Source organism: Pecten maximus, chromosome 12 (assembly GCF_902652985.1).
Source record: "Pecten maximus chromosome 12, xPecMax1.1, whole genome shotgun sequence".
NCBI lineage: Eukaryota > Metazoa > Mollusca > Bivalvia > Pectinida > Pectinidae > Pecten > Pecten maximus.
This window is the reverse complement of record NC_047026.1, coordinates 10,282,763-10,354,851: the sequence shown is the minus strand read 5'-3', so window position 1 is coordinate 10,354,851 and position 72,089 is coordinate 10,282,763. Positions and strand designations below refer to the sequence as shown.

The window sequence follows — 72,089 nt, the reverse complement described above, 5'->3', positions numbered from 1 at the left end:
AGCATGTGGTAGATAGATAAGAAAATAAACCACCAGTATTGGTTGTGAATAGAGAGAATGAACAGTGTACTCTTTGGAACATATATCGAAAGTGATACAAATTATTAACAACTGATAGTTGCGTATCTGTTAATCTACTAGTAATTCATTAATGTAATGTTATATCGTTGGCCTGCTATATAGGACAAGTACTGAATCAAGACAGTGATAACACTGGCTTATATAGAAGTCGAGTCTTTAAAATATGATGCAACACCAATCGTAGTGCAAATCCTATCATACAAACTAATACAGTAAGGCTACTGTACATTACTGGTGATAACACCAAGTAATAACCATCTCTTGAATAAGGACGTACATCGGACTTGTCATTGACAGTGTACAGGGGGGAAACCCGATGCCGATCGAATGGTTACTGACTGTTCAGCGCAAGGAACGCGATATTTATACTCAAATTCTGTCAGTGACAGTCCAGCAACAGCCCAGTGACAGCCAAGTGACAGTTGGAACTGTCAATTGGCCATGGCATTAATTAAGCATTTAGGAACAGCTATATAGCATTGTTTGTTGTTATCGAGTTGACAAATGGAATTGTATGATTTCATTGCGTCATTTAGAGGATTGAGTTTGCATACGATAGAAGAAAATCAGTCAGTATTTGTGAGACTATATTTGATGTTATCAGCATGCACGCTGATTCAAGCTCTGCTATAAATAGAAACGTAACGTTTGAGTAATATCAAAGATGACCAGTAATATGACATGCTGATTTGTTTATTAACACAAGCATATGATTAAAACGTCATTTTTTACCCAGAAATTTCTAAACACTTATAAAAATGACCTCCTGCAATTAATAAGATTGCAGAACATTCACACTTTACATGTATATATGAATGAAAGAAACATGCCAAAAAGCTATCACCTGAAAATTGGATAACAAAAATTAAGGAATCAAGAAATTTTATCTTTGAAATGAAACTAGCTAATTGGCATTTTTGTACATTTCCTAAATAAATAAATAAAACTTAAACTGTTATATTTAGTGATGTGATAGAGGATCTAGAATTATTTTCCTGTTTGGGAGATTTGATGAATTATAATGGGAGCTTCTTCAAAGCAAAAATGAAAATGTTGAAAAAAAAAAAAAAAAAAAAAATCTTTGCTGCATACAAGAAAATATCCCTCTACCGGTAGACCTACATTTAAAAGTGTTTGACTCTTACGTATTACCAATACTTTTGTGTTCAGTAGAAGTATGGCGCTTTGGAAATTTAGGCGCCATCGAAAATCTATATTTACAGTTCTGCAAACGTATACTAAATATCAAATTGTACTCTAAATTACTTGAGACATGGTGAGATCGGGATATTTCCATTATATACAGAAGTTATGCGTTGGCATAATTGATATCTAGCAGTAATCTGTTTAGTGTTATACATAACTTAATATTTAATTTACAGGCAAATGGAGTCATGGAGTTCAAATGGTTAATGAATGTTTTAAAGTGAACATGCAGCTGTTAAGCAGATAAGACAAGTATTTATTGCAGATAACTACTGTACTAATCCTAGCCTTGTCAAAATGCATGGACTATTCATCATATGTAACGTGAAGGTTTTATTAAATTTCAGCATTTTTTTTACAAAAAACTTTACAATCTGTTGGATGTTTTTCATTAGATTATCATTAGCATTTGTTCTGTATTTTGTATACATGACCCCAGGAGTGAGGAACATTTTGACAAGCTTCTCAGAACGCCAATCTATAGACAACATGTACTTTTTTGTGTCGAAAATCCTTTAAGTCTTCAGATTCAGTGCATTTGTATTAATCATGCAATACAATACTGCCGCAACACGACATACACAAAATTAAAACATGACATCATGATCATCGTACCAACAGTACATATATATATATATATATATATATATCACGCCATTCTTATTATACCAACGAGTATATACATACATTCATATTTGACGTCATCATTATACATGACGTGAAAACAACAAATATTTGACCATGAAAACATTATGAATACAGTATGAAAACATCGTTTCACGTGCTGATTTCCCACACTTTACAACATATATCAATACACCTGAAAAATAGTCCTCGTTTCATTCAGTAAATTCTGTTTAATTTGCCATCTATTCATATAAAATAATTCTAATTTAACAGAAATTAATGTATTTGATGTCTTTTTGTTTTAGATAAGAAGCAAAACTAAAATACAAAACAAAAATCGATTAGAATTTGAGGAGCAGAAACGATGATACATTGGCGGAATCACCGGCTGTTCCATTAATTCAGCGTCTTTTCGTATATAGTTATCAAAAGATCAAAATTTTAAAATGACCGTGTTTTTTTTTTAAATCGTCTTTATGTTAATATATGAATCGAATGGATATTTCTTTCATTTTCATGGCGGATAGATAGCAGTAGCTATCTACATATCCCGTGTTGCGCGTTAATCTTTATTTAAAACATTTATACAGAATGATACACAGCATTTCTGATTATCTAAAAATGCAATATTGTCACTTGGCAATCCATACCGCTAGGGAAACCTTTCGTTCGCAACCATATACTAATTATAACTGAGTTATAACGAACCCTACACATATATCATCATCATACCTAATACTGTATACGACGTTACTTCTACACGGAATTCGTACTAATGAACCTTACTCACAAATGCATCAATAATTTACTTAATATTTTATAAGATGTTACCTCTATAGGATTTCGGATGAACGGACTTTGCCCGCACTTGTTATACACCCAATGCGACATCCCTACCCGAAACCCCCTAACCCCCAGCCCCCGCTTCATTGATGCTATACATATAAGTATTCATATGCTGTTGTCAGTGAATTTGTACACTTCGAGTACGGTAGATTCCTGGTTAGAAGTAACCACGAACTCCTGTTTGGTTGGATGGACCACTATACAGTAAGGTCTGGTGATACCAGACAGCTGGGACATTAGTACCCTCCCACGTGACCCGTCAGGTGAAACGAGGTAAACGTTTCCGGACCCGTAACCACAAACATACATATTGTCATACTGGTCTAGTCCGATACCTACAGGCTCTCTCAGACCAGGATCCCTGTACCTGTAGACTACTGCGCCACTGTCTAGTCGTCTACACACTACGTCATTGTTATCTCTGTGGTATACAGTAGACTTATATGTAGATACTGCGAGGTATGTGCTATATTCTCCCCTTTTTATTGACTTTGTGACCTTCCCTTCGATAGACATAACCTCCACACTATCTGGAGTACCGACCAGGATGTTGTCTCCGAGTACTGCTATACCACAGGTATTAAGAGGACTACTGATCGTGTTGATTACGGACAGCTGACCATTCTGTAGTGTATATCTCCGTATCTTTTTCTTGTCTACAGCCACAAATATCTCATCAGCAGTACGTCCACGTGCTATATCTGTAGGGCGACCGTTAACTTTATATTCTCTCGTGTAGGAATATTTATCATCAAACAGTACAAGTCTACGGTTACAGTAGTCTGTGATAAGTAATTCATTGTTGTCGGTAAAGATTCCTCCCCTCAGCCAAGGCGTTCCCTCGAGCTCTCCTCTAAGTGTGCCGGTGTTAACCGTATGTACACAAGATACCGACCCGGTCCATACATCCACCGCGGCCGTTACTGGAGTAGTCTGGACTGTCAGATGCTGCAGAGAACCCATTAAGTCAGAAGTCGAAGTCGAGTCCGAAAATGTTGTAGCTGAAGGCGTCAAAAGCAAAGATCCTATCAAGGAACATATACGGCCATTTGCATTCTGTGACACAGGTGAAAGTGTCGAGGTGACGTCAACATTTCCCGCGGTTTTCATTTTCATGATTTCATCAACCGTTTCCTCTATATTCAGTGTAATGTCAAACCTATTTGGTTCGTTCTTTGTGTTTTGATCCATACGCCGGTAATGTCCCGATATCTGATGTTTTGTTTGTTCTCTCACGAAAAATCGGTGACGCTCTGATAACTGTTGATCTGAACGTGACGTCAGTAGATGTGCATTTTCCGCGTTGATGTTGAAGGTGTTGATATACTTCCGTCGAGACAATAGTTGTTGTCTGTATATTCCGCATTTATCTTCGAGGTCTGATTGAAATCTTGCGTTAAGGTTATCGAGCTTGTCTTTAGCTTTCTGTATCCTGTCGGTCATTTCCGCTGAAGCTTCCTTTTCTTTTGCGTTTAGCGTTGTTATCCCTAAATCGTCCTCATCTAACATCTTCTTTGTTTCCTCTGTCAGCTCCTTCCATTCTGTCTCACCGGGACTCTGTTTAGCCATTGTCTTCTTGATCACATCCTCCATTGGTTTAACATTGTTACATTGTCTATGTGACACCGACACACAGACACTACAGCACATAGCGCTGTGGTCTACACAGTACACGTCCAGAGGTTTTCCACTATGTTTATGACAGATTTCGTAGACTGTTACATTACGAAGTTGTCCAACATTGCCAGAGATGGAGACAAGTCGATGAGAAGCTGATGCCTTGTTCCGTTCATGGCAAATTCTGCATTGTTTACAGAGCTTCTCATCACACTCGGTACACGTGACCTCGGCAGGGTTCGATTCTTTTCCGCGTAGACATGGCTCACAGAAAAGAACATCGGACGACTGTGCTGTAAGGGAAACAAGGGAATTATTTTTCGGAAAACATGTCGCCCATGTACTTACGGTCGGATTGCCGTCATAAGGATTAATTGGGGCCTCACAGACAGGACAAGGGAAGAAGTGTCGGTCCTCGTCTGCTGTGACGTGTTCCGCTTCGATGTATGACGTCAGACATCGGCAGCAGAAAGTATGACCACAGGGTAACAGTCTCGGTTCTTTGTATGGTGACGTACAAATCAAACATCTGTATTCCGGTCTCGGGTCGGCTTCTGCCATCCCTGTAAATAAATGGTTATCTATATGTTTCCCTTGAAATATTGACTGAAGATAGGCATCAACCAAATATGTCTAAAGTGCTTAAATGTAAAGAAAATTGATTCAATAATATCACATGTTCCTGTTCGTATATGAATTATGCTGGATGGTACTAATATATATACAGTAGTCCCCCGGTATACCGCCCCCTGTTATACCGCCAACACCGAATACCGCTGTCATTTTGTTTGGAACGAATTTCTCTACAAAATAAAACCCCGCTAAAGCGCCATACCCTTTAGTGTTCTATTTATTGCCAAAATTTGGAGGTATTACGGGGTACAACTGTATATGGGTTATATCAGATTATATTTGTCTACGTCAATCCACGTTCGGAAATATTTATCCCAACGGCAATAACACAAAAATATACGGCGACATAATTATTTTTAATCAACCCATGACACCTGAAATACGAGCAAGCTAAAAGATTGTAACCTCAGCGCTGATTGATTGATTGGAATTATCGAGCTAGACAGCTTTGAGATTACAAAATGTGTTAAATGCAGATTAAAAAATCGCGCAGTTTGACACCGAATTTTCAATAAGCGGTTATGATGTTCTGGGACAAGTAACATGATAAGCTATAGATATTAACTAGTAAACAGGGGATTATATTTTCTACCTAAATTTCACCTTTACGAAGCTGAAGTGTTGACGTGGCGTATTTTTCTAGTGTCCGACGTACTGAAATCTGACCATTTCTGGATATTTCAAGAAGTCTAGCGACAATTCTACGACATGATATAATGTGTATTGAATCATACCCCAAATTAAAGAAAAATAATCTTTCCGACGATTGAGACTATTTCTAACGACAAATATTCAGCGGTTTGTCGACGATCATGATTTTCCCGAAATTGGGTCTGGCTTGGCCGATTGGGTTACTAGCCTTGATTATAGTGTAATTTACAGACGAGACGAGTACCTGTGCTATTTTTGGCGCTCATTCAAATATTTCTGAAAGCGTATGATTAGGTAATATATACTACAATCTGTACATGATCTATTACAGGAAGTAGCTATATAGTAGTAATGTTAGTTAAATACTGAAGGGAGGTGCGGTTTTGACTCGAAAAGTTCAGGGGAGGTAGCTCTTAAAATATCAAAGAATGATTGTAACGTTATTGATTTAAATTATTTTACTGTAGTATCTGTATAGTGTATTTTAAAAACCAACATATCTCTTGTAAAAATGGTCTCTTATGGTATATAAGTTAAAGTATGCTTTCATGATATGATACAGTAGTTGTTCGTTATATTATTGTGAGTCATTGTATTGAAAGCACACCCAGAAAACCTAGCTGCGATAACGCAGCTCTGGACGACGGACGGACAATTTCTGCCGGAGAGCAGTGTAGGCAGGGTATGGATATTCGTTCTAAGAAAACCAAGTATTTGCTTTTTCAACACACGCTACCTCAGCCGTGAATGTATGTCCAATTATAACAAAACATTCGTATTGTTTGATTTAACATAACTGTTATAAAGTAACTTTCGGTTTGTGTAGGATTACCATTACATCATATTAATCACCTTTATTTGATACCAAAACCTGACATGTTTAAAGAACAACAACGATCAACCATTCATATAATTACAGTAAACCTTACCTTCTGACAGTCGTCACGATGTTGGTGATATTTTCAATATTTTGGTGTTTACGAGTGAGGTGTGTTGTCGGGTACTTCCTGGTAGCCCTAGACAAGAGGAACGATAACTCGTCTACAAATGACTTCCTGGTCCTGTTCGGTATGCTAATACTTAAAACTTGATCTCATAGCTAAACAAGGTTCATTTTCTCATCCATTTCCATTGTTTGGTATAATGTGGTTTTGAATTCGCCTGTTTTTATTAGATAATTTGTATACACATATGTTAGCAATTCTTCGCTTCTGTAACACATCTGTCTAGATATCCTGACTGTGTTCCGAGTGTGGATTAGTTTCAGAACAATAACTAAATGATGTACGCCCATATAAGGCCATGTAAAAGTAACACCGATGTGTTGATGTATAGCGTGTGAAGATTTAATATAAAAGCGCTTTATTAATAAGAGTGTTTGCAGTTCCCTTTTTTGTCTATTATATGTCTCGGACACCGCGAAGTTGACCATTTTACTATAAAAAAATATATACATTATATAATATATATATATATACATACATACATTATGTAATGTATATATACATGCATGAATAATATAATTGTTCTGTGTGAACCTTTTTAATACACAAAGAAAAAGTAAAAAATGGGCATTATATATATAATTATGTGAGAGGAAGCATCAACCTTCAATAATAGAGACCAACCAACCAATTGTTTTCCCATAGACTTTAGTATTAACGTTTTGGAGTATTTCATTCAAATTCTTGAATTCAATATGACAATTATGGTTTATAATAAAAGTTTAGGGTCTGATATAACACCTAATCCAAAAAAAAAAGTTGGGTCCTTCCGCTCAAGTTTTCTCCGGGGTAGCCATTTTGAAAATAAGTGAATTTCGCAGTAAAAATTCTCAAAAATCTTAAATGTTTACCTGTTTATTATTATTACCTGAACTTTTGGGAGAAAAATCAATCGGACTTACGAAATGTTTATCAACATTTCTTATTGATAGTTACCTATCAGGCTACATATCTATTTTCTCACTTCATAACATACTGGCCAATCAGTGACTGCCAGTGATTTTATCCTTGGCTCAACTTTCTATACACAGGGGCTGTTTCAAAAATATATTTTTTCAATTGGTTGGTTATTCCTAATAAAACAATTTGAATTGTTCTATATTTGCATTGCAGAAAGAACATACTGATGAGCCAACAATGTTAATCGTATCAAAATACAGATATATGCTAATAATTATTACTATGAATAATTCGAAGTTGAACAACTGAGTCTGGGGCTATTTACAAAATAAGCGAGTTGATCCTTTTCCCGCCAGAGCTTATTCTTGTTGTAGATAAAAATTAAACGACCATATAACTTAGTATCTATAATTCATCAATAAATTTCAAATAAACAAAATGTTCGGACACCGTGTGAGTGTGAAACTATAATTTCCTCTGAAGGCTTCAGTGAGATAAAATGGCGGTCCTGATACCGTAATATCACACAACTGTTCATTTATTACGAATAATTCGCCACGAGCAGTACATAGTTGGCTGCAAATGCATGCTAATCGTTGACATTGAACTTCATGCATGGTCACAGGGAACAAATGATAAAAACGTTCGGTTTATTACGAGGAGAGCCGAATAGGTTACATGGTCCGTCACGTGACGAAGTCATTAACTTCCATCGCAAAGAAAAAATGGATCACAAGGCAAGTGTAAACAAAAACACATCTTAGGCATGACACTTACGTTAAGTCTTTCTGTTAATTTTTGTTCGCAGTAAATGTTTCTGTAGTGTTATAATATATAAGTTTTAGCAACCAAACTTAGTAATTCGTTTATTATGTTAACTATGTCCAGTTAACATTACTACGACTTATTTTATCCCGTTGTGACATACACTTTCATCAGTTGACCATCTGATTATAAATACAGGGGTTTCAATATTGTATTGCTTTATCATTTTATGGTTCAATATATAGTGTTAACCTATATACACATTATTTTTTGTTATTTCTGTTGCTCATGTTTCACCATAAAATTACACCTGTAACATATAGTTGAAATTAAAAATAGAATCATCTATATTGATATGAATTTTTTTTATAGCATGTCATTGTCATACCTAATGTAGAGGAGGACTACAGAAGAGAAGTAAACCTAATCTACCTGGTTTTAATCTTAGAATACATTTTTCACTAATTCTAAACTATGTTAACATGACCTTGGATTAACTAAAAGGTATACGGGTTAAAAAAACCTCCCAGAATGCAAATACTGTCACATATGTAATTCACATGACGATGAATTCCATTTATTTTGCAATTGTCCCATTTACCAATCCATTAGATCAAAGTTCTGTATCCAGATTTCGGATATCTTCAATCCTCTTAACTCTAAGTGATTCCAAAAAAAAAAAAAAAAAATCACTGTCATCAAAAACGAAGATCATTAACTTCAGACTCTTTAATTTATCAAACACTCATTAGAACTACGAAAGTCAGACCTGCATCTAGTTTGATTAAGAATTATGTAACGTTTGCACTTATCTTATTTTGGAAACTGGTTACAAGTCGTGATGTAGTGGTGTACACATGCTAAGCATGTTGATCGAAAATCTTGACAGTGAACAAAATTGGCGTTTGCTAAGACCAGGTTCACCAGAAAAGGACAACCAAGTTTCCATACATCTATGGATCATCATGACATTTTCCAGGTCATGTAGGCTGTTGTGTTTTGTCCCTTCAACGACAGGATTACGATTTTATACTTAAATAGTTAAATTATTTAATATTTTGATGGATGTGCATAATCATGAAAATCCAACGATGAATGGTGTTTCATTTGTATGAAATGAGGGTTTTAGTTTTGATGGGATACACTCATGCCCCAAATTCATTTTGCGCTAGAAAACAACCATGTACACCGGTACGGAAATCTACGCATTGTCGTAAGCTTTGCCCTGCTGAGATGTGTTCATGTGGACAATGTGATCTTCTTGGAGTCAATTTCTTGACAAAATGGACCAACTTTTTTTTACCCCTATCCGCCTTATTCAGGTAGCCGCTTGTTTCAGTATCATAAATATATCAAGTGGACCGCAGACTGAACGTCAGTATGACGTGCTGAAAATGTCCAACTCTAGATCTTGTCCTAATTAAATTTGGCTGTGTGAAGTTAGCTCAACATACGACATACGACATACGACATTCAAAACTTCATATCTTGTGTTTTTATCAGCCAACGAGGTAACACAAGATATGAAGTTTTGAATGTCGTATGTCGTATGTTCAGCGGCTGAACATTCAAAATCTGAATGTCGTATGTCGTATGTTCAGCGGCTGAACATTCAAAATTTGAATGTCGTATGTCGTATGTCGAGCCGCTGGACATTCAAAATCAAAATCTGAATGTCGTATGTCGTATGTTCAGCGGCTGAACATTCAAAATCTGAAAGTCGTATGTCGTATGTTCAGCCGCTGAACATTCAAAAGTTACCTCGTCGGCTGGTAAAAACACAAGATATGAAGTTTTGAATGTCGTATGTCATATGTTGAGCGGCTGAACATTCAAAATCAAAATCTGAATGTTGTATGTCGTATGTTGAGCCGCTGAACATTCAAACGTTACCTCGTTGACTGGTAAAAACACAAGATATGAAGTTTTGAATGTCGTATGTTCAGCGGCTGAACATTCAAAATCTGAATGTCGTATGTCGTATGTTCAGCGGCTGAACATTCAAAAGTTACCTCGTTGGCTGGTAAAAACACAAGATATGAAGTTTTGAATGTCGTATGTTCAGCGGCTGAACATTCAAAATCTGAATGTCGTATGTCTTATGTTCAGCGGCTGAACATTCAAAATCTGAATGTCGTTTGTCGTATGTTCAGCGGCTGAACATTCAAAGTTACTTCGTTGGCTGGTAAAAACACAAGATATGAAGTTTTGAATGTCGAATGTCGCATGTTCAGCGGCTGAACATTCAATATTTGAATGTCGTATGTCGTATGTCGTATGTTGAGCTAACTTCACACAGCCATTAAATTTACCCTCAGGTCAAAGGTACATGTTAAGTTTCGGGTTCAGCTGTCTAGTGCCTTGTCGCTCTATTAAATATTCTATAACTATTCCGACGGAATATGTTGCAAGATGTTCATAACCAAAACGTGCTAAAGTGATGTCACTTGAATTTTGGTTACAAACAGTCATGCTTCAAATGCTTCAAATGCTTTATGCATTTAGTTTTGTCCATCCCAGGTCAGTTGACAACAGTATAACCTACAATTTCTTTATTTATTAATTTATTTGTTTTAGTTGCGTAGGAAGTTGAAAAAGTGAGTGGGCAACACATTTTCATTTTGTTTTAAATTTAAATCTATCATGTGTGATACAATTGCTTAATTTCTCTATCTATTGTATGTATGTGTGATGGACAAAATCCTGTCTTCTATTATTCTGAAGTGATGTTTTTTTTTCATTTTTAAATATTAGAATCCGTGATTATAACAAAAGAAATAAAAACTACATTTTGCAAAGCAATTTTGATACGTGTGAAGGTACGTCGCAGGACCTTTTTTTTTTTTTTTAATAATTTGTTTTTGTTTTGTTTTTAAACCACGCATATTGAACGCAAGATAATAGGACAATTAGAATTATCACATGTTATATATCTATCTACCATGCTAAATTTAAACGATTTTTTTTCAACGTTATTCAAAGAAAAAAGAAACAGAAGTGAAAATGCAATACTTATAGAAAAATACAACACAAATCACAAATGGTTAGATGTGTAACTATCTACCCCTGCAATTAAAACCAGTTAAACGCAAACTTTTTCATCTCTGAAATAAAAAATGGATGGACATGTTGTATTTTAATAATTGGAAGTAACGTTACTGGTAACTGTATTACATTTCATAAGTGGTTTTTTCACAATACTTTTCTTAATTTACATAGATATTTACTTTTAAACTATTTTTTTTCAATACTAAAAAGAGTATTTAATAGGTTTTTGAATTTCCAATTGTGATAGAATATGGTTTTAAAGCGAACCTTATATGTTGTTAAACTGTCGACAGCAGACGCCAGTGCCCATTCGTTCCTGTCGGTAATAATACAATTTATATTTTTCTGTATGTTTTTAAAATTACCAAGAATAGATATTAACTTTAAAACTTTTTATTTTTTCTTGATAATTAATAGGTTTTTAACTTTCCATTTATGATAGAATGTGTATTTAAAGTGAACCGTACTGCCAATTTGTCGACAACAAACATCAGGTGTATCGTCTTTCGTTCCTGTCGGTAATTATCATTACTCTTAATCTCAACCGAGCATTGTTGTCTGTGTTGTTTCTGTCTTTTTTTAATCGCATTATACCAAGACCCGGTGTCGCTTCTATCATACCGTGAAATTGTCGGCAACACGATTGATCCCACCCCTATATAGACAGTCGTCCATTCATATCAGGAGAAACGTTTACAAAGGGAACATGTAATTGATTTATATCTTTACATGTTTATGCTATTCAGTGTTTCTTGACATCTTTTTATTTAAATCGTGCACCAGACAGCTAGATTACATTGTACAATATGAGAAGACAATGAGATGATGACGTCAGGCCATTTATTCACCCGTGTATGTAAGTCCTTGTCGGGGCTAAGGATTTCGACCGGGACCCTTTCGCTGCCAAGGCAAAATCTCATGATTTTTGCTGGGGCTCCAAAACCAATAGTATGACGTCGTTGTTCAATGACGTCAACAGATTATCAATTACGTATCCCCACGGGTATATAACGTGGATTAAGACCATTAGATAAAGATACTTCGGACATTCCGGACGACATGTCATAACTCTATGGAACGTTAACATAAACATCTATTAGCTCAGAATATTGAATTGTAACTAGTTCATAGTGCGGATATCAACACTCTTCCCGAACATGCCATATCGAAAAAAAAAAAAAAAAAAAACAACATCCATGTTCATAAATAATTTTCCATCTAAGGAATCCTTTCGTTTGCAACCGTTTACTTGTCTTCCGTTGCACTTTCAGAAGTTATTACAATCACAGAAAGTCTAACCCCTAAATGAATTAGCTTAACTCATTTCGGAAATAAAAGGACACGTTTTATTGACGTAAAAGATAATGACATAAATGCGTGACGTTATTAACAACTAAACCGGGAAATAGAACTTGGTTAATGGCTATCCTTCCCAGATATGAATTGTGGTTACACTTCATTTGCTACAAACGGTAACCTCAAAGTTCTGTGGGAGAGATGGGGTAGCACCTCCCCCGCCAACCCCACCCAAAGATCCAGAATTATGGAATCCGCCGGTAGCGCCTGATCTGTATCGTATTATAACGATTTCTGCCTTCTGTCTGCGAGGTATGTGCTATATTCTCCCCTTTTTATTGACTTTGTGACCTTCCCATCGATAGACATAGCCCCCACACTATCTGGAGTACCGACCAGGATGTTGTCCCCTTGTACTGCTATAGCACAGGTATTAAGAGGACTACTGATCGTGTTGATTACGGACAGCTGTCCCGAAACTTTATCACTAGCCCTCCACCACTGGGTTGCGAGTTCGAAACCTACGTGGGGCAGTTGCCAGGTACTGACCGTAGGCCGGTGGTTTTTCTCCGGGTACTCCGGCTTTCATCCACCTCCAAAACCTGGCATGTCCTTAAATGACCATGGCTGTTAATAGGACGTTAAACAAAAACAAACCTGTCCTCAAGTAAGGGTCGCTTCACCAGTATAGCGAAATGGGTAGTCACAGACTACCAGAAATGTCACATACAAAAGTCTTATCTAAGCGTCTCCGGAATCCACCTGGAGGGGTCAGTCTTCTGGTTGATGTCTTTTTCAATCAGGATGGTGTCTTAGTAATCACTTTTGAATTACCAATGAACAAAAAAGTCCAGAATTTTAAATATAAATGTTATGATTGAGAAAGAATACATGTACACTTACATTACATTTTTGTAAAAATACAGATTAACAATCTCAAGAATCGCTACTAATGTAGGATTACGGAGTAATATTCAATTCAGCGCAAGGAACGCGATATTTATACTCAAATTCTGTCAGTGACAGTCCAGCAACAGCCCAGTGACAGCAAAGTGACAGTTGGAACTGTCAATTGGCCATGGCATTAATTAAGCATTTAGGAACAGCTATATAGCATTGTTTGTTGTTATCGAGTTGACAAATGAAATTGTATGATTTCATTGCGTCATTTAGAGGATTGAGTTTGAATAAGATAGAAGAAAATCAGTCAGTATTTGTGAGACTATATTTTATATGTTATCAAATTGCACGCTGATTTAAGCTCTGCTATAAATGGTAACGTAATGTTTGAGTAATATCAAAGATGACCAGTAAGATATGACATGCTGATTTGTTTATTAACACAAGCATATGATTAAAACGTCATTTTTAACCCAGAAATTTCTAAACACTTATAAAAATGACCTCCTGCAATTAATAAGATTGCAGAACATTCACACTTTTCATGTATATATGAATGAAAGAAACATGCCCGAAAAGCTTTCACCTGAAAATTCGATAACAAAAGTTAAGGAATCAAGAAATTTTGTCTTTGAAATGAAACTAGCTAATTGGCTTTTTTGTACATTTTCCTGATTCTTGGAAGGTAGAGGTAATAAAACCCATATATAAACGTAAAGGTGATCCTGGTAACTTAGATAATTATAGAGCAATAAGCCTTGTCCCATGTCTTAGTTAAGTGTTTACATTTATTCTTAATATCAGGTTAAATAAGAAGGTTTATGAAATAAATCTAATAATCAGACCGAATTCGGAAAAAAACCCATTCTACTATTGATACATGTAACATCTCCATGCCTTAAACTTTATTTATTTTTTCCTTGAAACAAAGTTATTTTGTTCATTTATATACTTCATTGGGGCCTTTGGTTCGGTCTGGAGAATATGGCTATGGAAAACAATCCAGAAAAGTAATGTAACTGGGAAAAATTAATACCAAATCCTGTTTAAAAATAGAAACGAGGTACATGTATCTGAAAAATTCAGTTGTAATATCGGGGTTAAACAATGTGAAAATGTATCACCATTTTTATTTGTCCTTTATCTGAATGACCTAAAAGAAATTCTTGGAAAATAAGGTCTTAATTGTATACAAAAAAAAACTAAACAAAAAACCCCCCAGATAATTTCGGTAAAAATATTGGAATTCATATCAAACTGTTTATATTTCTTTTTGCGGGTTATACAGTGAACATGTCCGATTCGGCTGAGGAAATCTAATCAGCTCTGAATACCTTTGAAGTATATTGTAATCGATGGAAGCTTGATATAAATACAAATAAAACTTAAACTGTTATATTTAATGATGTGATAGAGGATCTAGAATCATTTTCCTATTTGGGAGATTTGATGAAATATAATGGGAGCTTCTTCAAAGCAAAAATGAAAATGTTGGGGGAAAAAAAAAAAAAAAAAAGCCATGTTTGCTGCATACAAGAAAATATCCCTCTACCGGTAGACCTACATTTAAAAGTGTTTGACTCTTACGTATTACCAATACTTTTGTGTTCAGTAGAAGTATGGCGCTTTGGAAATTTAGGCGCCATCGAAAATCTATATTTACAGTTCTGCAAGCGTATACTAAATATCAAATTGTACTCTAAATTACTTGAGACATGGTGAGATCGGGATATTTCCATTATATACAGAAGTTATGCGTTTGCATAATTGATATCTAGAAGTAATCTGTTTAGTGTTATACATAATTAATATTTAATTTACAGGCAAATGGAGTCATGGAGTTCAAATGGTTAATGAATGTTCAGAATATATTTATAATTTAATAATAGAAACTAGAACTTTATCTGGGATTATCACACAATATATACTTTTAAATGAGATAACTTGACATATCTTTGAAACAAATATTAAAAGAACAATTTATCTAAAAATAGTTTAACCATATATTGATAACTCTTCAAGAGGATCTACCTATTCTGTCTGTTAAAGATTTTTTTTGAAAATCATCTTGTCAAGTTAAAGCCAAAGGAAAGACAAATTATTAGTAAATTAAGAATTTTAAATATGCACTTACCTAAAGAAACTGGAAGATGGATTGGAATACCCAAAGAAACTAGAACTTGTAAGCTATATTTTGATGAAATCGGTGACGAATGCCATTATTAATTTTAAAGTGAACATGCAGCTGTTAAGCAGATAAGACAAGTATTTATTGCAGATAACTACTGTACTAATCCTAGCCTTGTCAAAATGCATGGACTATTCATCATATGTAACGTGAAGGTTTTATCAAATTTCAGCAATTTTTTTACAAAAAACTTTACAATCTGTTGGATGTTTTTCATTAGATTATCATTAGCATTTGTTCTGTATTTTGTATACATGACCCCAGGAGTGAGGAACATTTTGACAAGCTTCTCAGAAAGCCAATCTATAGACAACTTGTACTCTTTTGTGTCGAAAATCCTTTAAGTCTTCAGATTCAGTGCATTTGTATTAATCATGCAATACAATACTGCCGTAACACGACATACACAAAAATAAAACATGACATCATGATCATCGTACCAACAGTACATATATATATATATATCACGCCATTCTTATTATACCAACGAGTATATACATATATTCATATTTGACGTCATCATTATACATGACGTGAAAACAACAAATATTTGACCATGAAAACATTATGAATACAGTATGAAAACATCGTTTCACGTGCTGATTTCCCAAACTTTACGACATATATCAATACAACTGAAAAATAGTCCTCGTTTCATTCAGTAAATTCCGTTTAATTTGCCATCTATTCATATAAAATAATTCTAATTTAACAGAAATTAATGTATTTTATGTCTTTTTGTTTTAGATAAGAAGCAAAACTAAAATACAAAACAAAAATCGATTAGAATTTGAGGAGCGGAAACGATGATACATTGGCGGAATCACCGGCTGTTCCATTAATTCAGCGTCTTTTCGTATATAAAGATCCAAATTTTAAAATGACCCTGTTTTTTTTTTAAATCGTCTTTATGTTAATATATGAATCGAATGGATATTTCTTTCATTTTCATGGCGGATAGATAGCAGTAGCTATCTACATATCCCGTGTTGCGCGTTAATCTTTATTTAAAACATTTATACAGAATGATACACAGCATTTCTGATTATCTAAAAATGCAATATTGTCACTTGGCAATCCATACCGCTAGGGAAACCTTTCGTTCGCAACCATATACTAATTATAACTGAGTTATAACGAACCCTACACATATATCATCATCATACCTAATACTGTATACGACGTTACTTCTACACGGAATTCGTACTAATGAACCTTACTCAAAAATGCATCAATAATTTACCTAATATTGTATAAGATGTTACCTCTATAGGATTTCGGATGAACGGACTTTGCCCGCACTTGTTATACACCCAATGCGACATCCCTACCCGAAACCCCCTAACCCCCAGCCCCCGCTTCATTGATGCTATAGATTTAAGTATTCATATGTTGTCGTCAGTGAATTTGTACACCTTGAGTGTAGTAGATTCCTGGTTAGAAGTAACCACGAACTCCTGTTTGGTTGGATGGACCACTATACAGGATGGTCTGGTGATACCGGACAGCTTGGACAATAATACCCTCCCACGTGACCCGTCAGGTGAAACGAGGTAAACGTTTCCGGACCCGTAACCACAAACATACATATTGTCATACTGGTCTAGTCCGATACCTACAGGCTCTCTCAGACCAGGATCCCTGTACCTGTAGACTACTGCGTCACTGTCTAGTCGTCTACACACTACGTCATTGTTATCTCTGTGGTATACAGTAGACTTATATGTAGATACTGCGAGGTATGTGCTATATTCTCCCCTTTTTATTGACTTTGTGACCTTCCCATCGATAGACATAACCTCCACACTATCTGGAGTACCGACCAGGATGTTGTCCCCTTGTACTGCTATACCACAGGTATTAGGGGGACTACTGATCGTGTTGATCACGGACAGCTGGTCATTCTGTAGTGTATATCTCCGTATCTGTTTCTTGTCTACAGCCACAAATATCTCATCAGCAGTACGTCCACGTGCTATATCTGTAGGGCGACCGTTAACTTTATATTCTCTCGTGTAGGAATATTTATCATCAAACAGTACTAGTCTACGGTTACAGTAGTCTGTGATAAGTAATTCATTGTTGTCAGTAAAGATTCCTCCCCTCAGCCAAGGCGTTCCCTCTCCTCTAAGTGTGCTGGTGTTAACCGTATGTACACAAGATACCGACCCGGTCCATACATCCACCGCGGCCGTTACTGGAGTAGTCTGGACTGTCAGATGCTGCAGAGAACCCATTAAGTCAGAAGTCGAAGTCGAGTCCGATAACGTTGTAGCTGAAGGCGTCAAAAGCAAAGATCCTATCAAGGAACATATACGGCCATTTGCATTCTGTGACACAGGTGAAAGTGTCGAGGTGACGTCAACATTTCCCGCGGTTTTCATTTTCATGATTTCATCAACCGTTTCCTCTAGCTTCAGTGTGATGTCAAACCTATTTGGTTCGTTCTTTGTATTTTGATCCATACGCCGGTAATGTCCTGATATCTGATTTTTTGTTTGTTCTCTCACGAAAAATCGTTGACGCTCTGATAACTGTTGATCTGAACGTGACGTCAGTAGATGTGCATTTTCCGCGTTGATGTTGAAGGTGTTGATATACTTCCGTCGAGACAATAGTTGTTGTCTGTATATTCCGCATTTATCTTCGAGGTCAGATTGAAATCTTATGTTGAGGCTATCGAGCTTTGTCTTTAGCTTTCTGTATCCTGTCGGTCATTTCCGCTGAAGCTTCCTTTTCTTTTGCGTTTAGTGTTGTTATCCCTAAATCGTCCTCATCTAACATCTTCTTTGTTTCCTCTGTCAGCTCCTTCCATTCTCTCTCACCGGGACTCTGTTTAGCTATTGTCTTCTTGATCACATCCTCCATTGGTTTAACATTGTTACATTGTCTGTGTGACACCGACACACAGATACTACAAGCACATAGCGCTGTGGTCTACACAGTACACGTCCAGAGGTTTTCCACTATGTTTATGACAGATTTCGTAGACTGTTACATCACGAAGTTGTCCAACATTGCCAGAGATGGAGACAAGTTGATGAGCAGCTGTTGCCTTGTTCCGTTCATGGCAAATTCTACATTGTTTACATAGCTTCTCATCACACTCGGTACACGTGACCTCGGCAGAGTTCGATTCTTTTCCGCGTAGACATGGCTCACAGAAAAGGACATCGGACGACTGTGCTGTAAGGGAAACAAGGGAATTATTTTTCGGAAAACATGTCGCCCATGTACTTACGGCCGGATTGCCGCCATAAGGATTTATTGGGGCCTCACAGACAGGACAGGGAAAGAAGTGTCGGTCCTCGTCTGCTGTGACGAGTTCCGCTTCGATATATGACGTCAGACATCGGCAGCAGAAAGTATGACCACATGGTAACAGTCTCGGTTCTTTGTATGGTGACGTACAAATCAAACATCTGTATTCTGGTCTCGGGTCAGCTTCTGCCATCCCTGTAAATAAATGGTGATCTATATGTTCCCCTGTAAATAGTGACTGAAGATAGGCATCAACAAAATATGTCTAAATTGTTTGAGTGTAAAGAAAACTGATTCAATAATATCCCATGTTCCTGTGTGTATGTGAATTGTGCCGATTGGTACTAATATATATACAGTAGTCCCCCGGTATACCGCCCCCTGTTATACCGCCAACACCGAATACCGCTGTCATTTTGTTTGGAACAAATTTCTCTACAAAATAAAACCCCGTTAAAGCGCCATATCCTTTAGTGTTCTATTTATCGCCAAAATTGAAACTGGGCAAACGTTGGTGGTATTACGGGGGACAACTGTATATGCTGTATCTGATATACTGTATATTGAATCATACGGAAGCGTATTAGGGCCACATTTAAACTTTTTTAATTATTAATTTCCACACTTAAATGTGTAAATTATACACATTAATCTGTAAATTTTACACTTTAATGTGGAAAATACACTTTAATCTTTAAATTTTAAACTTTAATGTGTAAATTATCGAGCTAGACAGCTTTGAGATTACAAAATGTGTTAAATGCAGATTAAAAAATCGCGCAGTTTGACACCGAATTTTCAATAAGCGGTTATGATGTTCTGGGACAAGTAACATGATAAGCTATAGATATTAACTAGTAAACAGGGGATTATATTTTCTACCTAAATTTCACCTTTACGAAGCTGAAGTGTTGACGTGGCGTATTTTTCTAGTGTCCGACGTACTGAAATCTGACCATTTCTGGATATTTCAAGAAGTCTAGCGACAATTCTACGACATGATAGAATGTGTATTGAATCATACCCCAAATTAAAGAAAAATAATCTTTCCGACGATTGAGACTATTTCTATCGACAAATATTCAGCGGTTTGTCGACGATCATGATTTTCCCGAAATTGGGTCTGGCTTGGCCGATTGGGTTACTAGCCTTGATTATAGTGTAATTTACAGGCGAGACGAGTACCTGTGCTATTTTTGGCGCTCATTCAAATATTTCTGAAAGCGTATGATTAGGTAATATATACTACAATCTGTACATGATCTATTACAGGAAGTAGCTATATAGTAGTAATTTTAGTTAAATACTGAAGGGAGGTGCGGTTTTGACTCGAAAAGTTCAGGGGAGGTAGCTCTTAAAATATCAAAGAATGATTGTAACGTTATTGATTTAAATAATTTTACTGTAGTATCTGTATAGTGTATTTTAAAAACCAACATATCTCTTGTAAAAATGGTCTCTTATGGTATATAAGTTAAAGTATGCTTTCATGATATGATACAGTAGTTGTTCGTTATATTATTGTGAGTCATTGTATTGAAAACACACCCAGAAAACCTAGCTGCGATAACGCAGCTCTGGACGACGGACGGACAATTTCTGCCGGAGAGCAGTGTAGGCAGGGTATGGATATTCGTTCTAAGAAAACCAAGTATTTGCTTTTTCAACACACGCTACCTCAGCCGTGAATGTATGTCCAATTATAACAAAACATTCGTATTGTTTGATTTAACATAACTGTTATAAAGTAACTTTCGGTTTGTGTAGGATTACCATTACATCATATTAATCACCTTTATTTGATACCAAAACCTGACATGTTTAAAAAACAACAACGATCAACCATTCATATAATTACAGTAAACCTTACCTTCTGACAGTCGTCACGATGTTGGTGATATTTTCAATATTTTGGTGTTTACGAGTGAGGTGTGTTGTCGGGTACTTCCTGGTAGCCCTAGACAAGAGGAACGATAACTCGTCTACAAATGACTTCCTGGTCCGAGTCAATATGTTCGGTATGCTAATACTTAAAACTTGATCTCATAGCTAAACAAGGTTTATATTCTCATCCATTTCCATTATTTGGTATAATGTGGTTTTGAATTCGCCTGTTTTTATTAGATAATTTGTATACACACATGTAAGCAATGCTTCGCTTCTGTAACACATCTGTCTAGATATCCTGACTGTGTTCCGAGTGTGGATTAGTTTCAGAACAATAACTAAATGATGTACTCCCATATAAGGCCATGTAAAAGTAACACCGATGTGTTGATGTATAGCGTGTGAAGATTTAATATAAAAGCGCTTTATTAATCAGAGTGTTTGCAGATTCCTTTTTTGTCTATTATATGTCTCTGACACCGCGAAGTTGACCATTTTACTATAAAAAAATATATACATTATGTCATATATATATATATATACATACATACATTATGTAATGTATATATACATGCATGAATAATATAATTGTTCTGTGTGAACCTTTTTAATACACAAAGAAAAAGTAAAAAATGGGCATTATATATATAATTATGTGAGAGGAAGCATCAACCTTCAATAATAGAGACCAACCAACCAATTGTTTTCCCATAGACTTTAGTATTAACGTTTTGGAGTATTTCATTCAAATTCTTGAATTCAATATGACAATTATGGTTTATAATAAAAGTTTAGGGTCTGATATAACACCTAATCCCAAAAAAAAGTTGGGTCCTTCCGCTCAAGTTTTCTCTGGGGTAGCCATTTTGAAAATAAGTGAATTTCGCAGTAAAAATTCTCAAAAATCTTAAATGTTTACCTGTTTATTATTATTACCTGAACTTTTGGGAGAAAAATCAATCGGACTTACGAAATGTTTATCAACATTTCTTATTGATAGTTACCTATCAGGCTACATATCTATTTTCTCACTTCATAACATACTGGCCAATCAGTGACTGCCAGTGATTTTATCCTTGGCTCAACTTTCTATACACAGGGGCTGTTTCAAAAATATATTTTTTCAATTGGCTGGTTATTCCTAATAAAACAATTTGAATTGTTCTATATTTGCATTGCAGAAAGAACATACTGATGAGCCAACAATGTTAATCGTATCAAAATACAGATATATGCTAATAATACTATGAATAATTCGGAAGTTGAACAACTGAGTCTGGGGCTATTTACAAAATAAGCGAGTTGATCCTTTTCCCGCCAGAGCTTATTCTTGTTGTAGATAAAGATTAAAACGACCATATAACTTAGTATCTATAATTCATAAATAAATTTCAAATAAACAAAATGTTCGGACACCGTGTGAGTGTGAAACTATAATTTCCTCTGAAGGCTTCAGTGAGATAAAATGGCGGTCCTGATACCGTAATATCACACATCACGAATACTTCGCCACGAGCAATACATGGTTGGCTGCAAATGCATGCTAATCGTTGACATTGAACTTCATGCATGGTCACAGGGAACAAATGATAAAAAAATCTTTTAAAACACATTATTTTGATAATATTTTCAAGAACATGCTCTTATAAAGGTGTATGCAACGTTTGAAGATCAAATCACGTATATTTCGCAGTTTGAAAACTCTTTTTATCATAACTTTGACTCAAACAAACCTTGTTATAAGCACATCTATAACATGAATGGCTGGATACAAAAATGATATATTTCGCTGACATTGACCTTAAAATTTCAAGGTAACAGCAGTGAAATGACGGTTAAAGAAGGGAAGATTAAATGAAGAGTAAAAAGATATTATCCTGGGTGAAAATCAAGTGTATAGATCTTGATCAAATCTAGTATTGACAAAAATTATACATTCTGGACTTTGACATGCATTTCGACCTATTTTGATTTTCCTCAATGACGAGTCCTAGAAGGGCAAATCGGCTGTATATGTTGTCCCTAGTCTGATGAGTCCTAGTAGGATGAAACACGTGTATGATGTCCCTAGTATCAATGAAGAGTCCTAGAAGGGCGAAACATCTGTATGATGACCATAGTATCACTGAAGAGTCCTAGAAGGGCGAAACAGCTGCATAATTACCATAGCATCACTGAAGAGCCCTAGAAGGGCGAAACAGCTGTATGATGACCATAGCATATACATGTAGCATCACTGACGAGTCAACGTCCTAGAATGAATAAACAACTGTATGGCGTCCCTATCATCACTGACAAGTCCTAGAAGGACGAAACAACTAGAGTCGAAGATGTGTATAAAGGACACCTAAGGGACAAGGCAAAAGTGTCCTTTATAGAGAGGTGTCCTTTACATAGATGTTCAACGAATTATGTTTCTTATAAATGAAGATACAAAACAAAGTCTGATTACAGTACACTGTATATCTCCTGATTTATTATATTTAAACACTTAAACAAATGAATAAAAGACAAATAATTGAAGATTAATGCTTAATTAATTTTCAATCATTCATCTTATACAAAAATTAAAGTTGATAGTTTTAATAATTTATATTAAGCCTATAGTTTTAAAAATATTCCTCACAATATCACACTAAAATGAATATCTATTCAGACAAATACTCAACATAGTAAAAAAGTAAAGGTAATTCTAAGTAAGGGACTATTACTTTAGATTTCAACCTCAGGAATTGTAGAATTTGGCCTATGAATAATAAGATATATCAATAATTAAGCGATACACGCGCCTACGCCCTCAATTTTGTTGTTTTTATACATATTTTCAGGGTCGGAACATTGTTAATCTTGAGTGTTGTTTGTAAACAAGAGCACGTTCGGTTTATTACGAGGAAAGCCGAATAGGTTACATGGTCCGTCACGTGACGAAGTCATTAACTTCCATCGCAAAGAAAAAATGGATCACGAGGCAAGTGTAAACAAAAACACATCTTAGGCATGACACTTACGTTAAGTCTTTCTGTTAATTTTTGTTCGCAGTAAATGTTTCTGTAGTGTTATAATATATAAGTTTTAGCAACCAAACTTAGTAATTCGTTTATTATGTTAACTATGTCCAGTTAACATTACTACGACTTAATTAATCCCGTTGTGACATACACTTTCATCAGTTGACCATCTGATTATCAATACAGGGTTTTCAATATTGTATTGCTTTATCATTTTATGGTTCAATATATATTGTTAACCTATATAAACATTATTTTTTGTTATTTCTGTTGCTCATGTTTCACCGTAAAATTACACCTGTAACATATAGTTGAAATTAAAAATAAAATCATCTATATTGATATGTATTGTTCTTTTTAGAGCATGTCATTGTCATACCTATTTTAGAGGAGGACTACAGAAGAGAAGTAAACCTAATCTACCTGGTTTTAATCTTAGAATACATTTTTCACTAATTTTAAACTATGTTAACATGACCTTGGATTAAGTAAAAGGTATACGGGTTAAAAAACCTCCCAGAATGCAAATACTGTCACATATGTAATTCACATGACGATGAATTCCATTTATTTTGCAATTGTCCCATTAACCAATCCATTAGATCAAAGTTCTGTATCCACATTGCGGATATCTTCAATCCACTTAACTCTAAGTGATTCAAAAAAAGTCACTGTCATCAAAAACGAAGATCATTACTTCAGGCTCTTTAATTTATCAAACACTCATTAGAACTACGAAAGTCAGACCTGTATCTAGTTTGATTTAGAATTATGTAACGTTTGCACTTATCTTATTTTGGAAACTGGTTACAAGTCATGATGTAGTGGTGTACACATGCTAAGCATGTTGATCGAAAATCTTGACAGTGAACAAAATTGGCGTTTGCTAAGACCAGGTTCACCAGAAAAGGACAACCGAGTTTCCATACATATATGGATCATCATGACATTTTCCAGGTCATGTAGGCTGTTGTGTTTTGTCCCTTCAACGACAGGATTACGATTTTATACTTCAATAGTTAAATTATTTAGTATTTCGATGTATGTGCATAATCATGAAAATACAAAGATGAATGGTTTTTATTTTTTATGAAATGAGGGTTTTAGTTTTGATGGGATACACTCATGCCCCAAATTCATTTTGCGCTAGAAGACAACCATGTACACCGGTACGGAACTCTACGCATTGTTGTAAGCTTTGCCCTGCTGAGATGTGTTCATGTGGACAATGTGATCTTCTTGGAGTCAATTTCTTGACAAAATGGACCACCTGTTTTGACCCCTATCCGCCTTATTCAGGTAGCCGCTTGTTTCAGGATCATAAATATATCAAGTGGACCGCAGACTGAACGTCAGTATGTCGTGCTGAAAATGTCTGACTCTAGATCTTGTCCTAATTAAATTTACCCTCAGGTCAAAGGTACATGTTAAGTTTCGGGTTCAGCTGTCGAGTGCCTTGTCGCTCTATTAAAAATTCTACAACTATTCCGACGTAATATGTTGCAAGATGTTTTTAACCAAAACGTGCTAAAGTGATGTCACTTGAATTTTGGTTACATACAGCCATGCTTCAAATGCTTCAAATGCTTTATGCATTTAGTTTTGTCCATTCCAGGTCAGTTGACTACATTATAATCTACAATTTCTTTATTTATTAATTTATTTGTTTTAGTTGCGTAGGAAATTGAAAAAAAGTGAGTGGGCAACACATTTTCATTTTGTTTTAAATTTAAATCTATCATGTGTGTAAGTAATGCATGTGTGATACAATTGCTTAATTTCTCTATCTATTATATGTATGTGTGATGGACAAAGAATCTGGTCTTCTATTATTCTGAAGTGATGATTTTTTTTCATTTTTAAATATTAGAATCGGTAATTATAACAAAAGAAATAAAAACTACATTTTGCAAAGCAATTTTGATACGTGTGAGGGCACGACGCAGGATTTGTTTTGTTTTGTTTTGTTTTGTTTTTGTTTTTTTGTTTTTAAACCACGCATATTGAACGCAAGATAATAGGACAATTAGAATTATCACATGTTATATATCTATCTACCATGCTAAATTTAAACGATTTTTTTTCAACGTTATTCAAAGAAAAAAGAAACAGAAGTGAAAATGCAATACTTATAGAAAAATACAACACAAATCACAAATGGTTAGATGTGTAACTATCTACCCCTGCAATTAAAACCAGTTAAACGCAAACTTTTTCATCTCTGAAATAAAAAATGGATGGACATGTTGCATTTTAATAATTGGAAGTAACGTTACTGGTAACTGTATTAGATTTCATAAGTGTTTTTTTTTTTACAATACTTTTCTAAATTTACATAGATATTTACTTTTAAACTATTTTTTTTTTTCAATACTAAAAAAAGTATTTAATAGGTTTTTGAATTTCCAATTGTGATAGAATATGGTTTTAAAGCGAACCTTATATGCTGTTAAACTGTCGACAACAGACGCCAGTGCCCATTCGTTCCTGTCGGTAATAATACAATTTATATTTTTTTGTATGTTTCTAAAATTACCTAGAATAGATATTTACATTAAAACTTATTTTTTTTCTTGATAATTAATAGGTTTTTAACTTTCCATTTATGATAGAATGTGTATTCAAAGTGAACCGTACTGCCAATTTGTCGACAACAAACATCAGGTGTATCGTCTTTCGTTCCTGTCGGTAATTATCATTACTCTTAATCTCAACCGAGCATTGTTGTCTGTGTTGTTTTTGTCTTTTTTTAATCGCATTATACCAAGACCCGGTGTCGCTTCTATCATACCGTGAAATTGTCGGCAACACGATTGATCCCACCCCTATATAGACAGTCGTCCATTCATGTCAGGAGAAACATTTACAAAGGGAACATGTAATTGATTTATATCTTTACATGTGTGTGCTATCCAGTGTTTCTTGACTTCTTTTTATTTAGATCGTGCACCAGACAGCTAGATTACATTGTACAATATGAGAAGACAATGAGATGATGACGTCAGGCCATTTATTCATCCCGTGTATGTAAGTCCATGTCGGGGCTAGGGATTTCGACCGGGACCCTTTCGCTGCCAAGGCAAAATCTCATGATTTTTGCGGGGGCTCCAAAACCAATAGTATGACGTCGTTGTTCAATGACGTCAACAGATTATCAATTACATATCCCCACGGGTATATAACGTGGATTAAGACCATTAGATAAAGATACTTCGGACATTCCGGACGACATGTCATAACTCTATGGAACGTTAACATAAACATCTATTAGCTCAGAATATTGAATTGTAACTAGTTCATAGTGCGGATATCAACACTCTTCCCGATCATGCCATATCGAAAAAAAAAAAAAAAAACCCAACATAAATGTTCATAAATAATTTTCCATTTAAGGAATCCTTTCGTTTGCAACCGTTTACTTGTCTTCCGTTGCACTTTCAGAAGTTATTACAATCACAGAAAGTCTAACCCCTAAATGAATTAACTTAACTCAATTCGGAAATAAAAGGACACGTTTTATTGACGTAAAAGATAATGATATGACATAAATGCGTGACGTTATTAACAACTAAACCGGGAAATAGAACTTGGTTAACGGCTATCCTTCCCAGATCTGAATTGTGGTTACACTTCATTTGCTACAAACGGTAACCTCAAAGTTCTGTGGGAGAGATGGGGTAGCACCTCCCCCGCCAACCCCACCCAAAGATCCAGAATTGTGGAATCCGCCGGTAGCGCCTGATCTGTATCGTATTATAACGATTTCTGTCCTCAAGTAAGGGTCGCTTCACCAGTATAGCGAAATGGGTAGTCACAGACTACCAGGAATGTCACATACAAATGTCTTATCTTGGCGTCTCCGGAATCCACATGGAGGGGTCAGTCTTCTGGTTGATGTCTTTTTCAATCAGGATGGTGTCTTAGTAATCACTTTTGAATTATCAATGAACAACAAAGTCCAGATTTTTAGATATAAATGTTATGATTGAGAAAGAATACATGTACACTTACATTACATTTTTGTAAAAATACAGATTAACAATCTCAAGAATCGCTACAAATGTAAGATTACGGAGTAATATTCAAATTATGCACACAAGTGGTTAATAAAACAATAATAATATTGATATGGAGAGTATTTGATAAATAGTTGATAAACTAGCAGGGCAATAATCAAATAATCAGTAAGGATTTCTGATTTCCAATCAATAAGCATGTGGTAGATAGATAAGAAAATAAACTACCAGTATTGGTTGTGAATAGAGAGAATGAACAGTGTACTCTTTGGAACATGTATCGAAAGTGATCAAATTATTAACAACTGATAGCTGCGTATCTGTTAATCTACTAGTAATCCATGAATGTAATGCTATATCGTTGGCCTGCTATATAGAAGGACAAGTACTGAATCAAGACAGTGATAACACTGGCTTATATAGAAGTCGAGTCTTTAAAATATGATGCAACTCCAATCGTAGTGCAAATCCTATCATATAAACTAATACAGTAAGGCTACTGTACTTTAATTACTGGTGATAACACTAAGTAATAACCATCTCTTGAATAAGGACGTACATCTGACTTGTCATTGACAGTGTACAGGGGGGAAACCCGATGCCGATCGAATGGTTACTGACTGTTCAGCGCAAGGAACGCGATATTTATACCCAAATTCTGTCAGTGACAGTCCAGCAACAGCCCAGTGACAGCCAAGTGACAGTTGGAACTGTCAATTGGCCATGGCATTAATTAAGCATTTAGGAACAGCTATATAGCATTGTTTGTTGTTATCGAGTTGACAAATGGAATTGTATGATTTCATTGCGTCATTTAGAGGATTGAGTTTGCATAAGATAGAAGAAAATCAGTCAGTATTTGTGAGACTATATTTTATATGTTATCAAATTGCACGCTGATTCAAGCTCTGCTATAAATAGTAACGTCATGTTTGAGTAATATCAAAGATGACCTGTAAGATATGACATGCTGATTTGTTTATTAACACAAGCATATGATTAGAACGTCATTTTTTACCCATAAATTTCTAAACACTTATAAAAATGACCTCCTGCAATTAATAAGATTGCAGAACATTCACACTTTACATGTATATATGAATGAAAGAAACATGCCGAAAAGCTTTCACCAGAAAATTCGATAACAAAAATTAAGGAATCAAGAAATTTTGTCTTTGAAATGAAACTAGCTAATTGGCTTTTTTTGTACATTTTCCTGATTCTTGGAAGGTAGAGGTAATAAAACCCATATATAAACGTAAAGGTGATCCTGGTAACTTAGATAATTATAGAGCAATAAGCCTTGTCCCATGTCTTAGTTAAGTGTTTACATTTATTCTTAATATCAGGTTAAATAAGAAGGTTTATGAAATAAATCTAATAATCAGACCGAATTCGGAAAAAAAACCATTCTACTATTGATACATGTAACATCTTTATGCCTTGAACTTTATTTATTTTTCCCTTGAAACAAAAGTTATTTTGTTCATTTATATACTTCATTGGGGCCTTTGGTTCGGTCTGGAGAATTTGGCTATGGAAAACAATCCAGAAAAGTAATGTAACTTGGGAAAATTAATACCAAATCCTGTTTAAAAATAGAAACGAGGTACATGTATCTGAAAAATTCAATTGTAATATCGGGGTTAAACAATGAGAAAAATGTATCACCATTTTTATTTGTCCTTTATCTGAATGACCTAAAAGAAATTCTTGGAAAACAAGGTCTTAATTGTATAAAAAAAAAAAAAAAAAAACCCAGATAATTTTGGTAAAAATATTGGAATTCATATCAAACTGTTTGTATTTCTTTTTGCGGGTTATACAGTGAACATGTCCGATTCGGCTGAGGAAATCTAATCAGCTCTGAATACCTTTGAAGTATATTGTAATCGATGGAAGCTTGATATAAATACAAATGAAAATAAAACTGTTATATTTAGTGATGTGATAGATGATCTAGAATCATTTTCCTATTTGGGAGATTTGATGAATTATAATGGGAGCTTCTTCAAAGCAAAAATGAAAATGTTGGGGGAAAAAAAGCTATGTTTGCTGTATACAAGAAAATATCCCTCTACCGGTAGACCTACATTTAAAAGTGTTTGACTCTTACGTATTACCAATACTTTTGTGTTCAGTAGAAGTATGGCGCTTTGGAAATTTAGGCGCCATCGAAAATCTATATTTAAAGTTCTGCAAGCGTATACTAAATATCAAATTGTACTCTAAATTACTTGAGACATGGTGAGATCGGGATATTTCCATTATATACAGAAGTTATGCGTTTGCATAATTGATATCTAGCAGTAATCTGTATAGTGTTATACATAACTTAATATTTAATTTACAGGCAAATGGAGTCATGGAGTTCAAATGGTTAATGAATGTTCAGAATATATTTACAATTTAATAATAGAGACTAGAACTTTATCTAGGATTATCACACAATATATACATTCAAATGAGATAACTTGACATATCTTTGAAACAAATATCAAATATAAAAAAATAGTTTAACTATATATGATAACTCTTCCAGAGGATCTACATATTCTGTCTATTAAAGATTTTTTTTGAAAATCATCTTATGAAGTTAAAGCCAAAAAAGAAAAACAAATTATTAGTAAATTAAGAATTTTAAATGCGCACTTACCTATAGAAACTGGAAGATGGATTGGAATACCCAAAGAAAATAGAACTTGTAAGCTATATTTTAATGAAATCGGTGACGAATGCCATTAATAATTAAAAAGTGAACATGCAGCTGTTAAGCAGATAAGACAAGTATTTAATGCAGATAACTACTGTACTAATCCTAGCCTTGTCAAAATGCATGGACTATTCATCATATGTAACGTGAAGGTTTTATCAAATTTCAGCAATTTTTTTACAAACAACTTGACAATCTGTTGGATGTATTTCATTAGATTAACATTAGCATTTGTTCTGTATTTTGCTATCCGCCATGTATGCATGACCCCAGGAGTGAAGAGCATTTTGACAAGCTTCTCAGAAAGCCAATCTATAGACAACTTGTACTTTTTTGTGTCGAAAATCCTTTAAGTCTTCCGATTCAGTGCATTTGTATTAATCATGCAATACAATACTGCCGCAACACGAAATACACAAAAGTAAAACATGACATCATGATCATCGTACCAACAGTACACACACACACATATATATATATATCACGTCATTCTTATTATACCAACGAGTATATACATATATTCATATTTGACGTCATCATTATACATGACGTGAAAACAACAAATATTTGACCATGAAAACATTATGAATACAGAAGGAAAACATCGTTTCACGTGCTGATTTCCCAAACTTTACGACATATATCAATACAACTGAAAAATAGTCCTCGTTTCATTCAGTAAATTCCGTTTAATTTGCCATCTATTCATATAAAATAATTCTAATTTAACAGGAATTAATGTATTTGATGTCTTTTTGTTTAAGATAAAAAGCAAAACTAAAATACAAAACAAAAATCGATTAGAATTTGAGGAGCGGAAACGATGATACATTGGCGGAATCACCGGCTGTTCCATTAATTCAGCGTCTTTTCGTATATAGTTATCAAAAGATCAAAATTTTAAAATGACCGTGTTTTTTTTTTTTAAATCGTCTTTATGTTAATATATGAATCGAATGGATATTTCTTTCATTTTCATGGCGGATAGATAGCAGTAGCTATCTACATATCCCGTGTTGCGCGTTAATCTTTATTTAAAACATTTATACAGAATGATACACAGCATTTCTGATTATCTAAAAATGCAATATTGTCACTTGGCAATCCATACCGCTAGAGAAACCTTTCGTTCGCAACCATATACTAATTATAACTGAGTTCGGACTAACGAACCCTACACATATATCATCATCATACCTAATACTGTATACGACGTTACTTCTACACGGAATTCGTACTAATGAACCTTACTCACAAATGCATCAATAATTTACCTAATATTGTATAAGATGTTACCTCTATAGGATTTCGGATGAACGGACTTTGCCCGCACTTGTTATACACCCAATGCGACATCCCTACCCGAAACCCCCTAACCCCCAGCCCCCGCTTCATTGATGCTATACATATAAGTATTCATATGCTGTTGTCAGTGAATTTGTACACTTCGAGTACGGTAGATTCGTGGTTAGAAGTAACCACGAACTCCTGTTTGGTTGGATGGACCACTATACACCACGGCCTGGTGATACCGGACAGCTTGGACAGTAATACCCTCCCACGTGACACGTCAGGTGAAACGAGGTAAACGTTTCCGGACACGTAACAACAAACATACACATTGTCATCCCGGTCTAGTCCGATAGCTATAGGACAATTCAGACGAGGATCCCTGTGCCTGTAGACTACTGTGTCACTGTCTAGTCGTCTACACACTACGTCATTGTTATCTCTGTGGTATACAGTGGACTTAGATGTAGATACTGCGAGGTATGTGTTACCTCCTTCGTTCTTTATTGACTTGGTGACCGTCCCATCGATATACATAACCTCCACACTACTTAGAGTACCGACCAGGATGTTGTCCCCGAGTACTGCTATACCCCAGGTACAAGGGAGACTACTGATCGTGTTGACCACGGACAGCTGACCATTCTGTAGTGTACATCTCAGTATCTGTGTCATGGTCTACAGTCACAAATATCTCATCAGCAGTACGTCCACGTGCTATATCTGTAGGGCGACCGTTAACTTTATATTCTCTCGTGTAGGAATATTTATCATCAAACAGTACTAGTCTAAGGTTACAGTAGTCTGTGATAAGTAATTCATTGTTGTCGGTAAAGATTCCTCCCCTCAGCCAAGGCGTTCCCTTTCCTCTAAGTGTGCCGGTGTTAACCGTATGTACACAAGATACCGACCCGGTCCATACATCCACCGCTGGCCGTTACTGGAGTAGTCTGGACTGTCAGATGCTGCAGAGAACCCATTAAGTCAGAAGTCGAAGTCGAGTCCGAAAATGTTGCAGCTGAAGGCGTCAAAAGCAAAGATCCTATCAAGGAACATATACGGCCATTTGCATTCTGTGACACAGGTGAAAGTGTCGAGGTGACGTCAACATTTCCCGCGGTTTTCATTTTCATGATTTCATCAACCGTTTCCTCTAGCTTCAGTGTGATGTCAAACCTATTTGGTTCGTTCTTTGTGTTTTGATCCATACGCCGGTAATGTCCTGATATCTGATTTTTTGTTTGTTCTCTCACGAAAAATCGTTGACGCTCTGATAACTGTTGATCTGAACGTGACGTCAGTAGATGTGAATTTTCCGCGTTGATGTTGAAGGTGTTGATATACTTCCGTCGAGACGATAGCTGTTGTCTGTATATTCCGCATTTATCTTCGAGGTCAGATTGAAATCTTGCGTTAAGGCTATCGAGCTTGTCTTTAGCTTTCTGTATCCTGTCGGTCATTTCCGCTGAAGCTTCCTTTTCTTTTGCGTTTAGCGTTGTTATCCCTAAATCGTCCTCATCTAACATCTTCTTTGTTTCCTCTGTCAGCTCCTTCCATTCTGTCTCACCGGGACTCTGTTTAGCTATTGTCTTCTTGATCACATCCTCCATTGGTTTAACATTGTTACATTGTCTGTGTGACACCGACACACAGACACTACAGCACATAGCGCTGTGGTCTACACAGTACACGTCCAGAGGTTTTCCGCTATGTTTATGACAGATTTCGTAGACTGTTACATTACGAAGTCGTCCAACATTGCCAGAGATGGAGACAAGTCGATGAGAAGCTGATGCCTTGTTCCGTTCATGGCAAATTCTGCATTGTTTACAGAGCTTCTCATCACACTCGGTACACGTGACCTCGGCAGGGTTCGATTCTTTTCCGCGTAGACATGGCTCACAGAAAAGGACATCGGACGACTGTGCTGTAAGGGAAACAAGGGAATTATTTTTCGGAAAACATGTCGCCCATGTACTTACGGCCGGATTGCCGCCATAAGGATTAATTGGGGCCTCACAGACAGGACAAGGGAAGAAGTGTCGGTCCTCGTCTGCTGTGACGTGTTCCGCTTCGATGTATGACGTCAGACATCGGCAGCAGAAAGTATGACCACAGGGGAGCAGTCTCGGTTCTTTGTAGGGTGACATACAAATCAAACATCTGTATTCCGGTCTCGGGTCAGCTTCTGCCATCCCTGTAAATAAATGGTTATCTATATGTTCCCCTGGAAATATTGACTGAAGATAGGCATCAACCAAATATGTCTAAAGTGTTTAAATGTAAAGAAAACTGATTCAATAATATCACATGTTCCTGTTCGTATATGAATTATGCTGGATGGTACTAATATATATACAGTAGTCCCCCGGTATACCGCCCCCTGTTATACCGCCAACACCGAATACCGCTGTCATTTTGTTTGGAACGAATTTCTCTACAAAATAAAACCCCGCTAAAGCCATACCCTTTAGTGTTCTATTTATTGCCAAAATCTGGAGGTATTACGGGGTACAACTGTATATGGGTTATATCAGATTATATTTGTCTACGTCAATCCCCGTTCGGAAATATTTATCCCGACGACAATAACACAAAAATATACGGCGACATAATTATTTTTAATCAACCCATGACACCTGAAATACGAGCAAGCTAAAAGATTGTAACCTCAGCGCTGATTGATTGATTGGAATTATCGAGCTAGACAGCTTTGAGATTACAAAATGTGTTAAATGCAGATTAAAAAATCGCGCAGTTTGACACCGAATTTTCAATAAGCGGTTATGATGTTCTGGGACAAGTAACATGATACGCTATAGATATTAACTAGCAAACAGGGGATTATATTTTCTACCTAAATTTCACCTTTACGAAGCTGAAGTGTTGACGTGGCGTATTTTTCTAGTGTCCGACGTACTGAAATCTTACCATTTCTGGATATTTCAAGAAGTCTAGCGACAATTCTACGACATGATATAATGTGTATTTAATCATACCCCAAATTAAAGAAAAATAATCTTTCCGACGATTGAGACTATTTCTATCGACAAATATTCAGCGGTTTGTCGACGATCATGATTTTCCCGAAATTGGGTCTGGCTTGGCCGATTGGGTTACTAGCCTTGATTATAGTGTAATTTACAGACGAGACGAGTACCTGTGCTATTTTTGACGCTCATTCAAATATTTCTGAAAGCGTATGATTAGGTAATATATACTACAATATGTACATGATCTATTACAGGAAGTAGCTATATAGTAGTAATTTTAGTTAAATACTGAAGGGAGGTGCGGTTTTGACTCGAACAGTTCAGGGGAGGTAGCTCTTAAAATATCAAAGAATGATTGTAACGTTATTAATTTAAATGATTTTACTGTAGTATCTGTATAGTGTATTTTAAAAACCAACACATCTCTTGTAAAAATGGTATATTATTGGTATATAAGTTAAAGTATGCATGCATGATATGATACAGTAGTTATTCGTTATATTATTGTGTGTCATTGTATTGAAAACACAACCAGAAAACCCAGTACAACACATGCTACCTCAGCCGTGAATGTATGTCCAATTATAACAAAATATTCGTATTATTTGATTTAACATAATTGTTGTCAAGTCACTTTCGGTTTGTGTAGGATTACCATTACAACATATGAATCACCTTTATTTGATACCAACACCTGACATGTTTAAAAAACAATAACGATCAACCGTTCATATAATTACAGTAAACCTTACCTCCTGAGTGTCGTCACGATGTTGGTGATATTTTCAATATTTTGGTGTTTACAAATGAGGTGTGTTGTCGGGTTCTTCCTGGTAGCCCTAGACAAGAAGAACGATAACTCGTCTCCAAATAACCGAGTCGTGTTACATAAAGTCTTATCTAACATTGTGTCCGCTATGATATAATTTAAAACATGATATGATAGCTAAACAAGGTTAATTTACTCCTCCGTTTCCCATTATTAGGTATAACGTGTTTTTGAATTCGCCTATGATGTCAAAATTCAAACGTAATAAAACCTTTAAGGTTCATGACCAGACTTACAGTAAATATCATATGCAATTGAAATAGTTTGTACAAACACCAGGGTGTTTGCGAGATCAGCTATGGTTTTACCTGTGTTTCTTTTGAAAATGGAACACTCTTGTATTCACAAATGCCTACCAACTCTTCTTAATAAACCAAATTCTTGGTTCGTTTACAGCGAGAATAGGTAAAAACTTTAAAAAAAAATAGATCTAAAAACAGGTAACAGGCACGAAATTATACTTTTCTATGGATAAACTTATGACATTTACAAAGGTACTCCTGTGCTTGAATTCTAAAAATACGTTTTAGATTTTGACTTTCAGTGTTGCAAACTTACCTACCCTATGTATGAACAGACCACTTCAGAGGGGGTTGGTACATGTGTCAATGATTTTTTGGTATTTGTAATCAATACTCAGGTTGATATGAGCGACAGCCATTGCTTGGTTTCAGAGAAGTCGTTTATATAAAATATAGCCCAATTGACCACATTTGGCCCTGCCCCTCAGGCCCCTGGGGGGGGGGGGGGGGGGGGGGGGGGGGGGGGGGGGGGGGGGGCCTGAGGGGCAGGGCCATCATTTGTACAATTTTGAATCCCCACCCCATAGTGATGCTACCAGGCAAATATGAGCGATAGCCATTGCTTTGTTTCAGAGAAGAAGTCGTTTATATCAATATAACCGGATTGATCACATTCGGCCCCGCCCCTCAAGCCCCTGGGGAGTCAGTCCAATCATTTGTACAATTTTGAATCCCCACCCCATAATGATGCTACCAGGCAAATATGAGCGACAGCCATTGCTCGGTTTCAGAGAAGAAGTCGTTTATATCAATATAGCCGGATTGACCACATTTGGCCCTGCCACTCAGGCCCCTGGGGAGTCAGCCCCATCATTTGTACAATTTTGAATCCCCACCCCATAGTGATGCTACCAGGCAAATATGAGCGATAGCCATTGCTTTGTTTCAGAGAAGAAGTCGTTTATATCAATATAGCCGGATTGATCACATTCGGCCCCGCCCCTCAAGCCCCTGGGGAGTCAGTCCAATCATTTGTACAATTTTGAATCCCCACCCCATAATGATGCTACCAGGCAAATATGAGCGACAGCCATTGCTCGGTTTCAGAGAAGAAGTCGTTTATATCAATATAGCCGGATTGACCACATTTGGCCCTGCCACTCAGGCCCCTGGGGAGTCAGCCCCATCATTTGTACAATTTTGAATCCCCACCCCATAGTGATGCTACCAGGCAAATATGAGCGATAGCCATTGCTTTGTTTCAGAGAAGAAGTCGTTTATATCAATATAGCCGGATTGATCACATTCGGCCCCGCCCCTCAAGCCCCTGGGGAGTCAGTCCAATCATTTGTACAATTTTGAATCCCCACCCCATAATGATGCTACCAGGCAAATATGAGCGACAGCCATTGCTCGGTTTCAGAGAAGAAGTCGTTTATATCAATATAGCCGGATTGACTACATTTGGCCCTGCCCCTCAGGCCCCTGGGGAGTCAGCCCCATCATTTGTACAATTTTGAATCCCCACCCCATAGTGATGCTACCAGGCAAATATGAGCGATAGCCATTGCTTGGTTTCAGAGAAGAAGTCGTTTATATCAATATAGCCGGATTGATCACATTCGGCCCCGCCCCTCAAGCCCCTGGGGAGTCAGTCCAATCATTTGTACAATTTTGAATCCCCACCCCATAATGATGCTACCAGGCAAATATGAGCGACAGCCATTGCTTGGTTTCAGAGAAGAAGTCGTTTATATCAATATAGCCGAATTGACCTACATTTGGCCCTGCCCCTCAGGCCCCTGGGGAGTCAGCCCCATCATTTGTACAATTTTGAATCCCCACCCCATAGTGATGCTACTAAGCAAATTTGTTCAAATTCCGATCAGCGGTTATGAAGAAGTCAAATAAGTCAATTGTTGACGGACGGACGGACGACGGACGCCACGGTATGGCATAAGCTCACCTTGGTCCTTCGGACAAGGTGAGCTAAAAAAAGTTGTTCCAAAACCAGAACGTACGTGCTTTACATCACGAGTGATGAGAAAGGGGTCAGAGCTAAACCAATTTACAATAACAGTCGAGAAAAACATCTTTGTATAGAATTCTGTCCCATTTAACAATATCAGGGCCAAAGTTGAAGATTTTTGGTCGTCAAAATGTATTCCATGGATAAGTTAAAAGTCGGAATGGTATCATTGTACTCGGAGAGGGGTCAGAGTTCAGAAGCTCAACTATTAGGGAGCTTTGTTCATGCGACTACCCAGGCACGCCAGGAAAATCACATTTAGCCTCGTTTGGAGACGTTAATTTGACCACTGTTTGGCAGCCTTGATATATACCGCAAAAGTTTCGTGACAGCGTTGGTGCTGAAAACCTATCGATTAAAACTGAATTAATTTACAAATGCCATCGAAGATCAGACAGCGGGTACATAGGCAATATCAAAATTTGTACATTTGGAAATTATATTTTTGTGTCTATCTGCGATCAGAAAGCTATATTTCATTATATTCAATAGCATTCCTTAGCATACGTATAGTAACGTTCACCTTACGTTTCAAAGCAAAACAAGTTCCTTAAAAATATTGATTCATTTCTGTATCCTACCAAATGTCAGATAGTGAGGAAAATTCAAGTAATTTATTTGGTATTCTATGTGCATATATTACTCCGGACCAATTGTTTTGGTGAATTTCTAACAGTTTATTTTAAGATAACAGTAAGAAATATGTAAATCAGACTTCACCATGGTTTCCGGTTGTAAGTAGTTCTTTATAGGAATTGCACTAAATACTCTGAAATATCTGACCTGTCCTTTTTTTAGAACATGATAAAATGAATTAAGAAAGAATATGAAAAAAGAAAGCAACAAGTTTTAATAAGACTTTTCCCTCATGGCTTTTATTTGTGTCTGTAATATGCATGACGTCCCCAACAATTTTGATGAAGTCATCAATAATAAAATATTGTAGTGATATTTACAATACCAGGAAAGCACAGAACTGTACATTAACATTGTTAATCTGCATTCAACCAAGGATTTAGGATTTTAATAAACATTCTTTTTTCTGAAAGTGTCATTATAGTAAAACATTTTTTTCGTACTGTATATTCGTTATGAATCCATTTAAATTTCAAGTGAATCACCTTATGGACAGTGAAAATTGGATTTCGCTGAATTATGTACATGACAATGTGAATTAATACTTTTGATCAACAGTCTGGATATGTAAATTTTTCGTGTCATCATGTGCACAGTGCACACTGCTAAAAAAATGGCCTCCTTTTAAGTGAATCGTCTGCAGTTGAAAACGGCAACAGCATAAGTTACAAAACAAAAGATAGACAAAGAATTCACTAGAATTTCACTCAGGCAGCAACATGTATATCAGATGAGACCTTTGTTCATGCAAGCTGCAGCTGTCTAGACGATTCACATATTCCTCAGTATTGCAGTAAGAATGTATTGTCAGACAAGCTCTACCTGTTATTTACAGATATAATTTGGTAGAATGTTGAGAATAAATATCAACGTTTCATAATTCTGAATTGACTTTTCAAATAACATCTGCCACAACTAAAACCAAATCCAATGTCGAAAAAAAGGTGTTTACACGGTTCATACTCTGTTTCCATCAGTCCACATACGTCAGCTTCTTGTTAGTATAATAGAAAACAAAATGAGCCCCTACTCCTGCTATGTTGATGTAGTAAGAGTAGAGGCTCATATTTTTTCCTTTTAATACAAACCAGAAGCAGACAGCTGTGATCTTTCTATAAACAAAATGACTGCCTTATTTTTCAGAACGGCCATGCAATATTATCAGCGTTACATTTGAGCAGGGTTTCCGGACAGAATTGCGTGGTCAAGCTTGACACTGGAAATCAATGTGAATTTCGGAATGGCATAGAAACGTAATTGAAGGAGTATTTATAAAACATGTACTATTAACAAAAAAAGTTTTTACTGTGATCCCCCTTTAAGTTTTCTTGATATTCTGTCATCGCAAAATTGTTACTGTATGAAATTCTTCCATAGAACAATGATGTTTATGATTATATTGTAACAGATGTATGCATGTGCTGAGTGTGGTACCCATTCCAGTATGCTACAATGTACATGCCCATTATCAACTCTCTTGGCCTCTGGGTTATTGAGATAGAGTTTGGCCTATTTGATCCCTGTGACCTTGAATGTGGGTCAAGGTCATTCATTTGAGCATGCCACAGGATCTATATAAGGTCTCTGTGTCAGGTAGTTATTGAGAAGAAATTGTTTAAAGGAAAAGCTGACACTGGACAGATGAAAGATGGCACACCACGGTATAAGCTCACTTGCTCTTAGGGCAGGTGAGCTAAAAACAAACAAATCTGTCCTCAATAGATAACACAAAACAAACACACTGAAAAGTTTATCCAACGTCATCACATATTGTACTCACAAACACTTTATTAAAATCAGCAGGCATAAGATTCCCATCATAGTATAACTAATGTTAGGGACGATATTCACCAATGACATGACCTGCATATCATCTACAATGTTATCTTAGGGCTATTACGTTAAAATATCTACCTGACCCAAGGACTCCACATCAAATCACTTCTATCCATGGTTCGATTCCCTTCCAACTACTTCTATGTAATTTATTAAATAAATTCTATGGGTAGTACCCCTTAACAAAACCTAGAGTCCTGGGGTGGAATAGATGTTTAACTGGAAAAGCCCATAGGACACTATGATTTTTGTATTTCACAAGTACCTGTGCTCCTAGTTTTATACATAAGAATATTGCATAGAGAAGTATAAGTAAATAAAAATGGTTTCAGTAGAATTACGTTCTTAAAAAAAAGTCATCTTCTTTTTAACTGTTTCCACTAGATCCGGCTCAGCACTTGTAATATATGTTCCCATGCAGATGGGAAAAATTTTTTGTAAACTCTCAATCTCAGGTTTCAAATATCAGAAATATTTCTTTTTCTCACAACGGAAACCCAGCCTTATCCTGATTGCTACCAATTTTCCAGCCATCATTGTACAATAATAGCCTTCAAGGTAGATAGTGTCATGTATACTCAGACTGCAGCAGGATAAAAATATATCTCAAGATAAATCAGTCGTGATCTCTATCAATCAATACAACTTTTAATTCATTTAATTTATTACAAGTTGTACTAAATAAATATGATTTATTCAAAATATATATTAGTAGTGTTGTATGAATAATATATCAAAGCAAAAAATAGCACGTTGACATATACAGTATATGACCAAAAGGACATGTTTAGAATTGGCCGATTTGGAACTTTAGCCTCATCAATGAGATTGTCTGTGTACATCACATCTTAGCCTTGGTAATGAAAGCATCACCTATAACAAGTATATCTATAATAAGTGGTTAGTAATCACAGCTGAAGACGATCATACTGTCCATTGTTTGATGCAGCTGTCACTGCCTGTTGTCAGAATGGTGGTCGGATTTTGCCACACAACTCTTGTCACGTTACACATGGGATGAGCTCCTAGAAGTAAAACAGAGATCGGGTACATGTTCTGCCTTACAGTATAAACACTTAATTGTTTATTAGAGCAAGAAAACATTCAGTGATGTAAGCAAAATCCCCTCTTGAGTAATACCTCCTCACTGACAAGTACCCTGCATTACCACCGTTACCTGTTTAGAAAACTTGATTCTATGAAAATACAAGAGGCCAAGAGGGCCCAAGTGTCTGATTTGTTTGTCCCTCTTGGGCCCTTGGTTGTGATCCCCCCCCCCCCCCCCCCCCCCCCCCCCCCCCCCTGCCCTAGCGTACTCTATACCCCCAACCCCACCCACCTGGCCCTAGCTGTGATTTCCCTTCACCCCGGGCCTAGCCTGTGATTTCTCTGTCCCCTGGCCCCCTCCACCGGGCCTAGCTTGTGATTCTCTGTCACCCCTGGGACTGCTTGTGATTTCTCTTCCCCCCTAGCTGTGATTTCTCTGTCACCCCTCGGCCCTAGCTTGTGATTTCTCTATCAACCCTGGGCTCTAGCCTGTGATTTCTCTGTCACCCCTGGGCCCTAGCTTGTGATTTCTCTGTCACCCCTGGGCCTAGCTTGTGATTTCTCTGTCACCCCTGGGCCCTAGCTTGTGGTTTCTCTGTCACCCCTGGGACTAGCTTGTGATTTCTCTGTCACCCCTGGGACTAGCTTGTGATTTCTCTGTCACCCCTGGGACTAGCTTGTGATTTCTCTGTCACCCCTCGGCCCTAGCTTGTGATTTCTCTATCAACCCTGGGCTCTAGCCTGTGATTTCTCTGTCACCCCTGGGCCTAGCTTGTGATTTCTCTGTCACCCCTGGGCCATAGCTTGTGATTTCTCTGTCACCCTTGGGCCCTAGCTTGTGATTTCTCTGTCACCCCTGGGCTCTAGCTTGTGATTTCTCTGTCACCCCTGGGACTAGCTTGTGATTTCTCTGTCACCCCTGGGCCCTAGCTTGTGATTTCTCTGTCACCCCTGGGCCCTAGCTTGTGATTTCTCTGTCACCCCTGGGACTAGCTTGTGATTTCTCTATCACCCCTGGGCTCTAGCATGTGATTTCTCTGTCACCCCTGGGCACTAGCTTGTGATTTCTCTATCACCCCTGGGCACTAACATGTGATTTCTCTGTCACCCCTGGGCCTAGCTTGTGATTTTTCACTCAAGGGTATGGCAGATAGCATTTGCTGATAACACTTAAATCGCTTCAACAATTCAATCACATCATGTCAGAGCCAGCCGTTTGACAATGCAGAACACCACATCATCAGGTATGTGAATTCTCTGTCACATCCTCAAGGTAGGGAAATGTTCTGTCATTAATATCTTAATAATCCTTACCTACGTATTGTTTAGAGTTGTCATATGAACCCTTTGTCGTATCCCAGATAATGAAACTGTTGTCTAAACTGCAAGATGCAAATCTGACTGAGTCGGGACTCCAGGACACACAGTTCACCCGGGCTGAATGTCGTGTGCTTTCCAATAACATCTGAAAATAATAATAAAAAAAAAACAACACTTAAAATTCATTTTTTCTGAACGATAAACAAGGTCATTCTACACAGTACAATCAGATAGCTACAGAATTAGTTTGTAAAGTGTGAGTTGGAGTAGTCATCCATTGCTATACCACCATTTGTTAGCCCTGTGTGGCAGTATAACGGGTGATAACAGGGGTTCACTACAACAGTCATACAGTTGATGTTTGAAAAGATAAATTACTAGAACACTGCCAGGTCAGCTGGGGCCCCGTCTTGTAGCAATATATCCCTCTAAATCATAAAGAAGACATCTGACCATACACCTGAGGCTGACACTTATAATTTTGACTTCAAAATCAATTGCAAGGAAGCAAACTATACATTTACATGACATTGTACAATGGTTTGGCTCCTTTCCTTCCACTTCCATATATGCTGGGCTAACAGAAATGTAAACACTGGGGCAATATTCATTTGTCAGTTCTGATGTGTTTTATAACAATTTATAAACAACTGGAATCAAGAGCCAGGGTTGTAGTCATTATGTTGCAGACCTTTGGTCTCAAATGACCTTGACCTTAAATGCACGGAGGGGCTGTGATGCCCCAGTAAACAGTGTCAACCACACAACCTCAGGTGAAGATCTGACACTACCTGTGGTGGTTTGTGTTTCTCAGGAAGCTAAGAAACGGACCGGTCTGTGCTGATATGATAATCAACAAAAAGACACAAAATTTAACGTCAGATCTTTGGCAAAGTGACCTTGCATTGACCTTTGATTGATGGTAATGTGTTGAGTAATGCGCTATTAACAAGGTTTTATAAAATAAAAAATCTGTTCCTAGCAAAATGTTGGCAGTATGTGGGGTTTGGGATACAACAGGGGGCAGTATACCAAGTATTTAAAGGGACATCACAGTAAAAACGTTGTAATTTTCATTGAATGTACATGTTTTGTTCCTTTCCAGTTATGTTTCTGTTCTGTCCCAATGTTCACAGTCGATCTCTATGTCCAGCTTGACCACTCGATATAGTATGGAATCCCCCTCTAAATTTAGCGTGGAAATTATTTTTAACTCATCACGTGACTGTTTTGAAATCAAGGCACCACAAACACACGATAGTTTACAAGGCGAAATATTCCATCAGGGTTAGTTGGATAATGATATTATACAGTGGTTTAAATGTTAAATAACACGTTCTGTATATATTCCGGTACACATATTTATGTGTAAATAAGTGTAAACACTGTAGATATAGTATAGTGACAGTAGCGATGTACTGGTACAGACTGTATAAATATTACCGAGTTTGTGTAACTATTACAGAGATTGTGTAAATATTACCGAGATTGTCATGACCTACTATCAAGCAATGAAGCAGAATTCAAGCGGCGTCCGTATTACTGCTGTTTTCATGTTTGAACTGTTCCAATCTATTGTACTGCTTCCCCAGTTTAATTCTAGGATTGTGTTTGACCCATTTCCCTATTATTCTCTTCATTGCAGAAGCTGTTATATCGTTTTCAACAGCAGTTGATTCACATTGGAAGCCAATTTTGTTTTCAGGTGTTTTAGTTTGTTGTGCGCATGCGTTTTATCGTATATGTCACAAAATTTGCATATTCAGACTATTGATCAACGAATTGTGATATCCTTTTTATAATTAATAATTGGTGCTTTTATGTACATATATCATCAAATTCGAATAGTTATTGTTCATAAGGTTATTTTTTTAAAAGATATACCCAATAATATGAAAAAAATACAAATAAAGATTGGTTTACCGTGATGTCCCTTTAATATGTAACAATTACCTTATACTCAGGAAGTTCATAGAGGCGGACATATCGGTCACTGCCACAAGCTGCAAGGAATTTTCCGTCTGGAGAGAATTCTAAATCTGTCACTTCACCTGTTGACTGTATTTTGTTCGTCTCCGACAGCGATCCTCCACCAAGGTCATAGATGTGAATGGTCTTGTCCTGGACAAAGGATAATTGTTTTCAGTATTTATTTTTAAGATTGATAATCTATAATTAGTTATTGATATAATTTATTATCTATCACTACTTACCTATTATTGGTAGCCTATCATTGAAAATCAATTTTTGATTGTTTTACCCTTGTTTCCATATTTTAACACTTGGGGGGAAACAAACTAATTTAGCTCTGATGTTCAAATTGTTATAGATGCTGATCAAGGGCGATCACCCAAAAAATGGGGTCATGGGTTCAGATAGGGGGCTTCTGGGTTTAGATATGGGGCTTGTGGGTTCAGATGCAGGGCCTGTGAGTTCAGATATTGGGTCCTAAGGTTCAGATATGGTGCAACTTTGTACCGAGAGGATCAGATGCAGAGCCTGGAGATTCAGATGTGTGGCCTGTTGAAGCTCAGACTGGGGGCCTTGGCGTTATGATGTAAGGCCTGAGAGTTCAGATGAGGGGCCTCGAGATTTGGATGTGGGTCGTTGAGGTTCCGATACAGGGCCTACGAGTCCAGATATAGGGTCTAAAAGTTCAGATATAGTACCTAGAGGATCAGATGCAGAGCCTGGAGATTCAGATTGGGGGCCTGTGGATTCATCATATGAGTTTTGGGGTTCTAGTGCCATTTAGAATTGACAGCAGAACAAAACACTTGAAGGAAACTGAAGCATGGAAGATCCTGCTTTCATGTATACCCTCGACTGGTCTAGGTCAGACCACATTGTTCACAATCAAAAATACTATCCAAAGAGTTAGAGTTTAGAGATGGCTGAGGGAAAACAAAATTTTAAAATCTGTATAAACCTTTGTTCCAGCTACTGCCAGTATGGTTCCAGTGCTGTTGAGGCCAAGTGATTTCGGTTCATAAGGCACATTTTGAACAAAGCTTTTCTGACTACCATCAAACACAGCCACCTGAAAAGACAACATCAACATTCAAATATATCTACATGTATTTTTTACTGTTATTTAATTCAAATGTATAGTTATATTGCAAACTGCTACATTGTAAACACAAATCAGAGGTATTAAGAACAGAGAGCCTGGTAATGAATATTGTATTTATATGAAGTTCTAACAACCAAAGATTAAAATTATACCGTTTCCTGAGATATATCTTACATTATATCCTATAGGTTTGTAAAAACATAAATTTTTTTGGAATACAAATCGGAAGTGAAAGCAGCAGTCACCAAACTGTAACGTTCACCAAACTGTAACGTTCACCAAACTGTAACAGTCACCAAACTGTAACGTTCACCAAACTGTAACGTTCACCAAACTGTAACAGTCACCAAACTGTAACGTTCACCAAACTGTAACAGTCACCACACTGTAACGTTCACCAAACTGTAATGTTCACCAAACTGTAACGTTCACCAAACTGTAACGTTCACCAAACTGTAACAGTCACCAAACTGTAACGTTCACCAAACTGTAACAGTCACCACACTGTAACGTTCACCAAACTGTAACGTTCACCAAACTGTAACAGTCACCAAACTGTAACGTTCACCAAACTGTAACAGTCACCAAACTGTACTGTAATGTTCACCAAACTGTAACAGTCACCAAATAGTAACGGTCCCTGTTACATTATTTACATTCCCAAAACCATCCCCGCAGTAAATAAAGTACAGTCAAACTTCGATGTTTTGAAGTTCAAGGGACTAACAAAGAAACTTTGAAACAGCGGGACTTCAACTTATTCATGGTTGACAATAGATCAATGTTTTTTTTATAATGATCATATCTGTTACCGTTTAATGTCATCCGTGTCTTCGTGTTGATCGTCGCCTGTCAGGCTCACATCGAAATGTTTAGTTAATTTACCCCAAACCCAACAAAATAAAAATACTTTTCATCAATTATACCTTAGCATTTTTTAATTAAACAAACTATGTATATGTTACAAAGCACTTATATCCCGGCTTATAGATAAAGCAAAAATACAATGCACACTTACGTTAACGTTTATCTGCTAAGACACATGTGTTTACGTTATGGGCATATAAAATACAGAATGCCGATCAGTTGGAGAATGCATGATTGAATGACAAATAACCGATTAACATGGATATTTATGTATAAGTATGAAACGTGACACTTTGAATATGAGTGAAGACATCGCTAATTGTTTGTGTTTAAAATTGATCCGCTTTTGTTTTACTGTTCCGTAAAATTTACTCACCAACCGCTGATTTCAATGGCGGTGGAGATCATCAAAGAGGACTACCAGTATGGTTTACCGGAGTAATTAAATGCCATGGCTTCTAAATACACCTTTTATCTATCAATTAAGTCTGATTATTAATTAATCCCATGATCGGGAGTGGCAACGCACGCTATCGTTATCCTTATTGTCAGTCAGGGCATTTTTGGTAGGGGTGTGAACTCTTGCCGCGGGGGTCACGACAAACACCTGTCCAGTGGTCAGTACAGGTAAACTTTTTGTTCGAATCATGAGATATCGATTACCTATAATATCAGTATAAACATTTGAATCATATATAGGCTCGTTAGTAGCATTATATAGTGAGGAAATAGGGGACCAAGCAAAAAGTTCGATACAGCGAGAAATTCGAATTAACAAAGTTCGAATCATCGAGGTTTGACTGTAGTTGATATTGCAACAGTGTTTGAAGTGTATATCAAATTTCATCAAAATCTGACAATACCTAAATTTTGACCAATGTAAAGTGAATTCTGCTTACTACGAAGGAAATGGGCCTCTAGATTGCTGATCATTTGAACAAACTAGGTACCCCTTCATCTCAGTGTGCTAATGATCAAATATCATAACCCATTGGGGCTTTTTGGTTATTGAGAGGTTGAAAACGTAAATTGGTTCACGACAGACAACACATGACTGCGGACAAAAGGTTATAAAATCAGTTGACCTAAATACATCACTTACTTGACCCAAGCAGGCAGCCACTGTTATGTTCGCTTTGCTTGCCACAGCCTGCGGTTGGGAATCTAACTTTGTTGATTCTGACCTGAAGGAATGAAACATAATACAAATCATCCAGAAGGAATACACATCTGATGTAATAACATTCCTTTGTCCGAACCAGTATTCACGTATCCCTGATGACCAGACATTATTGCTTTAATTTCCAGACCCCTGGATTTTTACTCCATAATTATAAATATTCTGGCATCGTATATAAAAGTATATACATTTGTATTGATATATATTTACATTCCTAATGTGGTTTGCTGATATGAACATACCAAGTGAAAACAACAAACATATGACCATGAATACACTATGAAAACCGTATGAAAACACTGTCTCTCGTGCAAATCACCTGATTAATCGAGTCATATTAATACGCCATCAACAGTAAGACAGGAAGAGTAGCTTCCCTTGGATCGATAATGTTGGTACGAGATAAGTGTTAAAAATATTGAGAGAGCATATACATTTTAATCAATTATGCCATAATTCAAGAATTAAATAATAAAGAAACATAATACAAAATTAAACAAAAAAGACCGAAACGACATTAAAATAATGGTGTGGTGCATAGGCGGGATCTCCCGGCTGTCTAATAATTTGGCGTTTCGTCGTATACATGATAAATTTTTCTTTTTAATAAAATTTCTCATTTTCTCGATATAAATATTTTAAATCAAGGTTATGTAAATATATGAATTGAATAGATTTTTTAAATTTTCATTGCGGCTATGAATACCAGTAGCTAGCTACATATCCTCCGAGGCGCACGGTAGCTGCAATGACAATTTAAAAAATCTATTCAATCCATATATGATGACCAGACATTATTGCTTTAATTTCCAGACCCCTGGATTTTTAATACATAATTATGCATATTCTGGCATTGGATGTAGTTTCCAGACTACTGTTTTTTTTAACTAAATAACTATGCATATTCTGGCATCGTATATAAAAGTATATACATTTGTATTGATATAATAAAGCATACATACGGGTACTGCTTCGTCTGTGTATCAATAAACATTATACAGTCGTCCATCCCTACGCTCACAAGCGTATCTCTAGACACCCTGATATCGCTGACCTGGTTACTGTGACCTTTACCCTCAATCTCTCCGTCCTCGAAAGTATCAGCTCTCATGTAATGTTGGTTGTATTAAGGAAACAATTTCAAATAGAAAAAATGACTACGATCCATCAAATCGGAAAGTAAATCAGAAGTTTTTAACATATAAATTTTAACCAGAATCTGGTAGGTGTAATGCTAAGTGATACATAAGATGATTAAAGGGCTATAACTCTTTATGTAGTGGAGCATGATTTCTATTTATTGAAAGAAATTCTAAATGAGAGATGAATATGTTACATTCTCGACAGGATCATAGTATAGATAGATGGCCAATGTCAATTTTTAATTGTTCAACTTTTTTCATCTTGTACGGGTGAAGGGTTTAAAATAAATGTCTTTTTTCAATTTGCAAAATTGCCATATCAAGAGGAATGCAGATCTGTGTAGTTAAAATGATTTTCAATCAAAGGTACAAAAGGATATTGATATGTCCATCAGAGCTGCCAGTGAATACAGTGCTCCTATCCTCAGATAGACACATAGAAGTCACAGTTTTATTTGTTCCCTAAAAGAGAGAGAGAAAATAAATTGAAAACAATTTTTTTTTCTGTAAGTTCTGAACATATTTTTTAGATAAAAAGCTGAGATTTTGCATTCATTCAGTCCTAATGACTGTACATTTTATAACATTCAAAATATTAGAAATTATCATAATGACTGTCCATTTTATAACATTTAAAATATTAGAAAATATCTAATACATTTTATAGGTGGGGTAGTAACATGCATGATATATTTTAACAAAAGATCCCAGAGGGATGATAATTTACATACCGGCCAAGAGTCCACGGTGACCAAACTGGTCATTACCAGTTTAATGGTCAATGACCCAAAATGGTCATAATATGCAGATGACATTTTGTAAAGAAACTTTTTTTTTCAGTAGCAAAATATTTTTTTTCAAATGAAAAAATACTTACACCTGGGTAATTTTAAAAAGAGGCCTAGAGGGCCTGCACTACTCACCTGGATATTTCAGTAATCATGGCAAAATACTCTCTTATAAGTTATATTACAAAATCTAATATTTACTACTCCCATATCTTGTCCATCAGCATATTACTTCAAATGAAATGGTGTGACCTTTTATTTTTAACTTTGACCAATGACCGCCAAAATGCAGTTGATGAAGACCTGGACGTGTATGGTGTAATTCAATGGTGTGAATATGAACTCTATCTGATCAGGAGTTCACAAGGTATCTTTTACACAAACAAGCTCATCATGAACAGAAGCATGCACAGACACCAACACAAAGTCATTATTACCACCCCTCCTCCCCCTTTCTAAGTTACGAATTAAGTATCTGATATCCCGTGTGTGTGTGGGGCAGACACACCCTCTTAACTGAACTGAATGTCACCCCTAGATACACACACCCTGAATGAATCATTACATGACATTTACCTTGAGGACCCGCAGGGGCTTGTCTGGGTTATTGACATCCAGGTAGTTGATGTAGCCGGACAGAGAGACAGACAACAAGTATTCATCCTGCCATAGACAACCCACCTGCATGTCATTAGTTTGGGAGCCCATCTTAAATGTCCTGAAACAATAGGAAGAGAAGACAGTTGGAGGCATGACCTTGAGCTATGTTTGTCAATAGTGTCAAACAATATAGATGTTATCACAATAATGTAAGAGAATACATGGAGGATCATCAACATGCCTGAGACTATCGGGAGGAAGAGACTGACCTCAATTTCTCCCATGTTTACAGAGTTGTCTCCCATCATTTACAGAGTTGTCTCCCAGTATATCTGTTCAGTATTTCTCCGTCATCCCCTAGGGTGTGATATCTCGGTCACTACCTAGGGTGTGATTTCTCTGTCAGTCACTAGGGTGTGATATCTCTGTCAATCCCTAGGGTGTGATATCTCTGTCACCCCCTAGGTGTGATTTCTCTGTCACCCCCTAGGATGTGATATCTCGGTCACTACCTAGGGTGTGATATCTCTGTCAGTCACTAGGGTGTGATTTCTCTGTCACCCCCTAGGGTATGATTTCTCTGTTATCACCTAGAGTGTGATTTCTCTGTCAAGTGAATATTAATTAACAATACTAAACCCAAGCTTATAATTAGATAGGTTTTAACTGGTGTCACTGTGAAAGTTTAAAATTCTTTCTTTATCTTTTAAATGTAGAAAAGATTGTTGTCAAGTAAGACCAAAATATCACATATATTACAAAACAGAAATAAGATTACAAATTAATACACATATGGGATACATACGACACACAAGCCATTGTCTCCACGTCCCATATCTTACAGGTCTTGTCGCCAGAACAGGTCATCACTTTCTTACCATCACTGTTGAAACTTAGCTATTCAATAAAAGGAAAAAAACAGACTACCAGTTATACAAACTCTGTATTGCAGGCTGTACATCTACGACAATGCTATATTTGCATTCACTTGCTATATGTGATAGATCTTTCCAGTAAGGTCAATATCCAACCTGTTTTGGAGAGTTTCACTAATACTAGAAATAAATCATCATCACTAATTACAAAATAAATGTTAGAAGGACATATCTGCACTCAACATTTAATATGCTTATAGCAACTTTGTTGAGCAAAAAATAACCTTTCCTACCTATCCAACCACATCCTCCCCTACTCAAATATTTCATGGGGGAGAGGGGGTCTAAAAAATGTGATATCTTTTCGGTTTCTAAAGCAACAAGAGGCCCAGAGGGCCTGTATCACTCACAATGATATTTCAGAGGGACCATGGCAAAACACTTCCCATTGGACCTACCTAGTAATTTACCTTGACCTTGTTGATCCCCTTTCATTTGATTCAGAGAAAAGATAAGAAATTTGACCTTAACCTTTTGGCTTAATGACCTTGAACCTTGATTTTTGACTTAAGAAGACATTTTTGGGAATTGAACATCTTTACCAAATTCCATGTAAACCAGTAATTAAATACTAAAATTCACAGCTAGTAGACCACCCGAAAAACAGGAATTTTCTTTGTAGAATATTCAGTGTGCCATCTGGCAAGGATCAATCTTATAGGACATTTTACACTTGATCTATCCTTTCGGATCAATTCTACTTCATGATGTCAGAACAAAATGTTCATCACTAAAAAGATCCAAAATTCGCCATGAAATTGACCCAGTAACCTTGATCTTAAGTCGGTTGACTCCTTGTTAAAATCCAACCAACATTGCCTCATAGTGTCATAAGAAAATATTTTCAGTAAAATGACCTCTGAACCCATGACCTTAACAGATTTCTTGTTTAATTCTGAACAAGTTTGCTTCATTATGACATAACCAAATGTTTATCTGTAAAAAGATGCAAATTCGAATCTGACCTTTTAACATGATGACCTTGACCTTTGACCTTGACTTTTTAACTTAGTGTCCATTTTAGGGAACTTAAAATCTTGACCAAGTTTTGTGCGAGTCGGTCACTAAATACTGAAGTTATAGCCAGGAGTAAGACTTGTGGATGGACAGATAGACGATCAGACAGACAGAGACTTTGATACAGGGCCCTAATAAGATATTCTACCTGCCAACATATGTACCTATCAAGCGGGTCAGTAAAGAGGAATCAAACACAATCAATTCTTCATGCTAGTTACCAGTAAATCAATGATATCTGTATTAGGCCAAAAATAAATTAATATAGTTGGTTTGGCATAACCTGCCTGACCCAGAAATATTGTGCTGACCCAAAAAATTTTATTGTGGAAAATAAAACGTTTTTTAACGATTTGATCGTTTCAGATATTTATGTCCCGAAGTTGCTGTGCTGGTTTGAAACGACGTCTCCCAAACCCAAATAGGGTTGATGTGTGTTTCTTTTGTTAAAGAACACAAAAATAAATAATGATTTCCATATTCTGGTTTCTTTTCCAATATTTTGGTTGAAATCTGTTTTTAGAACTGAATAAAAAAAAAAGTCAGCCCTACCTACCTACGCATTTCTAAGACCCCCTGGCCGGGTTACAGCAAACCAAGATACTTTTAAGGGTGGCCTTATATGACAGAACTACACACATTACCATACACTGTGGTAAGTTTATTGAGCCAGGTAAAACTTACACCATAGATACCACCGTTGTGCGCAGGTTCTCCTAGTTGTCCCATCTTATCACCAGTTTTCCCTTCATAGACAAAGGCCTGTAAAGAAATGTTAGAGTCAGGTTAAAAAAAGGCAGAATTTACATTAAAAACTTGAACTTTAATCAACTCTAATTGAATAGATCAGAAAAATGCTGACTTTTGTACAAAAAAAACAAAAACAAAAAAACAAAAAAACACATAAGGCCATACCAATTTAATTTATTGTTCGTCGGATTTACCGCTCCTGTTTTATCAAAATCAAAATTAAAATTAAAAAAAAAAAATTACCGCTCCTATTTTTTCGTCAACGAAAAATGACGAATCCGGAAAAAATTCGAGCGATTTCAAAATTTAGAAAGTGCCTTTCTGGATCAATTGAACGTTTGAAACGAAGGTCACAGTACAGTAACTGAAGCGCTTTTTTAACACTGATGTGAACTGTCAAACACAATGAAAGCACGAGGGTTTACCTGAAGAAAAGTTGTGTCAAAATGGGTATTTTTGTTGTATCAGTAACGACAGAACGCGGCCGTCACAATGTACTACAACATACAGCTATGGAGGTGAACGGCGCTTCATCATTTGAACATTTATTTAACAAGGTGAACGAAACACACTCTCGTCGAGATACGTATATCGAGCAGTCGACCCCCGTCTGCAGACAGCATCGTTGTGTCATTGCTTACGATGACATTATCTTTGTGTCAAGAGTTGGGCATGAGTTTTTAGTTAAGCCTCCAAGCGTGATAGCGACTCCTGACAAAACGTCAGCCTTTTCTGTACTGATGGAATCACAGAAAAAACGTTCTCTCCCACAGACAGTGATATTGGTGTTATATCCTATAGGTCTGAACAAGTTACTCAGAAACTGTTTTTGAAATACAAGTTTGAACTGATATTACCTCAGTATTAACTGTGATTGAAGTGCAATTTCTTTTCAGTATTTAATTACTTTATAGTACTGTTCAAGAACAAAGATAAGAAAAACCCCTTAAAATCTTTGATTTAAAACATAGATGCAGCAAGTCATCCGTCCTTAATCCATATTTTATATCAGTGTCTTCAGGTTGTTTACAAAGACATTTTAAAGCTTTAACATTGAAGTCCTGAATGGATCCATCTTTGATTTGAAATGGATGTTTTATTGTTTCATTTTATATTTTGTTCGGTGTTTACACTTACATTGTATGTCTGTCTGTAGTCTAATTATTGTTTTATAGAAGATAATTATTTATAATTTTGTGATACATTTAGAAGTTCATTTGCATTTCATAATTATGTTAGTGTTTTGTCTCTTTTGTATTTTTGGTATTTAAATTATTCTTGTATCTAACAGTATCTTTACTATCTTATAGGCTCTTAATCATTCCAATTCAATCTGTTCCTTATTTTTATATGACAGTCCATGAAAGATTCAATTTTAATGTGATTATTGGTGACAAGAGGTTTGTTTTGCATTCCAAATTATCAGTAGGTTAATTTCCATGTTTCCTGTATGTAATTTTGTTGAATAAGTATTAGGTTCTAGTCATTTTATTGAAATCATTTGTAACTTAATGTGCCAATCAAGTATTAAGTTCTAGTCATTTTATTGAAATCATTTGTAGCTTAATTTAATGTGTCAATCAAGTATCAGGTTCTAGTCATTTTATTGAAATCATTTGTAACTTTATGTGCCAATCAAGTATTAGGTTCTAGTCATTTTATTGAAATCATTTGTAACTTTATGTGCCAATCAAGTATTAGGTTCTAGTCATTTTATTGAAATCATTTGTAACTTAATGTGCCAATCAAGGAAAGTATTTTATATAATTTTGAATCTTGTTTCCAGAAGTATACTAGCAGTGCATAATTTTGATTAATACAATACTGTTGATTTTGTTTTAACAATGTGTTTGTTGATTATTTTGAAATAGCGATTTAAACCTTGATCTGTTTCATCAAAACATCTTTCATATCACTAGACTTCAGGATTTGGTTGATAGAGACACCATACCGGTACATAGAATTTATTATTGTTATACATATGCATTCTTAATGAATGATAGAGTTTATCGTTGAAATGATTTGCTCATGCAGGTAAATTTGAAATTAATAATACAATGTATATGGTTGCAAAAAGGTTGCTCCATATTGTTGTGGCTTTATCTTTTAATTTCAATGGATAGTTCTATTTAAAACGCTATTAAACAGTGTCTTTCTCTCTTGTGTAGCTCTATACACTATCTCAGTGCTGTGCAAGTCATCACTTTACAACATTTAAGCAGTTAAGAAGTGTTTAACACATGTTTTCACATTATTTACACAGTCAAAGACATTTACTGATATTGAGACCTCTGAAATAATTCGCTCGCTCCAAATTTTCATGATTTCAAAATTATTTTAAAAACAAAAAAATTTCGCTCGCTCGCTCCAATTTTGAAATCTCGAAACCCGAAGAACAATTTATTAAATTGGTATGGCCTAACCATGATAATACAAAGATATTTTTTAAGTATGCCACTACTCTGCTTGATAGAAACTGACCACAATCGTCTAATAATACCAACATGAGGCCCAGAGAGCCTGCATTGCTCACCTGGATATATCAGTTATGACAAAATACTCAAATTTTTCACATATTTTCCAACTGTTTGAGCTGCTTCTCCAAACAATACGACCCTTGAATGCCATATTGTGTTATATTCTATCTTGCATTAGAACAAGATTTGAAATACCTTAAGAGTGGTAAGCTGGCATGCTATAAATCTTACTTCTCACTATATTATACTTTAAAAGTCAATGTTTGATTTTCTAACAGTATTATGAGGTAATCAGAAGTCAATCTCATTAACACATCTTGTTATAATAATTACAAGAGGCCAATCATAAGCTGTGGACCTATCAGCAATCTGGCACAAACTAACAGCAGGGACAAGCCCTTTAGCTAAATTCCTCTTTTGAGGCCCAATCCTTTCTGTCCCATTGTGTCCACTGCTTTTCAAGAAATAGTGATAAAAATCTTCAAATGTCAAATTTAAGGATGGCCACCTGTCGACCATTTTATTCTCTCAATCAGACTGGAAATTGAATGGGTACATCAAGGGATCAAGAGAAACCTACATGTGAAGTTTGAGATAGATCCCTCCAGTACTTCCTAGAATTAGCAAAAACAAGGTTTGTTTACAGACAGATGATGGACCAGGCACACACTGTAGGGTGATTTTAATAGCCTACCATCAAATGAATGATAGTTAAAAAACAACTTAACATCAAAGACAGGGCTCAAAGTGGCACTTATTTTAGTGACCATGGCACCTTAAATTAACCACTGGCGACCAGTTATTGACCTATAAGGTGCCAATTTTTCAAAGGTTGTATGTAGTCAATGCTTAAATGATCTTCACAATCAAAAAAGTTACAGAGAGATGTTATACTGAAATAAAGAATTAAAAGATATTTTTTTTAAATGTAAGACAACTTGGCTGGGTGACTGACCTTTCCAATTGGCTCCTAGATTTTATAACTTGGTAGCCAAACAGGCCACCTGGTAAAAATATCCACTTTGAGCCCTGAAAAACTATAATTGATGTTCTTACCTGTTTGTCAGATCCTCCACTAATAAATACTTCACCCTGAGGGGCATATCTCACAGCATTCACAAAAGCTGTGTGCTGAAATTCAAAACAAAAACATAAAAGCTGACAATTTGATCACTTCCCTAACCAATGTAACAACCCCAAACAAAGATCATTTTATCACTTCCCAAACCAATGAAACATACCCCCAAACAAAGATCATTTGATCACTTCCCAAACCTTAATGTAACATACCCCCAAAGATCATTTTATCACTTCCCAAACCAATGTAACATACCCCCAAACAAAGATCATTTTATCACTTCCCTAACCAATGTAACATACCCCCAAACAAAGATCATTTGATCACTTCTCTAACCAATGTAACATATCCTCAAACAAAGATCATTTGATCACTTCACTAACCAATGTAACATACCCCCAAACAAAGATCATTTGATCACTTCACTAACCAATGTAACATACCCCCAAACAAAGATCATTTGATCACTTCCCTAACCAATGTAACATACCCCCAAACAAAGATCATTTGATCACTTCACTAACCAATGTAACAATCCCCAAACAAAGATCATTTGATCACTTCACTAACCAATGAAACATACCCCCAAACAAAGATCATTTGATCACTTCCCTAACCAATGTAACATATCCTCAAACAAAGATCATTTGATCACTTCACTAACCAATGTAACATACCCCCAAACAAAGATCATTTGATCACTTCTCTAACCAATGTAACATACCCTAAACAAAGATCATTTGATCATTTCCCTAACCAATGAAACATACCCCCAAACAAAGATCTTTTAAAGACAATATACACTTATTGCCGGTACAAATTTCCCTAGGTATCTCATATAAATAAATTACAAACCATTATTTCTACAAAATTTTGCTGTATTGATTTCAACGAGCAATGTTAACACTGTTATACAGTCGAGGAAAGCTTTAATCAAAAGAAAACAAAATTAGACTTTTGAGTTCCAAACTACAATACACAAAATCCCAACAGCAATGTAATTAGTATACTGTGTAAATAGAAATACCTATATTTCTTCAGCTGATATTTATAAATATCAGATAAAGAAATATAGGTATTTCTATATACAAACTGAAATCTCACATTTTTTCCATCTATTTTTATCTATAAATCATATAAATTATATTTTTAGATCTGTGTTTAGGGCTGTGAGACTTATAGATAATATATAATTATACAAACATCACTAATTGTCTTCTTGAACTTGAAAGGTGGTCCTTCAAAAAACACCATGGAATAGTCTTCACTGCAGGTGACCAAGCGGAAGGGTCGTTGATTTCGAAAGGACACGTTGTTGATGGGTTTGCTGTGGCCCATAATATCTCCTACAGAACTTCCAGAATCGGCTAGGAACACGTGTCCAAACCTGTTACATAATATATAATGAAACCAGATTATAAAGTCAAATACATTGTTTAACAGAAATAAAATAAGCTTAAGTCAGTCTTAAACTTGTTAAAGGAATTATTGTCAATTTTCAAAGTACTTCCAACTAAAGTTATTCACCAATGTATACAAACATTCCAAATCTCTTTACTGATTCCAGTTATGTGCCCCATGACTTAATTAGTTAACTATCAACGTTGTGCCAGTTATGTGCTCAATGACTTAGTTAACTATCAAAGTTGTGCCAGTTATGTACCCCATGACTTAATTAGCTAACTATCAAAGTCGTGCCAGTTATATGCCCCATGACTTAGCTAACTATCAAAGTTGTGCCAGTTATGTACCCCATGACTTAATTAGCTATCTATCAAAGTCATGCCAGTTATGTGCTTCATGACTTAATTAGTTAACTATCAACGTTGTGCCAGTTATGTGCCCCGGCCATGACTTAGCTAACTATCAAAGTTGTGCCAGTTATGTGCTCAATGACTTAGTTAACTATCAAAGTTGTGCCAGTTATGTACCCCATGACTTAATTAGCTAACTATCAAAGTCATGCCAGTTATGTGCCCCGGCTATGACTTAGCTAAATATCAAAGTTGTGGCAGTTATGTACCCCATGACTTAATTAGCTAACTATCAAAGTCATGCCAGTTATGTGCTTCATGACTTGTGCCCCGGCCATGACTTAGCCAACTATCAAAGTCGTGCCAGTTATGTGCTTCATGACTTAATTAGTTAACTATCAACGTTGTGCCAGTTATGTGCCCCGGCCATGACTTAGCTAACTATCAAAGTCGTGCCAGTTATGTGCTCAATGACTTAGTTAACTATCAAAGTTGTGCCAGTTATGTACCCCATGACTTAATTAGCTAACTATCAAAGTCATGCCAGTTATGTGCTTCATGACTTGTGCCCCGGCCATGACTTAGCCAACTATCAAAGTCGTGCCAGTTATGTGCTTCATGACTTAATTAGTTAACTATCAACGTTGTGCCAGTTATGTGCCCCGGCCATGACTTAGCTAACTATCAAAGTCGTGCCAGTTATGTGCTCAATGACTTAGTTAACTATCAAAGTCGTGCCAGTTATGTGCCCCATGACTTAATTAGCTAACTATCAAAGTCGTACTTATCATCTTTGTCAATTTTATTGTGACATCTAAGATTTGAAACCAATATGAAAAAAGTAATAAACTTAATCAACTTGAAAGTTAAAAGCATTGAGATTGGTTAATTGGTGACCTTTGACCTATACGTACTTGCTCCTGCCTTCTCCACCAACAGCTATCCTCTTGCTCTCTCCGTCCCAGGCAATATCTTTAATCTTGCCAGAGATGGGCTGGAACTCTGACTTATTGATGTGTTCCTTATTAACAGTGTCCCAGATTATCACTTTTCCGGCTGAATCTACACAGATACAATTACATTACAGTTATGTAAAAAGAAATCCTTTTCCAAAATTCACCTGACAAATATTAGATTCCACAGAGTTATATACTTTCTACATTATGTGTAGATAATATATAGATTATAGAGCAATCTACTTCAAATTAGAAAATGTTGGTGTCTGTTAATGTTTTTAGCTTTTCAGTTAAAATCATGTGGTTATTCTGAGCTGTCTAAATTAGACATTTCCATTGTCTTGAATCAAAAAAGCTACCTATATTTTTGTATATGTCTTTTGTTTTTTATGGTTATATTCATTACCAATTAAAATCTCACAAATTCTGCTTTAGTATGTGCAAGACTTGGTTAATATAAAGAGGTTATCAATAGTAATTAACCGCAGTGACAGTTATCTGACACCTCAAACTCAAACATCTATCACTTTAATTTCTATATATTTTCATTGTAAGCAAACAAATGGTCATGTATTGTGTTTAAAGATAGGACAATGATCAGCATTCATATATAAGTTATCAGGCAAAACTAACTAAAACACAAATTATTTGATATAAACCATATTTTTGATTTTTGAGTTTGTACATGTATTTTTGATAAAAAATATTTGAAAAAAAAACCCTTTATTTTGCTAGTATGTTCAGCTTGATGAAAACTCTAACTGTAATTTAAATTTTATTTGCAGAATCAGACACAACACATACTCACCTGAAATGGAGATCATTATGATTTGGTGTATTTGACTTCAGCACTTTTATTTTCCAGCCAGGTGGCAAATGAATCAAATATAACCACATCCCAATTTATCCCAATCTACAGCATATCTTGACGATTATACAAACAACACTATACTTACCAGCGGAGGCAATATAGAACCCTGAGGGCGACCATTGTGCAACTGTAGCTGCCGTTGAGTGTTTGGAGATGATTTCTGCATCCATGTACGGATTCTGCAATCCATTAAATAAATCTTGAAATTATTTCTCAACAATCTAATTATGTTTAATGATTCCATACAAGACTGTGACAAAATTGAATATTATTATTTGGTGGAAGTCTTTTGTAAACCACAAGGTAAGTTGAATTGTAGAAGCCCAGCCTCCCATACATCTACAGACTCCAAAACAAGCTACACATAGAAGTGTATAAACTATATATATACAATGTAGTAAATTCATTACATACAAAAATATGAGATCCAAGAGGGATCTTAATTGACACTGACTATTGAATGATCTTTATTTGTTCTTGTATGATCTTTTCTCTACTTTAATGATCTGATAATTATATAACCAATGCTAACACAGACACCTGGGTGACAACATAAGCTCCTCATCTCTTCAATAGACAAGCTGAAAATTGTTCAAGGATGGAGGGATGGTTGTGTGACAGACACTGGACGAAGAACAATTAGCTAGGTAGGCCAACCATCTGATGATGGTAGGCTAAAAATGGAGGTGATACATTAAGACAAATATTATGTCATATAAGATTTTGGATGTTTTAGTGAATATCATGAAACACACAATGAGAGTCAACATACAAGTAGCACAGCAGGGCTCAAAGTGACGCCTGTTTTAGGGGCCATGGAGCCTTGAATTCACCATTGGCGACCAGTTATTGACCTAAAAGGCTCCTGCACTGCCACTAAAAAAATCATGTAAATTTGCGATTTGGTTAATTTTTCAAAGGTTGCAGTCAGTGCTAAAATGATGTTCACAATAGAAAAAGTTACAGAGAGTTGTTATACTGATCTTTAAGTTAAAAGATTGATTTTTTTATAAATTCAAGACAATTTTTTTGTGGCGTAGCGTTTTTGAGTGCAGCACGTGAATGCACTGTGTCGTTATTAACTTACATATTCTCGTTACGATATTAACTAAGCCAGGTGACTTACTTTTCCAATTGGTGCCAAAATAATATAACTTGGTAACCAAATAGGCCACCTGGTAAAATATCTACTTTGAGCCCTGCACGGTACGTACAATCCTGTCTTTACTTACAGCAAGATCACGCATAATGACATTGTTGCCATTTGTGTAGAGAAATTTGTGTCTGCCTGCTGGACACCCTCCAAGAACTATAGGTACTCCTCTTTGTGTTCGTGGTAAAGATGCGAAGATTTTGTCCGCTGAAAATAATATAAATCAGTGTCAAATCATGCCAATCTCTAATTAAGAGGAGCTACAGTATATAAGTTATTCCTGATCACCTGTGTACTAAAAAGAGCACCCCTGTGTCTAGATCTAGAGCTAGTGCAGAGTCGCAACACTTAAATCTCATGCTCGATATACTTCCGTTTACAATAACTGAAGGCAGTTCATGACACCACGAGAACAGTTATTCTTGTGATTCCCGATAGTTACATACACTGTAGGTCTCTGATCTAGGTACAATTTGATCCATTTTATTAGTGATCAATTAAGAAAAATACAGCAAGTTTCAACGAACAAAACAAACAAAACATAAATATGCATTACACCATATGCATTCTGCAAAATACAGTTGATGCTGTCAGAGACCTTTATAACAATCTAGGCCTCTGATGTTGTGCACAGATGCAATAGGTTGTCATCCTATCATGCACCTGAAGTGGGTGTGGGCGGGTCTTACAAGTTACATGTTGGAGGGAGTAAATTTAAACGTAAACCTAATCCATGTTTTACCAACATACATACATATGACATACACATGATAACACAAATGAATTTATTTAGCATATTGCCGATATATGCAGCAGTGATAGATATAAATCACTTTCATTTCCGGGTTCGAAGGAAAATATAAACACAGCCAAAAGTTCGCCGGGGTTCTGTACGGGCTCACTTCCTGAAACTATTTCGTTAGCTTGGTATCATGCGGCATAAGAAACCAAGTTGTGTCGTTTGTATGGCATAATTATACAGAGAATACCTCCGCCGACAACACTTTAAGTTTGTTTGCTACTTACCAACATGGCCCTTTACAGACATTCTGAAACGATGATATCCCTTCACCGGTTGAACACGGAAATGAGTAATCGGAAGTGAGCTCGGCGCATGTCAGAAAAACCTTGAGACCATATTTGGTATTACCTAGTTAGCAGGTTAAGATACGGGTGTAGATGATTACGGTATTCTATGCTATCTTTATTTATACCCATACTACCCTATACTGTTCTATACTAACTCATTACTACACAATATGGGTAGCTAATCTGTAATAAGGGAAGCAACTCTTACATGTTAGCTTTTCAAAATAAATAAATTGCCAATAAAACAAACAAGCAAAATCAGCGTTGTGCACCATAACAGGAAAGAGAATCTAATTATATTATTGGACCACTACTTTTGCATTCTATTCATTGATAAAATACAGATATCAGTATAAAAATATAGAAATGTCTATGTTTAGATAAGTTTTTTTTTCTCTATTTGAAATACATACATATATCACTAATTATTATAAATAAATAGAGTTGTATTCTAATATAGGGGTATCTATTTTTGAAATAGAGATATCTATACTTAAATACAGATATCTGAATTAAAAAAGGTAAAACAATACGGCAAACCAGTTTGGTTTTTTGCCATTTAATTAAGATACAAAAGTATTTTTATTTGAATTAGAGAAATCTCTATATTTATCGTCAAAATACAAATATCTGCATTTAAATTAGAGATATCCGCATATATGTATAAAATGAAGATAAATGTAGAGATATCCATATTTTCTATGAAATACGTATATCCGTATTGAAATTTAAAAATATCCCTATTTGAATTGGAGATATCAGTATTAAAAAAAATACATGACTTGAAAATATAGATATTTGTATTTGAAGGAGAAAATTATAAAAATCGCAAAGGCTTTCATTCTGACGTTGCAACAGGGCCGTCTGCTGGGTAGTTTTCCCCAAGAGGTTAAGGGGTTTAGCCATGATAGTCTGATACCGGGTGTCAGACAAGCTGTCCATGTTTGAATCCTTTGTAGACACATTAGAGTCACACGGACACACAAGTGTTGTCCGTAATTACAGATACACCGTCAACTGAAATGTCAGTGTTGAATTTATCAATTGAGAAACTGCCAATATCTGTTGCAACAACATACGAGTTTACCAGTATAGTCTTTCTAAATACTCACATCATTACAAATGGTATTAAAACAATCTATATCTATTATTTAAGCATATACCTATGTCTGCACGGAATCTACAGTATTACTACATGAGGTCAGCATATCAACTGGCTCACAGGGGCTTGGCACAATTTTCCAAACGACACTATGATACAAAAAATGTATCGTTTGGAAAATCGTGCCAAGCCCCTGTGAACTGGCTTACTATGAACAATCATCAGCCAAGGCTTCTAATTACGTTACACTCCACGAGTATAATTAGCGAAGATGCTTGGGTGCCGGTTTGTAGCAGACTTTCAGGTCTTCTAAGTTGTTGTAGAATTCATAACCCCTACTCGTAGATAGCACCGCGGGGTCTGTTTTGGAACAGAGTTTAAGGGCCTGGCGGTCGCATTCCACAATAAAGTGACTGCCACGAACATAGCAAGCACAATTTGTAACAGTAGCGAATACTGACCCAGGAGTTCAAGTTTTGTGTCATAAGACTGCTGCGAGCGATTCGGTCCTTTAGACACAAACCGCGTACAAAGTGTGATGACTAATGATTGTCAACTATACTGTAGTTGGTAAATCACCCGATACCCTACTTGAAGTATTCAAAGCGACATGAAAAGGTTCATCAAATGGAAGGAACGCAATGCATTCGATATGTAACTTACAAGCTTTTCAATTTTCCGAGGTTCCAAAATGCTCCTTGAAGAAAAATTAACAGTGAATTTCCGGAACCAGATGAGTAGACTGAGGGCACGATGGAGCTGGTTTGTATTAATCGGTGTTGGATAATGCCGAATAGTACCCACAGGACCTGCATGTGGTCTAATGCCGTCCTTAGAAATGTCCTGGCCTAGGACTATAGCTTTATTACAAGCAAATTGACATTTTCTTTGTTTAAATCCTGCAATATGAAATCAATTAATCAAATACACTCGTGACCCCTTTCACAACTTTGTTCATCAACCACTGAAAGCTATTTGGTGCCATTTTTAATCCCGTAGTGTTTCTAAAATATTGTACGTACAAAAAACACGTGTTAAACGTCGTTAACGTGGAGGAATGGTCAGATATCGCCATAAAAACCTGATTTATATCGATACTATTTTAGCTAAGCGTGGTCTGGCTAAATCACTCGGTTCCTGTTGTAACGTGGGACAAGCGAGGTTGTTCTCCAGTTGGGGAAAAGAAAACTCAATAAGGCTTTGGTACAAAAATAGCAAATTTATATACACAACACAATACAAAATACAGCAAGATAAATACAAATGATCATATCACACTCTCACATCTTACACACAATTAATAAAGCCTCTGCACACGTCTCCTATGCTCCAGAAATATTCTGGTCACAGATATAGGCCACCAGTCTGTCTGTCTGATGTACTCAGTGTAACACGTGGCAAAATCATATCAGGAAATCACAGAAAAAGTACATCTTGTCTGTCTGCACAGCCTCGTGCACGGACGGCTGACATAATCGTATGAAGGATATATCGTCAATCACCGACGTATGCTATCCCGTCGTCAGAAAACCCTCCATCTGGGTCCCCACAAACTCGGTAATCTGCGCCTTGTCTTCATAGGTTATCATTTACTGAAGTCCAGTATGGCATCATCTGGCCCTGTAACACGACTCAGGCGGTTCTGACCATCCGGCTTCACCTCTCTCCAGTCCACATTATTGCTGTGGAAACATAAACACACAAATACACAACCACTCACAATGCTCAATTATATAATATTACATCTACTTTCAAAGTATACATTTCAAATATTATTTCTAAAATGTATGGTAAATATCATTAATATGACATGAATAATGAATACAAGTATAGGAAATGTAATATTGACACTTTTTACCCTGAAAAAGTTGCTGGTCCATGTATTAATTTAATCATACAAAAACTAAGCGTACGATCCCTATGGGCTTCCATACAATAAAATTTAACTAGCACTGAAGTTTCATAATCAAAGTTATATAAAATATACAAATAACCTAAATACCTTCCACATATCTAATATACATGTTTATATTTGGAAGTACGATTGAACAAATGTATATAAATTAATTACAACAATTACAAATCATTGAACATTGGAGATACTTCCGGTCTATCATGGAGGTACGTCGTATGTTCAGTGCTCCGTGAAAATCTCCAAAATGTGACCTTTTCCCGTATTTTCGACAATATGTGAAGTAGGACAGTTTGTGAGGATATCTTCATGGATTGAAGAGGCTACGGAAAGGTGATTTTCGTAAAGCATTAACACTGAAATTGATAGTTATTTCGATTTCTATTGTGACTATTGTATTATATTGTATATATATCTACCTGTACGTGATATCGAACTCATCGAACGCACGATCAAAAACTCGTCACGCTCTATTGAGCCTAGTGTGGATAGTGTGTAGAATCGCTCACGGGGAGCAAACGCTACTGCTAAATTCGAAATAGTCTATGTTATACTCGACTGACAATGCTGTAATAATAAAATTACATTTGAACTGACTATTCACGTACATATATTGAATCAGTATGGAGGTCAACACTGAATCCCCTGTATATACAGAAATGACTAATGTTAACCCCCTTACGTGTTCATGGCACAACGGACAATTTGAGGAATCATTTTCGTTCACCCCTACCCCTGAGGTCACGGATACATTATACACAGAGACACCCAAAAATCCATCTAGAGAGATTCCGGCATACCTAGAGGCACTCAGGGAGGCTATTGATATTCCCAAAGACCTCCTTACAGATAGGATCCGTGATCTGACACACGATAGCGTTCCCGACCTTGAACAGTTACGATACAAACTTTACGAACTTGCTAAGGCCAGGGACGACTTTCCAGTCAAAGAAGGGTATCTTCGTAAACGGTTAGCGACAAGAAGAGCGGGCTCCCCTCCTATACAGCTGAAGTTAGCCAAGGACTGTTTTACGCTACTACGTGCGGTCATAGGGGAATATACGGAAGATATATTCGAAATCGTTCCTAAAGCGAAAAAAGCTAGTGATCAGACAAACAGATGTCAACCAGGTTCAGAAGAAGGAGGCGTTAAAACCCTCAAAAATGCGATCGTTAATGTAAACGCTGATATAGTAGACATAAAGTCGCAACAAACTTTGTATGCGTCACAACTGGAGAATTTGAGGAAAGAAATGTGTCAAATGCGCGATGACAGGGAGAAATCCAAAGACAAAAACAAGCAATACAAAGAAGAAATAAAATCAATGAGAACACAGATTGACAGCCTAATTCAGGAAAACGAAGATACTCGCCGCGCTCTAGAGAAGAACACATGCGAAAATTCTTCGTTAAAGAGATCTATCGCAGTTCTTACGTCTGAATTTCAAGTGGTACAGAAAGACAATTCTGATCTGACAAAACAGATAGGTGATCTTAAACGATTAGGTATGAAATTCAAATCTTCAATGAAGGACATGAATGAAAAGGTCACTGATTGCAGCATTTGACGACAACAAGTCTAATGGCACCGAAGGTATCAAGAATAGACTCAAACATGTCATGCAAACCACAAAACAGTGTGAGGACGACATTCACGCGATGGAAGGTTCAATAAAATCATTACAGAAGGTCGCTGACAACACACAAAAGCAATTAACTGACATTAAAAGACAATTGAAGCACAAGATACACGAAAATGTTGAAAAATCCAACCCTGTTGAGGAAATATACAGGGTCGAAGTGAACAACCGGTTTATGCCGTTACAAGATCCACCTTCACCAAAACTACCAGTTACATTGTGTGAAATCTTGGAGAAGGCCCATCCACCCCCAAACACCAAAGCTCAGAATCCCGACACCCCTCTTAAAATGGTCAACCCTACAAGTGAAACAGCTGGACCTGTTAAGAGCTTTTCCGCTATTGTGAGCAACAAAACACCAAAAACGAACGACAAAGTGAAACCTGACGCGACGTCATCAATACCCGTACACTTTCCGACATCGGTGTGTAGATCTTCTCTGTCTTCGTCATCTGCAGTGCCCATAAAGAGAGACTTCGTTGGATTCACTACTCCAGAGAGAAGAAAGAGAACACGCAGATACTACATTTACGGTATAAATAAGAGAATGTCCTCAGAACAAGGAATGAGAAGTTTCCTTGAAGAGAGAAGCGTTACAGTTACGTTCCTACGATATTTTGAAAAGCGTTGGAAGCGAACGGCGTCGGCACAGGTAAACGTTGTTGACGATGAACACAACAACCTACAGGATCCATCCTTCTGGCCTGAAGGTGTGTCTGTTCGGCCCTGGCTCCCCAAAACTGTTTTTGTCACCGAACATGAACAAAATACATAACAAATTAAATCTTATGTGTTGGAATATAGAAGGTGTCATGGCAGGGACGCCGTACCTTCTACGATGCCTGGATGAATACAATATTGATATTTGTGGTTTGTCTGAACATTGGGTGAGAGAGTACAACTTGTCATTCTTTGACACGTTTAATCATTGTGGTTACTCCAGTATAGTAAAACCTGTACACGAAATAGACCCTTTTCGGTATAAATGTAATATCAGAGGCGGCGTTTGTATCCTTTTTAAGTCCGATCTAAACGTTCAAGAGATACTAACCGATAGTCCTCGGATAGTTGGTATTGAAATTCAAGAATCTGATAGTAACTACATCTATGTATTTGCGGTATATATGCCGGCATCTTCAAGACACTTTGATGCCTTCAAGGAAACTCTCGACGTATTAGACTCTCTTGTTACTGTATATTCAGAGAAGGGTAAAGTTATCATCATAGGTGACATGAATGTAAAAGTTAAGGGTCCAAGGTACCAATTTCTGTGTAATGAAAGATCAGAAGTTTTTGAAAAGTTTTTGGAAAGAAACAATTTGCTTTCGGTAAACGTACAGGCCAATTGTAAAGGTCCTAATTATACATTTTGTCCTACCACGGGTCACTATACGATGATTGACCATATACTTGTTGAAAAAACCATAGATGATTTAATAGAAAAGTCTGAAGTATTAGACGAGTGCGAAGTTAACACGTCAGAACATCTCCCTGTCCTGTGTTCTGTAAGAACTCCCAAAATTCCATCCATCCAGTGCAATAGTGAATTTTTGAGATATAACTGGAAAAAAGCAGTAAATAGTGACCAAATCAAAAAGTATAAGTCTACAGTCGATAATTATCTCAGTTCAGTAATATTGCCTCAAAATGTAACGTCGACTTCAGACATAGATATTTATTATGATGTTCTGAAATCTGTTTTGCTCAGTGCATCTAGTCAATGCATACAGAAACGCAAATTCAGAAGGCACTTAAAGCCTTACTGGAATGAAGAGTTAACATTTGTGCACAATCTAATGCGTAGTAAAAGGCAACTTTGGAAAGACAATGGCCAATGTAGAGGTACTGATGTTTATTTTTTAGACTATAAGTCATGTAAAACCATTTTTAGAAAGAAGCTAAGAATTGCTTTTAACCAATATATGAAAGGCCAATTCGAAGAAATTGATAGATCAGGTGAAGTTGACCAAACGCTGTTTTGGCAACTATATAAAAGTAAATCACATAAACCCAAATTATCACAGACAGAACTAAAATATGATGGTAATGTCCTACGTAATCCCAGCGAAATAGCAAAGGCATGGGAGATACATTTTAGTCAATTATTTCAAAATGAATCCAATACATTATTCGATGAAGAGTTCTCAAATCATGTGAACAGTAATGTATCAAACATGTGTGTAAAAGCAAAGCATGACAAAGATGTATTTCTTGAAAAAGAATTCAGTGTGAAAGAGGTTTCGAATATATGCAAATGTCTGAAGAATGATAAATCTGGTGGTCCAGATGGTCTTGTGTATGAGCATGTCAAATATTGTAATGATCTGATGATTGAACATATCACGTTTTTGTTTAATCTTATAATTAAGTACGAGTATATTCCAAAATCTTGGAAAGTCGGCATCATTGTTACTCTTTATAAAGGGGATAAAAAACCGAAAGATGACCCCAATAGCTACAGAGGTATTACATTAATTCCTGTATTTTTTAAGATTTTTGAAACACTTTTGTCTACCCGTTTAAATCCCATTCTAGAATCTCATACTTTTCCTAACAGACAGCAATCAGCCTATCGGAAAAAACTGTGTAGTCTATGCACTTCATTTAATTTACAAGAGAGTATTAATTATAACTTAGAGAATGGATCTGAAGTTCTTGTTGCTTTTCTTGATAGCAATAAAGCCTTTGATTCTGTATGGCAAGAAGGCTTATTCTACAAATTGTACAATATGGGTATTAAAGGGAAAATATGGCTTATTATGAAACAAATGTACTCGTGTTTCACTAGTAATGTTGTTTTTAATGGTTTTAAATCAGAAAGTGTAATTATGAAACGAGGGATCTTACAAGGAGGTTCTTTGTCTGCTAAAATGTATCTTGTTTTTATCAATGATTTGTTAAACGAAGTAGAATCCAGTGGAAAAGGAGCAGTAGTCCATTCATCACGTTTAATATACCTACACAAGCAGATGATATATGTGTAATTACCAATAACGTTGAAAGTCTCCAACACTTACTATCTATGTGTGACAATTACAGTAGAAAGTGGCGATTTACATTTTCCGCCTCTAAATCTAAAATTGTTGTTTTCACATACAAAAAGAAGCCAAGTACTTGTCGAAATGTATCCTTTTACGAAAAGAATTTACCAATTGTAGATAGCATAAATCATGTTGGTGTTTTATTAAACAATAGAAACAACAATGTCGAACGTACAGAACGTGCCTGCTCCAAATTAAAATGTGGTGTAATGTCCTTAATTCGTTCTGGAGCACACCAATGTGCCCTCAATCCTTTAACCATTGCTAAAATTATTAAATGTAAAGTATATCCTTCCGCACTCTATGGTTGCGAATTGTGGCAGTTAAAGAAAAATGAAATGTACATGCTTGAAAAAGCACAGAACTTCATTATAAAATCAATTCAGGGTTTTAATGTAAGAACAAGAACAGACATGTGTACGTCATTGATCGGTTGGTTTTCAATAGAAGTATATATCAGTGTGAAAAAATTACTATTCCTTGGTAGAATATGTTCCATGGATGTTGGAGTTTTGACGCGCGAAATTTTTATAAAGCGCATTTTTGATTACAAACTGTGTACTTTCTCCAGAGGTTTTATTCCCGACATTGTCAATATTTTGACAAAATATAATTTGAATTATGTTCTTGGTGAATTCTTGAAGAGTGGCTTGTTCCCAAACAGATGCCAATGGAAACGATTAGTGAATGACCATGTAAGAAATTGTGAGGAGTTTAATCTATGTGAAAGAATGAAAACTGATAAAGAATTTTCTCGTTTCGGTCTTTTGCATAATAAAATACAACCATATTCAATATGGAAATTAGCTCTACATTTCCCCCAATACAGTTCATGTTTTAAACAAATTGTTAAACTTTGTGTTGAAATGCGAGATGACGAAAATGTATTTTTGTGTCAATATTGTGGTTTAATTTACAATGATGTAATCCTACATAGCGTGCTTGAATGCTCTCATACAGAGTCTTTGCGTGACCAACTGTGGTGTGTTCTCTGTACTATAAAAGATATCGATTTTGTATGTTACCTTAACACGTTGTCAAATTACCATCTTCTCCATGTTCTTCTTGGGGGTATCGTCAATTATGACTTATCCTCATACGAACTCGAGGACTTCAGAGTTAATTCAATCGTTATTGTATTCAAGATTCTTCAATGCAGTGGTATTTTGTAATTATTTCATATGAAAAAGAGAACTTGTAATTATTATTAATGTTGTTAATAATTCATACATGTATATAAAATGCATTTGCATTAGACCACATAATGAAATGACTGCTATTCATTTTCTAAAAATGAAGTACGTATATATGTGCTAACTAAGAATCTAATGTGTTTTAACTTAAGAAACATGCTAAGAAATTTCCTTTACTAACATCATGTAATCATTATTATATCTGTAGTTTATTGTATAACGCGTGAATCCTTATGCGAGAGGTGAAAATGAGCGTGAATGAATTTTGTTCTAATTTGTAAATCATTTCTGTATACTCTTCACATCTTGGAGGAAATAAAGAAATAATAAAGAAATAATAATAACCCCTACTCGTAGATAGCACCGCGGGGTCTGTTTTGGAACAGAGTTTAAGGGCCTGGCGGTCGCATTCCACAATAAAGTGACTGCCACGAACATAGCAAGCACAATTTGTAACAGTAGCGAATACTGACCCAGGAGTTCAAGTTTTGTGTCATAAGACTGCTGCAAGCGATTCGGTCCTTTAGACACAAACCGCGTACAAAGTGTGATGACTAATGATTGTCAACTATACTGTAGTTGGTAAATCACCCGATACCCTA

At 36.2% G+C, this 72,089-nt stretch overlaps 4 protein-coding genes across 4 annotated transcripts; all 4 read right to left on the bottom strand.

Annotated features, from left to right (window-relative positions):
- Nucleotides 1-2,865: 2,865 nt before the first annotated feature.
- On the bottom strand, nucleotides 2,866-6,685 carry LOC117339793. Its single transcript, XM_033901503.1, has 2 exons — nucleotides 6,591-6,685; nucleotides 2,866-4,940 (listed from the first exon to the last, which is right to left on the bottom strand). The coding sequence occupies exon 2, from the start codon at nucleotides 4,936-4,938 to the stop codon at nucleotides 2,866-2,868; it is 2,073 nt and encodes a 690-aa protein (XP_033757394.1). The 5' UTR covers nucleotides 4,939-4,940; nucleotides 6,591-6,685.
- Nucleotides 6,686-17,147: 10,462 nt separating this feature from the next.
- Nucleotides 17,148-18,227, bottom strand: LOC117339791. The gene has a single exon (XM_033901501.1). The coding sequence runs from the start codon at nucleotides 18,225-18,227 to the stop codon at nucleotides 17,148-17,150; it is 1,080 nt and encodes a 359-aa protein (XP_033757392.1).
- A 12,364-nt stretch (nucleotides 18,228-30,591) lies between these two features.
- Nucleotides 30,592-35,765, bottom strand: LOC117338736 (tripartite motif-containing protein 45-like). The gene is made up of 2 exons (XM_033900046.1): nucleotides 35,683-35,765; nucleotides 30,592-34,134 (listed from the first exon to the last, which is right to left on the bottom strand). Exon 2 carries the CDS (start codon nucleotides 34,130-34,132, stop codon nucleotides 32,822-32,824), a length of 1,311 nt encoding a protein of 436 aa, XP_033755937.1. The 5' UTR covers nucleotides 34,133-34,134; nucleotides 35,683-35,765; the 3' UTR covers nucleotides 30,592-32,821.
- A 3,112-nt stretch (nucleotides 35,766-38,877) lies between these two features.
- On the bottom strand, nucleotides 38,878-62,632 carry LOC117338826 (actin-interacting protein 1-like). The gene is made up of 16 exons (XM_033900184.1): nucleotides 62,537-62,632; nucleotides 61,590-61,717; nucleotides 60,443-60,536; nucleotides 59,445-59,592; nucleotides 57,980-58,163; nucleotides 56,755-56,829; nucleotides 53,156-53,233; nucleotides 51,325-51,416; nucleotides 50,496-50,637; nucleotides 49,512-49,593; nucleotides 48,952-49,105; nucleotides 47,912-47,993; nucleotides 45,799-45,909; nucleotides 44,823-44,990; nucleotides 42,864-43,014; nucleotides 38,878-41,527 (listed from the first exon to the last, which is right to left on the bottom strand). Exons 1-16 carry the CDS (start codon nucleotides 62,556-62,558, stop codon nucleotides 41,427-41,429), a joined length of 1,812 nt encoding a protein of 603 aa, XP_033756075.1. The 5' UTR covers nucleotides 62,559-62,632; the 3' UTR covers nucleotides 38,878-41,426.
- Nucleotides 62,633-72,089: the final 9,457 nt, after the last annotated feature.

Coding starts and splice junctions, on each gene's coding strand:
- LOC117339793 (XM_033901503.1), bottom strand. CDS start 4,938: ATGGCAGAAGCCGACCCGAGACCGGAATACAGATGTTTGATTTGTACG.
- LOC117339791 (XM_033901501.1), bottom strand. CDS start 18,227: ATGGATCAAAATACAAAGAACGAACCAAATAGGTTTGACATCACACTG.
- LOC117338736 (XM_033900046.1), bottom strand. CDS start 34,132: ATGGCAGAAGCTGACCCGAGACCGGAATACAGATGTTTGATTTGTATG.
- LOC117338826 (XM_033900184.1), bottom strand. CDS start 62,558: ATGTCTGTAAAGGGCCATGTTG. Junction 60,537..61,589: donor TCATTATGCGTGATCTTGCT/GTAAGTAAAGAC, acceptor AATGGATTGCAG/AATCCGTACATGGATGCAGA. Junction 59,593..60,442: donor GTTCTATATTGCCTCCGCTG/GTAAGTATAGTG, acceptor GTATCTGTGTAG/ATTCAGCCGGAAAAGTGATA.